Source organism: Manis pentadactyla, chromosome 16, assembly GCF_030020395.1.
Source record: "Manis pentadactyla isolate mManPen7 chromosome 16, mManPen7.hap1, whole genome shotgun sequence".
Lineage (NCBI taxonomy): Eukaryota > Metazoa > Chordata > Mammalia > Pholidota > Manidae > Manis > Manis pentadactyla.
In genome coordinates this window covers 42,572,627-42,642,014 of record NC_080034.1, presented here as the reverse complement: position 1 = coordinate 42,642,014, position 69,388 = coordinate 42,572,627, and the positions used below count along the sequence as shown (strand labels likewise).

At 47.8% G+C, this 69,388-nt stretch overlaps 2 protein-coding genes and 1 long non-coding RNA gene across 7 annotated transcripts; 1 reads left to right on the top strand and 2 right to left on the bottom strand.

The window, feature by feature from the left end:
- Positions 1-33,578: 33,578 nt before the first annotated feature.
- LOC118907222 (uncharacterized) lies at positions 33,579-52,111 on the bottom strand. Its single transcript, XM_057493878.1, has 4 exons — positions 52,108-52,111; positions 51,221-51,661; positions 47,862-47,925; positions 33,579-34,027 (listed from the first exon to the last, which is right to left on the bottom strand). Exons 1-4 carry the CDS (start codon positions 52,109-52,111, stop codon positions 33,841-33,843), a joined length of 696 nt encoding a protein of 231 aa, XP_057349861.1. The 3' UTR covers positions 33,579-33,840.
- Positions 39,489-42,040, bottom strand: LOC130681331 (uncharacterized). The gene is made up of 3 exons (XR_008994400.1): positions 41,665-42,040; positions 40,422-40,486; positions 39,489-40,299 (listed from the first exon to the last, which is right to left on the bottom strand). It is a non-coding gene; the product is annotated as an uncharacterized LOC130681331 (long non-coding RNA).
- On the top strand, positions 51,420-65,283 carry DDR1 (discoidin domain receptor tyrosine kinase 1). Of its 5 annotated transcripts, XM_036875586.2 has the most exons (20): positions 51,420-51,640; positions 51,802-51,919; positions 52,542-52,603; positions 54,325-54,454; positions 54,547-54,649; positions 54,858-55,086; positions 56,453-56,600; positions 56,847-56,955; positions 57,425-57,611; positions 57,717-57,963; positions 58,506-58,601; positions 58,719-58,870; positions 59,747-59,912; positions 60,597-60,707; positions 61,794-62,038; positions 62,191-62,318; positions 62,561-62,779; positions 63,243-63,477; positions 64,032-64,181; positions 64,293-65,283. In XM_036875586.2, exons 4-20 carry the CDS (start codon positions 54,367-54,369, stop codon positions 64,431-64,433), a joined length of 2,754 nt encoding a protein of 917 aa, XP_036731481.2. In that variant the 5' UTR covers positions 51,420-51,640; positions 51,802-51,919; positions 52,542-52,603; positions 54,325-54,366; the 3' UTR covers positions 64,434-65,283. The 5 variants fall into 5 exon arrangements, with proteins under 5 accessions (XP_036731481.2, XP_036731480.2, XP_036731479.2 ...); XM_036875585.2 differs by lacking the exon at positions 51,802-51,919 and having other exon boundaries at positions 51,426-51,640; XM_036875584.2 differs by lacking the exons at positions 51,802-51,919; positions 52,542-52,603 and having other exon boundaries at positions 51,499-51,640.
- The last annotated feature ends 4,105 nt before the right edge of the window (positions 65,284-69,388 follow it).

Below are 69,388 nucleotides of genomic sequence, written 5' to 3'. Positions count from 1 at the left end.
TTATGGGGGAAACAAAAGCATGGAGAGGTCAGGTAATTTGCTCAAGGTTACACCCGGAAGGTGTGGATTCAGCTTGTCTCCTTAACTACAAAGTGGCCAATATTTTCCTAATTAATTGTTTGCATTTTTTTTAACTATAAAAAAAAACATGGTGAAAACTATCAGTCTCCTCCTATCTTGTGTTGGCCCAGTTTTTCTTTCAGCTAGCTTAGACTATCCTGTCCTTCTAGGAGATTATAAAATATTTGGATATTTTTGTATGTTAGATGTTTTATAAATATGTGTGTATTTTCCCAAATAATCAATCATTTCTTCCAAGCCATTTATCAAATTATATATTTTTTGTCCCATTGTTCTGTAGTGGCACCTTTCTGCTGGCTTACATGTCATAAATCACTTGTTTATTTTATGAACATGGCATGCTCAGTCATCTCTCTGATACTGACTTTGGGTTGTTCTATTCTTTGCAGCCTCACCTGGCACAAGCCTGTTTCTACAGTGTTGATGTTGCTATTGGCCTTTCTCAGTGTTAGTTTTGTGTATTTTGGGATTTTAGCCTCCAGGTTCATTTCTAGGGTTCCCCTCTCTGTCTCCCGTCACTGGTTCCTCTCTCTTTTCTGTCTGGTGACTCAGCGGTTGCCCTTCCCGGGGCCCTGTCCAGTGAGGTCTTACAGGGCAGCCGGGGCTCCTGCTCTGGTGTGATCTTGGGGATGACTCAGATCCAGCCCACGGTGGCAGGAGACTGGCTTAAGGCCACCAAGAGACCCACTTTGGCATCCAGGCACCTCCCTAGGCCACAGTCCAAGGTGAAGCCATTGGCAACTTACTTCAGTCTATTTCCTTGAAGGGGCAGGGGGAGGCCAATAGCAGCTCAAAAATAGGATTTTTGAGCAGCGAGCACAATTCTGGTCCCCACCTTCTCGTCACTCAATAAAATTTGAATTTCTGTCCGCCCTAAACTGTAGCCACACTCAGAGCCCAATAGACCACAGCTTTAGCCCTGTTCATTTTTTGCATTTTTATTCCATTTTTGAGAATATCCAAGGGGATATTCTCTCTTTGTTGAACTTGGATTTTTTATTTTCTGTAGTATTTTATCCATCATTGCTCTGCACTGGGAGCCTCTGTTTCACTCAGGTATCTGTCTTTTTGTACAAGCATTAATTGTATTTTTATATTATGTGGTACGGGGCTACTCTAACAAGTTTCTCCAGTCATATTCTGATCCTTTTCCAAGGCTGGATCAGGTAGGAAGCTGAAAGCAGTTATCTGAGATGAGGATGGAGGAAGTGGTGCTGTCTGCCACCCAATGCAAATGTGCATACAAGAGCCCTGGGGTGGCATCTCCAGGGCAGGATGAAGGGTTTTATTTGGGAGTTCCATGCCAATACTTCATTAAACAGGAGTTTCATATGCATGGGATCCTTCAGAAAATGATGGTGTGTATGATAGCCAGGATACATCTGGGGCATTATGGAGCCATGTCCTTAGGACCCAGTGAGTAAATTGTCCAATATTGCAAATCTACCATAGTTTGGGTCAGCAGAGGATTCCCAGTTGCTTCCAGATGGAGGCACGGCACATGTACGGCCCCAGCATGCTCCCCTTCTCCTACTGTACCAGGGTACTTCTCAATGGTAAGGGTGAGGGGATCTAAACAGGGAGCTGTGTCAGCCTCCTTTGTAGTATAGACAGAACCAGACCTCCTGCTCTAGTGCCCTCTTGGTTATGGGGGCAGTGAGAAGCAGGCTCTGTCCCCACCCCTCCACCAGAGGCCCTGGATCCTCTTGCTACTGCCTGGCCTGTGATCACGCCCAGAGGGGAGGACATGGGCAGGCTTCCCTGGCACCAGACCCACTGGGCTACCCGCTTGGCCAGACTGTCTCCTGGAGCGCCTGTGCAAGTTTGTTCCAGAAGCCAGTTCTTCCTGGAACTGGGTGTCATCTCAGGACAGAGAATGCCAAGGGTCAAAATTTGGCCCTGCAGCAAATGATAGCCTTCCAGTCCTGCCTGAGACAGCAGATTGTTTTGCTGGGTCTTCGGCCTGAACTGGGACTTGCAGTTCCGTGGGGAACTCCTGGAAATCCCACCAGGGGGAGGAGCCCTGTGCACATCTGTGTGTGTGAGTCTTTCTCAGGCTGCTTGGAGAGCCTGTGTGTGTACACCCGACTTAGTTTTTATATGATTACAGGCTCGAAGCGAGCCTCCATTTCCCCGATTTATGTGTGCAGCCTAACCTGCACCAGGGTTCAGTTTTTGTTGTGCCTCAGATGCAGGTAGGACCGACCATGTTATGTAATGTTGCAATCACAGTGTGTGGGGTGGGGAACAAGGGTAATGTATCTTTACTTCCCACGGCCTCACCTGGTACCCAGGGTCATAGACTGCCCTGAAGCTCCCGAGCACGAGGCAGTGAGAGGACAGGGGCGTGGGAGGTGGGTGCCAGGTATCTAGATGGACTACTGCTCTCTAGCAGGCACCCCCATAGGAAAGAGTCCTGGCGGCGGCAGACCTCCCTTCCTGCTCTTGCTTGGTCCTCTGAGACCCCTGTGGGGCTGAAGGAGCAAGTGCTCAGCGCCGCTGCCTGCCTGGGTGAGGAGGAGGGAGGAAGGCAGGGGTTAACGGCTACAGGAGCTGGGGCAGAAGCGGGGTGAGGGCTGGAAGAGAGGTCAAGCAGGGCGAGGCAGGGCCCACCTTCCCAGCTTAAACTCCACAAACAGTAGCATGCTCTGGCTCCCAGTAAAGCACCCCAAGCTTCCCTGCCTGGGTCAAAACGCTGGAGGGTGATGTCTTCATAAGCACTTAAGCAAGTCTGAGGGAATTTCCGGGTTATGCATGCTTGTAATTCTCTGGTACAGGCTGAGAAAATGCCAAGCTTCTAGATACTTCTAGAAAAAGTATCATGTTCAACCTAGTGCTGCCCAAGTTGCAGGTAAGGGGTGTGGGAAGGAGGATGTAGGTGGAGAGAAAGGTTGGGAGACAGGGCTCGTGGTTCTTAAGTTTCAAACAAGGGACGTTTGAGGGAAATGAAAGGCCTCATGGCATTAGCCAGGTTTTCGGAGAAGTAGAGACTAAGAACAACCTCCCCACCCCCAATACAAAGGGCTCCCCTTAGACAGGAGGGGCAAAGGGGACATGATGAGGCTGTGAACATCTGTGGGTCCTACAGGAAGGGGTCTGCCACCTGGGAGATGGCAGAAGGGTTGGAGGGATTGGAGGGAGACCTCTGTCTTGCTTCTTTGAGCCCTGGAGGCCTGGAGCCTGTGGGAAGGAAGCACTGTGAGGAGCTGCCAGCCGGCCAGGCCTCATGGACCTCACAGGAGGGCCTCAGCAAGAGGAGCAGAGCTGCCACAGGGATGGGGTGCGTCCACCAGGGAGCAACTGGAAACCACCCGGACATCCTTCCGCAGGAGGATGGGAAGGAAAACTGTAGCAGGTTCATGCAGTGGGATGCTTCTCAGCCACAAGAATGAATCACCTTAGAGCTCCATGGACAAGACAGGTGAATCTCTGGATGTGAAGTCGAGTGAAAGAAGCTGCATGCAAAAGGCATGTATTGTCTGATTTAGATTATATAAAGTTCAGGTCCCAGCAAAAAAATATATATATTTATATTCAGTAGGTTATATTTATATAAAACATTTTAAAGATTTAAGTATGAAGAATGAGACTGCCAATGGAGTGAAGGAGATGGCGTGGTGTTTTATCCTCTCAGTGCCCAGCCTGCTCTGTGCCCTCTGCAAAGGATCTTTGCTCTTATCTCATAAAGAGGTGGGAGGCAGGGCAGCATTTAAATCGTGAAGGCTCTTTCTTTATGATCACCTTTTAAATGGCTTCCAGAGTTGATCTCAAGCATTTTTCAGCCCCTATGAACACTGAAATGGATTAGTGCCCAGTCTCGGGGAACTCGAGAAGGAACATCAGCATTTGTAAATCCAGCAAGGAGGTCTGTAGGCTGCTCGCATCAACCAGGCAGACACTGTTGATCACTTTTGAGGTCTTCTCACGATCCACTCCAGAGCCACCAAGTTCCATAGGTGTTGTGGCTGAAGCAGGCCCCCACTCTGCAACCACCTTGAGGAAGGGGTCTACTTCCATCCACTGTGGGAGATTAAAGGTGGCTATAAATTCTTTACTACTTGTCCCATTGAGACGTGGGGTGCCCTTGAATCTGGGTGGGTTCTGTGGCTTTTTGATCGACAAAACTGAGTGGAAGTGGTGCCGAGCCATTTTCTGACTTAGGCAGCTTCCACTTCCGGTCTCCTGGAACACTGTGGGAGCCCTGAGCGGTCCTGTGAGAAGTCCAAGTTCCCCGAGACTGGGCACTGGAGCAGCCGTGTGCAGCGCTCCCATCAGAGGGGAGCTGCTGTGAAGGCAGCTGTCTCAGACGCCCTAAACCAGCCCATCTGCCACCTGATGGCACCGAGTAACGTCCGTCGATATCAAGAGGAACAGAATCATGAGATATTGAGGCAAAGGTTATTGTTTTAAGCCACCAGGTTTGGGGTGGTTCTTTACAGAGATGGGTAACTGTAACGGTCGGATCTTTACCTGGAATCTTCAGCCTTCATGCCCACGATGAACAGCCCCTTGGCTCTGTAAGACTTCATCTCTTCAACTCACTTTGCCAAATTGTGTCCACAGTATTTGCTAGCTTGTCATTCCATTAGAATCCATCTAAGCGGACAGGATTGTGGCCGGGTAATTTATTGCAGAGTTATTTCTTGTTTGTTTTTTGTCACTCTATGTGTATTTTCCTCACCAAGATAGTAATTAAGCTTTTTTTTTTCTTTAAATAATTATTTTTTATTGAAGGGTAGTTGACGCACAGTATTACATTACATTAGTTTCAAGTGTACAACACAGTGGTAGAACATTTATATACATAATTCTAGGTTCCAGCTATCACCCTACCAAGCTGTTACAATATCTTGACTATATTCCTTATGCTATACATTACATCCCGGTTACTTATTTATTTTACCATTGGAAGTCTGTAATTTTTTTTTTTTTTTTTGTGAGGGCATCTCTCATATTTATTGATCAAATGGTTGTTAACGACAATAAAATTCTGTATAGGGGAGTCAGTGCTCAATACACAATCATTAATCCACCCCAAGCCTAATTTTCGTCAGTCTCCAATCTTCTGAGGCATAACGAACAAGTTCTTACATGGAGAACAAATTCTTACATAATGAATAAGTTACATAGTGAACAGTACAAGGGCAGTCATCACAGAAACTTTCGGTTTTGCTCATGCATTATGAACTCTAAACAGTCAGTTCAAATATGAATACTCATTTGGTTTTTATACTTGATTTATATGTGGATACCACATTTCTCTCTTTATTATTATTATTTTTAATAAAATGCTGAAGTGGTAGGTAGATACAAGATAAAGGTAGAAAACGTAGTTTAGTGTTGTAAGAGAGCAAATGTAGATGATCAGGTGTGTGCCTGTAGACTATGTGTTAATCCAAGCTAGACCAGGGCAATAAAACATCCACATATGCAGAAGATTTCTCTCAGAACAGGGGGGGTGAGGTTCTAAGCCTCACCTCTGTTGATCCCCAATTTCTCACCTGATGGCCCCCCTGCGACTGTGCCTGTCTTAGGTTGTTCCTCCCTTGAGGAATCTTACCCGTCTCTGGCTAACCAGTCATCTTCCGGGGCCATACAGGGAAATGTGAAGTTGGTAAGTGAGAGGGAAGCCTTATTGTTTGAAAAGGTTAGCTTTTTACTTCTTTGCATATTTATGCCCTGTGGCTTCTATGCCCAGCATTTGTCTTGAGGTATCTTTACCACTTGGAGGAGTTATGATACTCGGTAAATTTGATATGAGGCACGAATTCTATTTAAGGGTTGTAATTAGGAAGGAAGAAGAAAAGCTATAGAAGTAGCAGGCGGAAGAAAACATGGGAAGATTGATTATTTCTTTGACAAATCTTCTTGTAGAGTAACTTCAGCATATATAGGTTTTAAGCTACTACTTAAATTGCGCACACACATTAACATAATAGGAGTATAGTTACATAACCAAAGCATATCTGTAATTACCAGCCATCTCCAGTGAAACCGAGAAAACCATTAAGGCACCTTAGGCATTTGTGAAAACTTATCTATGATATGGTGGATATTGTCCAACTGAACTTGAACAGTCTGAGAGAAATCAGACAAATCAAAACAAACCATTCCTGGGTACTGTTCACATGCCATATGTTCTTTTAACAGTAAATAGTCTGTAGTTGTAAGAGTTTGGAGCGCTACAATTTGCACTTCTCCAAATTCTTGGTTGAGTTCCAACAGTATAGATCCAGTCAAATTTGTTGTTTTACTGTATGCACAGGCCAGCTTAGATATCTCCTTCCTCATTCCCATGGCAAGTCCAGGAGCTGGTGGGATGAGTGCATCTACAGCTGTGGCAGTGCGTGGATCTTTGTTGGGGTTTTTTGATGATCATCTTCTGGCATGAGTCTTCCAGAGAGTGCTGATGTTGGAAGTTCTTTTTTCATACCGTATCTTAGTTCATTTTCGGGGTAGCCCAATTAGGCTTTGATCCTCTGTATAAACACAAACAGACCGTTTGCCTACACTTTTATATGCCCTTTATACCTTTGTGTAGGACTCATTGGAGGTCTCCACACAGGAACTGCCTTTTTTTTTTTTTTTTTTGGTATCATTAATCTACACTTACATGACGAATATTATGCTTACTAGGCTCTCCCCTATACCAGGTCCCCCCTATAAACCCCTTTACAGTCACTGTCCATCAGCATAGCAAATGTTGTAGAATCACTAATTGCCTTCTCTGTGTTGTACATCCCTCCCCTTTCTCCCAACCCCCATGCATGCTAATCTTAATACCCCCCTTCTTCTCCCCCACCTTATCCCTCCCTACCCACCCATCCTCCCCAGTACCTTTCCCTTTGGTACCTGTTAGTCCATTGTTGAGTTCTGTGATTCTGGTGCTGTTTTGTTCCTTCAGTTTTTCCTTTGTGCTTATATTCCACAGATAAGTGAAATCATTTGGTATTTCTCTTTCTCCGCTTGGCTTGTTTCACTGAGCATAATACCCTCCAGCTCCATCCATGTTGCTGCAAATGATTGGATTTGCCCTTTTCTTATGGCTGAGTAGTATTCCATTGTGTATATGTACCACATCTTCTTTATCCATTCATCTATTGATGGACATTTAGGTTGCTTCCAATTGTTGGCTATTGTAAATAGTGCTGCAATAAACATAGGGGTGCATCTGTCTTTCTCAAACTTGATTGCTGCGTTCTTAGGGTAAATTCCTAGGAGTGGAATTCCTGGGTCAAATGGTAAGTCTGTTTTGAGCATTTTGATATACCTCCATACTGCTTTCCACAATGGTTGAACTAACTTACATTCCCACCAGCAGTGTAGGAGGGTTCCCCTTTCTCCACAGCCTCGCCAACATTTGTTGTTGTTTGTCTTTTGGATGGCAGCCATCCTTACTGGTGTGAGGTGATACCTCATTGTAGTTTTAATTTGCATTTCTCTGATAATTAGCGATGTGGAGCATCTTTTCATGTGTCTGTTGGCCATCTGTATTTCTTTTTTGGAGAACTGTGTGTTCAGTTCCTCTGCCCATTTTTTAATTGGGTTATTTGTTTTTTGTTTGTTGAGGCGTGTGAGCTCCTTATATATTCTGGACGTCAAGCCTTTATCGGATGTGTCATTTTCAAATATATTCTCCAATACTGTAGGGATCCTTCTTGTTCTATTGATGGTGTCTTTTGCTGTACAGAAGCTTTTCAGCTTAATATAGTCCCACTTACTCATTTTTGCTGTTGTTTTCCTTGCCCGAGGAGATATGTTCAAGAAGAGGTCACTCATGTTTATGTCTAAGAGGTTTTTGCCTATGTTTTCTTCCAAGACTTTAATGGTTTCATGGCTTACATTCAGGTCTTTGATCCATTTTGAGTTTACTTTTGTATATGGGGTTAGACAATGGTCCAGTTTCATTCTCCTACATGTAGCTGTCCAGTTTTGCCAGCACCACCTGTTGAAGAGACTGTCATTTCGCCATTGTATGTCCATGGCTCCTTTATCAAATATTAATTGACCATATATGTCTGGGTTAATGTCTGGATTCTCTAGTCTGTTCCATTGGTCTGTGGCTCTGCTCTTGTGCCAGTACCAAATTGTCTTGATTACTATGGCTTTATAGTAGAGCTTGAAGTTGGGGAGTGAGATCCCCCCTACTTTATTCTTCTTTCTCAGGATTGCTTTGGCTATTCGGGGTCTTTGGTGTTTCCATATGAATTTTTGAATTATTTGTTCCAGTTCATTGAAGAATGTTGCTGGTAGTTTCATAGGGATTGCATCAAATCTGTATATTGCTTTGGGCAGGATGGCCATTTTCACGATATTAATTCTTCCTAGCCACGAGCATGGGATGAGTTTCCATCTGTTAGTGTCCCCTTTAATTTCTCTTAAGAGTGACTTGTAGTTTTCAGAGTATAAGTCTTTCACTTCTTTGGTTAGGTTTATTCCTAGGTATTTTATTTTTTTGGATGCAACTGTGAATGGAGTTGTTTTCCTGATTTCTCTTTCTGTTGGTTCATTGTTAGTATATAGGAAAGCCACAGATTTCTGTGTGTTGATTTTGTATCCTGTAACTTTGCTGTATTCCGATATCAGTTCTAGTAGTTTTGAGGTGGAGTCTTTAGGGTTTTTTATGTACAGTATCATGTCATCTGTAAATAGTGACAGTTTAACTTCTTCTTTACCAATCTGGATTCCTTGTTTTTCTTTCTTTTGTCTGATTGCCGTGGCTAGGACCTCCAGTACTATGTTAAACAACAGTGGTGAGAGTGGGCATCCCTGTCTAGTTCCCGATCTCAGCGGAAATGCTTTCAGCTTCTCGCTGTTGAATATAATGTTGGCTGTGGGTTTATCATAGATGGCCTTTATTATGTTGAGGTACTTGCCCTCTATTCCCATTTTGCTGAGAGTTTTTAACATGAATGGATGTTGAACTTTGTCAAATGCTTTTTCAGCATCTATGGAGATGATCATGTGGTTTTTGTCTTTCTTTTTGTTGATGTGGTGGATGATGTTGATGGACTTTCGAATGTTGTACCATCCTTGCATCCCTGGGATGAATCCCACTTGGTCATGGTGTATGATCCTTTTGATGTATTTTTGAATTCGGTTTGCTAATATTTTGTTGAGTATTTTTGCGTCTACGTTCATCAGGGACATTGGTCTGTAGTTTTCTTTTTTGGTGGGGTCTTTGCCTGGTTTTGGTATTAGGGTGATGTTAGCTTCATAGAATGAGTTTGGGAGTATCCCCTCCTCCTCTATTTTTTGGAAAACTTTAAGGAGAATGGGTATTATGTCTTCCCTGTATGTCTGATAAAATTCCGAGGTAAATCCATCTGGCCCGGGGGTTTTGTTCTTTGGTAGTTTTTGGATTACCGCTTCAATTTCGTTGCTGGTAATTGGTCTGTTTAGATTTTCTGTTTCTTCGTGCATCAATCTTGGAAGGTTGTATTTTTCTAGAAAGTTGTCCATTTCTCCTAGGTTTCCCAGCTTGTTAGCATATAGGTTTTCATAGTATTCTCCAATAATTCTTTGCATTTCCGTGGGGTCCGTCGTGATTTTTCCTTTCTCGTTTCTGATACTGTTGATTTGTGTTGACTCTCTTTTCTTCTTAATAAGTCTGGCTAGAGGCTTATCTATTTTGTTTATTTTCTCGAAGAACCAGCTCTTGGTTTCATTGATTTTTGCTATTGTTTTATTCTTCTCAATTTTATTTATTTCTTCTCTGATCTTTATTATGTCCCTCCTTCTGCTGACCTTAGGCCTCATCTGTTCTTCTTTTTCCAATTTCGATAATTGTGACATTAGACCATTCATTTGGGATTGCTCTTCCTTTTTTAAATATGCTTGGATTGCTATATACTTTCCTCTTAAGACTGCTTTTGCTGTGTCCCACAGAAGTTGGGGCTTAGTGTTGTTGTTGTCATTTGTTTCCATATATTGCTGGATCTCCATTTTGATTTGGTCATTGATCCATTGATTATTTAGGAGCGTGTTGTTAAGCCTCCATGTGTTTGTGAGCCTCTTTGCTTTCTTTGTACAGTTTATTTCTAGTTTTATGCCTTTGTGGTCTGAAAAGTTGGTTGGTAGGATTTCAATCTTTTGGAATTTTCTGAGGCTCTTTTTGTGGCCTAGTATGTGGTCTATTCTGGAGAATGTTCCATGTGCACTTGAGAAGAATGTATATCCCGCTGCTTTTGGATGTAGAGTTCTATAGATGTCTATTAGGTCCATCTGCTCTACTGTGTTGTTCAGTGCTTCCGTGTCCTTACTTATTTTCTGCCCAGTGGATCTATCCTTTGCGGTGAGTGGTGTGTTGAAGTCTCCTAGAATGAATGCATTGCAGTCTATATCCCCCTTTAGTTCTGTTAGTATTTGTTTCACATATGCTGGTGCTCCTGTGTTGGGTGCATATATATTTAGAATGGTTATATCCTCTTGTTGGACTGAGCCCTTTATCATTATGTAGTGTCCTTCTTTATCTCTTGTTACTTTCTTTGTTTTGAAGTCTATTTTGTCTGATATTAGTACTGCAACCCCTGCTTTCTTCTCACTGTTGTTTGCTTGAAATATGTTTTTCCATCCCTTGACTTTTAGTCTGTGCATGTCTTTGGGTTTGAGGTGAGTTTCTTGTAAGCAGCATATAGATGGGTCTTGCTTTTTTATCCATTCTGTTACTCTGTGTCTTTTGATTGGTGCATTCAACCCATTAACATTTAGGGTGACTATTGAAAGATATGTACTTATTGCCATTGCAGGCTTTAAATTCGTGGTTACCAAAGGTTCAAGGTTAGCCTCTTTAGTATCTTACTGCCTAACTTAGCTCGCTTATTGAGCTGTTATATACACTGTCTGGAGATTCTTTTCTTCTCTCCCTTCTTGTTCCTCCTCCTCGATTCTTCATATGTTGGGTGTTTTGTGCTGTGCTCTTTCTAGGAGTGCTCCCATCTAGAGCAGTCCCTGTAAGATGTTCTGTAGAGGTGGTTTGTGGAAAGCAAATTCCCTCAGCTTTTGTTTGTCTGGGAATTGTTAAATCCCACCGTCATATTTGAATGATAGTCGTGCTGGATACAGTATCCTTGGTTCAAGGCCCTTCTGTTTCATTGTATTAAGTATATCATGCCATTCTCTTCTGGCCTGTAGAGTTTCTGTTGAGAAATCTCACGTTAGCCTGATGGGTTTCCCTTTATAGGTGACCTTTTTCTCTCTAGCTGCCTTTAACACTCTTTCCTTGTCCTTGATCTTTGCCATTTTAATTATTATGTGTCTTGGTGTTGTCCTTCTTGGATCCTTTCTGTTGGGGGTTCTGTGTATTTCCGTGGTCTGTTCGATTACTTCCTCCCCCAGTGTGGGGAAGTTTTCAGCAATTATTTCTTCTAAAATACTTTCCATCTCTTTTCCTCTCTCTTCTTCTTCTGGGACCCCTATAATATGGATATTGTTCCTTTTGGATTGGTCACACAGTTCTCTTAATATTGTTTCATTCCTGGAGATCCTTTTGTCTCTCTCTCTGTCAGTTTCTATGCGTTCCTGTTCTCTGATTTCAATTCCATCAATGGCCTCTTGCATTCTATCCATTCTGCTTATAAACCCTTCCAGAGTTTGTTTAATTTCTGTGATCTCCTTTCTGGCATCTGTGATCTCCTTCCGGACTTCATCCCATTTCTCTTGCGTATTTCTCTGCATCTCTGTCAGCATGTTTATGATTCTTAGTTTGAATTCTTTTTCAGGGAGACTGGTTAGGTCTGTCTCCTTCTCTGGTGTTGTCTCTGTGATCTTTGTCGGCCTGTAGCTTTGCCTTTTCATGGTGATAGGAATAGTCTGCAGAACTGGGACGAGTGACGGCTGGAAGAACTTCCTTTCTTGTTGGTTTGTGGCCCTCCTCTCCTGGGAGAACAGCGACCTCTAGTGGCTTGTGCTGTGCAGCTGCGCGCAGATGGGTTTCTTCTTCCTGCCCGGCTGCTATGGAGTTAATCTCAGCTGTTGCTGTGGGCGTGGCCTGGCTCAGGCAGCTGCTCCAAAATGGTGGAGTCGCGTTTTAGCAGGAGCTGCTGGGAGGCTATTTATCTCCGTAAGGGGCCTCCCTGCTCCCTGCAGCCCAGGGGTTAGGGTGCCCAGAGATCCCGGATTCCCTACCTCTGGATTAAGTGACCCGCCCTGCCCCTTTAAGACTTCCAAAAAGCACCCGCCAAAACAAAACAACGCCCACCAAAAAAAAAAAGAAAAAAAATTTTTTTTAATTAAAAAAAAAAAAGTTTTTAATTAGCCTCTGCTCACCGGTCTTTCTGCCCTGTTTCCCTAGTATTGGGGTCCCTATCCCTTTAAGACTTCCAAAAAGCGCTCGCCAAAACAAAACAGCAAAAAAGGAAAAAAAAATGGTCACGCGCTTTTCTTATGTCCTCTGTCGCCCAGCCTCCAGTGCCTGCTCACTGTTCTTGCTACCCTGTTTTCCTAGTATCGAGCGCTCTGCACTCTGGCCTGGATGGCTGGGGCTGGGTGTTCGGCAGCCCTAGGCTCCGTCTCCCTCCCGCTCTGCCTATTCTTCTCCCGCTGGGAGCTGGGGGGAGGGGCGCTCGGCTCCCGCGGGGCCGGGGCTTGTATCTTACCCCGTTCGCGAGGCGCTGGGTTCTCTCAGGTGCGGATGTGGTCTGGATATTGTCCTGTGTCCTCTGGTCTTTATTCTAGGAAGGGTTGTCTTTGTTATATTTTCATAGATATATGTTGTTTTGGGAGGAGATTTCCGCTGCTCTACTCACGCCGCCATCTTCCGCCCCCGTTATTAAGCTTTTTGTTCTCAGTTCTTTCTTGGGCATGGTGGTGAGTGTTGGCATTTGGATGATGGACAAATACCTGAGCTGAGAAAGGCAGAAGTGGGCTGAGCAGAGGCTGAAATTCTCTGGGATCTGGAAATTTGGTGTCTTCTCCCCACAAGTGGTGGAGCTCCAGGCCCCTCATTTCGCCCAGAACATGCCCAGGCTAAGGGATTGCTGGAGGATACCTGGAGGCTGGACATGGTTTCTCTCACTAGGGGCACAAAGGCCAGGGTCCCCCAGGGAGACTCTGCCATCAGTAGGACGCAGTGCTGGGCCTGACCCAGAGGATTCCAGGGCTGACAGCAGCCTCCAAAAGGAGATGGAGCAACAGAAACGATGGCAACTGCTATAAGCTGTCTGTGTCCCCTAAAATTCCTATGTTCAGCTCAAATCCCCAGTGTGATGGTATTTGGAAGTAGGGCCTTTGGGGGATAATTAGGGTTAGACGAGGTCATGAGGGTGGGGCCTCCATGACAGAATTAGTGCTCTTGTAAGAAGAGGAGGAGACCAGAGTCTCCCTGGTCAGCAACCCCACTACCATGTGAAGATGCAGTGTGAAAGTGGCCATCTGCAAGCCACGAAGAGAGCCCCCACCAGATGCTGAATGCTAGCACCTTTATCTTGGACTTTCCAGCCTCCGGAACTGTAAGAGAAGTGTTTGTTGTTGAAGCCATCCAGTTCATGCTATTTGTTACAGCTGCCTGAGCAAAGACAGCTACCATGACTTACTAAGGACCTGGCCTTTGCTCTAAAGTTTTTCTGGCACTGCTTAAGTCCCTGATATTTTGAAATCTCATGGAGGGAGAAGGGAGCCCCACTAATGACTAGGGTTGAATTTCCTTCCAGTCTGGCAGGTTGGGGCACAGAGCAGATTCCATTGGATTGAGAAAAAGTAAGGAATGTAACATTTCATGTACATTTTATAACCAAAAAAAAAAAAAGCCCTCTTGAATAGAAGTGGGAATATTAAAAGAAAAGAAAAGGCCTCCATTGCAGCCATATCTTTGACAGTGCCTCCCACCTGAGTAGGCTCTCCACTGTGCTGTTCGGACACAAATAACCCCTTGTTATGCTGGGACACCTTTCAGCCATGGCAGGGCAGTAGAAAGGCTACTTCCTTGCTTGTGACAAAAGTCACAAGGCATTTGTAGACTACGTAGAAATAACAAAAGAAGACTTTCTGTAAATTCTAGCCATCAAGCATGCTGTCAAACTGGGACCTTCATGGGAAGGCTGTATGAAACAGAAAATTGACAACAAAGAGGCTTAAACAAAGTAGATATTTACTTCTCTCTTTTGTCCACAAGGCGTGAGATGGAAGGCCCAGGGAAGGAGTGGTGTCTCCCTGAGCATCAGAGACCCAGGCTCCTGTCGTTCTGCCCCATCATCACCCTGATGGCTTGTTTCCATCCTCAGGGTTGCCTCAGGGTCCAAGGTAGCTTCAGGAGCTCCTCTGCACTCCAGGTCATCTGGACTCCATGATGTCCTCACTGTCAAGGTCCTGAGTTCTCCTGAAGGCAAGGGCTCTCCCACTTGCCCACACATTTGGGAACAGAGATGTTTGTAGTGCCAGGGTAGAGCTGCCACAGGCAGCCATTTTCTTCTGAGTCCCTGGGTGTCCAGGGCGCTGGAGCTGGGGAGGGTCTCAACCCCATGTAGGATCCCCCACCTCAGCTTCAGAGACTCCCTCTTTCCCTGGCGGCCCCTAAAGGCACTGGTATCCTCTCTACACACCCTGCCACCCCCTTGTCCTTTCTGGGAGCTCCAGTCTCCAGCAAACAAAAGTGTCATAGGAAATTTGTCTGCAAGGAACTTCTGAGTTCAGGCTATCCTAGGTGAGGGGGTCCAAAGTCCTTTCTCCTGTCGTGGATGGGGGTGTTGAGGAGCCGGGGGGTAGAAGGGTTACCTGAGGAAAAACCAGGGAAAACAAAACACAAATCAGTTTTATAGGAACTTGTCCTGCCACAGCGTGGTCTCTCATTACAAGCCTGTTTTTTCCCTCAAAGAAAATTTACTCCTCCTACTGGTGGGTAAGGATGACAGGTTCACGCATAAACCAGGTGCCAGGAGGATGGGGGTGGAGACCAGCAACAGCCAGACCAAGGTGAAAAAGTGTGGGCTGTGCCTGTTAATAAGCTAACATTGAAAGAGAACTCGAGTTACTAAGCTCCTCTGAAAGGCTGGGACCTGGGCTGTCCACTGGAGGCATGGGAGACAGGTGGCAGAGCAAGGTCAGTCCCAAGGAGCCTTTCAGTGCTACAGGTCTTAATAACCAGCGCCGCTTGTGCCCTACCCAAGTCTTCTAGACGCTAGCCACTCAGATGGCTCCCTCCAAAAGCATCTGAGACCCTATGCTGGAGGACTTATGCTGGCTACAGGAGCGCTGCCCGTCGGGAGGGCAGCCTAGAAATGCTGGGGTATCAATGCCCTGGGTGGCTCTCAACTACAAGTGGTTTGCTTCCATGTGGGTGATGTGATTCTGAGGCGTGTTCTATACAGCCTCTTGGGGGTCCCCCATGGGACTGAGCCTCCATTACTCACAGGGCTCATTCATATCCCCTGAACTGCCTTCTGTCCTTTTCCTGCCTTTATTCCACTCCTCGATCAATGACTCCTGTGATTCCCTCCCAACTAATCTCTCCGGATCTGCTGCTGGAGGAGCCCAACCAGACAGACCCCTTTCGCAATGTGTGAACACCCTGGACTCCCTGGAATGAGTTTTAAATGTATACAGTAAAATATATAGGATCACAAGGAAATTAATGACTGAAATATGATTCTAACCATGGACTACTTAGGGGGTCTTTGAATTCCAGATCACACACCCTGTCTCTCCCACTAGGCACAGTGAATGTGTCCAGGAATCCATGGAGGTAGCGAAATGGAGGTGGGAAGAGGAGACCTCGGCTTTCAACCAGAGGCCCACAGTGTGTGCCCTCAGGAAACTATCAAAACCTAGTGAAGCCAAATGTGAACCCAGAGAGAGAGAGAACAAAGTGATGGGAAAGAAGATAGAAGTGGGAAAAAGAAAAAAAGAACAGAAAGCAGAGAGAGAGAGGAATGTTTGAGAAGTTGAAGGGGGTGTGAGGGTATGTGGGGGTCTCTGGGCCTTAGTTTGGGGGAAAGCTGGGCTTTCTGGTACCTTGGGCTGAGCCTATGCAGGCTACCTTCCTACCCAGCTATCTTCCTAGCTGCTGTTCTGAGTGAGCTCCTCCCGCCAGTCTCCGGTCTCCTTCCCCTTCTCCCTTACATGCTTGGACTGTGTGGAATGCTCCTCACTACCCTGGGGCAGCTGCGGCCTGCGTAACTCCCTTCCTGGAATGCAGAAAATCTGGGATACTGAAGAGAGAGAGAGAGATGGAGTCAGTCTCTCTTGGAGCTGTACATCCAGAATCTAGACATCTCTGAGAGAGAAGAGTGAGGGGGGCTGCAGGTCTTTGTGAAGGTCCTTAAAGCACTAGCACATCCTCACATCCCTGCCCAGATTTACAAGGACCGCTTCCCAGATGACTCAGCACATGGGAGGAGCAGTATGGAAGCCCCAGCCTTGCTGTGGAGCCGAGACCCTTGAGACAGGACAGCCAGAAGTCTGCCTGAGGGGCCCTAGAGATGCTCTCCTATTCCTCAGCCTCTTGGCCATGGTTGGTGACACCATCTTCTTCTTCATCCCTCGGTAGAGGGGGTCAGGAGCAACATCCCCAAGCCCAAGGAACCACAGGCTTACCTTCTCCTTCCCCATCCCAGGGTCTACACTCCCCATCAGCAGTGTCTGGGATGTGGGGTGCAGAGCAGCTCATCCGACCCAGCCTTCGGTGCTCGTGCTCGGCCCCTCTATTCCTTCTGGCAAGAGCTTCTTATAAGCACTTCAATTTTACGATCTTGCTCAGCTGTTGCTCAAGCTGTCAACTTGCAACTTGAGACCATGGATGTTAGTTATAAAAAATATTTGTCAACATTTTTTTAAATAAAAAAGATAATTGTCTACTTAAAGTTTTAAGCCATGCTTTTCATAGGAGGTTGATAGTTGATTTTACCCACCAATCTGGTGTTAATTAACCTGCTGTCTATCACCTTATTGATCTAGCTCAGCCCATTACGTAAGACTGCTGATTTTCTTACAATTTAGGATATTTGGTTAAACAAAAAGGAGTTATTAAATGGATATATTAATAAATAAAAGGAGTTATTAATGGATTTCTCATTGTAAAAAAGCTGGTTTATATGTGATATAAAGACAGGACTCTAATAAACCAAGTTTAAAATACAAGGCAGAAAACCCAGATTCCCCACAGCAGGTTGAATGCCGCCGGGGCAGCAGGGTGTGTGAGGAGTGGCTGGAGCAGGAGGAGTGGGGGTGGAGGCAGGAAGCAGTGGAAGGCCTGCCCGTCTTGAGTGGAGGAGCTCTTTTTCATGTAGGAGATGAGATGCTCTACATGGATAAAAGAGCCTTTTATGTCAGATTAAGAAGTCTGGACTTCAGTATTTTCCTCCAGAGTGAGAGAGATTTCTGATGATGGGGCAGGGGGTCAGGGATATGGTAGAATTAAGATAACATGCTCTGTCCAGGAGTCAGGGTTCCAGAGAAACAGAACCATGCATAGCTAGATAGAGAGAGAATGTATCAAACTCCTGTTGGTTTTGTATTGGTTATTTTGTGTGTGTGTGTGTGTATATATATATATATATATATATATATATATATATATATATATGATACACAGTTGTGGAGGTTAAGAAGCCCCACAACCTGCTGTCTGCAGCTGGAGAACCTGGAAAGCCAGTGGTGCAATTTAGTAGAGTCTGAATCCCAAGAACCAGGGGCACTGATGTCTGAGCACAGGAGGAGGTGGACGTTCCAGCTCAAGCCAAGAGCGGCTTGTTTCCTCCTTCTCTGTGGTCATCCAGGCCGTCACAGACTGGATGATGCCCATCTGCACTGGGGAGGGCGATCTACCTTACTGAGTCCACTGATTCAAATGCTAATCTCTTCCAGAAACACCCTCATGGCACACCTTGAAATAATGTTTTCACAGTTATTTGGGCATCTCAGCCCAATCAAGTTGACACATAAAGTTAACCACCACAAGGAGTAATAGCTAGGGTGTAAAAAACCCATCAAAGTGAAGGACACAGATGAGAGTGTCTGGGTCAGCCTCTTGCTGGCATGTCAGACTTAGGTTCCCCTTAGGTGTGGTTTTTGCTGCCTCAGGATTAATGACTATTTTGAAAAGTTATTTTAGATTAAAGACAGCATTTTCATTTTGGTCTGAATTTCAGTATTTCTGGGATGAGTTGGATCATCTGGGAGGGAACAGTATGGCTGAGTCCACACTGAACACCAGGCAAATGGAAGAAATGCAGGAGACGTAGAGGTGCTGATGGAGCCGTATGCTAATGACAAGGGTCCCTGGGGCCTGCATCCTGCCCTCTGCCATCTTGGGGGACAGTGATGCTTGGCAAGTTTCTATCAGAAGAATCCCCTCAAAGTGAGATCCCAGGATAGAAAGTGCAATGCCGGTCAGTAGCAGAAGATAGGTAGCCTTCAATTCAGTTCAAAGGACATAGATCAGATAAGACTCCTTTTCATGCACATTCCCATAAGATTTAATGAGGCAGAATCACCCTCCAAGAGCTGGAGGTAATGATTTTTCTCCTAAACAAGCTAAAATAAAATTGGAAAATGTGGTTGATAAATGCACCATTGCACCATCCTGGCTGGTGGGTGGCAAATAACTTCATGAGCATGATCTCTTTGGCCCAAGGAAGCCAGCAGTGAACTAAAGCCATTTTGAGAATCAGCGAGAGGAATTCAGTGAGGCAAAAAGGAGACCACACTGAGAAAGAGATTTCTCAGGCTGTGACATTGCTGAGGAGTACTACAGTGTGTGGAAAAGACAGGGAGTCCCAGGGATGCAAATCCTGAGGGCAATGAAAAGACTGTGGGGTGGGTAGCACTAGGCCTTTGCAGCTCAGTTCAGGATAGCCTAGAGTAGGAGCAGCTTTTCTCAGCACAAAATAAAAATAAGAAGGAAACTGTCCTCTCCATTTCAGAAGATTTAAACAATGTGTATTTGACATCCTGGCAGTGATCATTGCTGTGTAATAGTCACTCACTTATTTGTTCTGCAGAAGCCATTTGTTGCTTTGTTTAGGCAAAGAAAACATCAAGATGGCAAACCTCTTTGATGAAAAGTTGGGCTAACGATATCACAGACTGTTAAAAGAGCAATTCAAGTGAATACATTAAAATAATCTCATTGACTTTATTCAGTGACTCATGAATCAGGCAGCATCCCATTGAGCAGATAGAAAGGACTCCTAAGGAGCTGTACAAAATGAGAGACTTCTACAGGCAGAAAGGAACGGGAATGAGGAGGCAAAAAGTAGACTGGTTCTGGCAAGGTCATTTTCCTTTGGGATATGGCAGTGGTCTGTTAGGCAGATAACCAGTGCTGGTCAGGTGATTCTTGATCAACTGGTTCAAGATTCCATTTCTGGGAGAGCTGAAACTATAAGGAAGTCTGGATTTGGTAACATGGACCTTAGCATAAGTAACTGTATTTGGGGCCTGTTGTCTTGTTTTTAACACAACAACTACACATACACAGACAAACTGAGAAGTTCTGGGAAAAAATGGAGGAAACAGGAGAGTGTATCCTGAAGGCATGTAAGTTAAATATATGTAAATATATTGTTTGGTATAAAGGGCATATAAGAGTGTAGGCAAAGGGTCTGTTTGTGTTTATACAGAGGATCAAAGCCTAATTGGGCTACCCCAAAAATGAACTAAGATACGATATGAAAAAGAACTTCCAACATCTGCACTCTCTGGAAGACTCATGACAGAAGATGATCATCAAAAAACCCCAACAAAGATCCACGCACTGCTACAGCTGTAGATGCACTCATCCCACCAGTTCCTGGACTTGCCATGGGAATGAGGAAGGAGATATCTAAGCTGGCCTGTGCATACAGTAAAACAACAAATTTGACTGGATCTTTACTGTTGAACTCAACCAAGAATTTGGAGAAGTGCAAATTGTAGCGCTCCAAAGTCTTACAACTACAGACTATTTACTGTTAAAAGAACATATGGCATGTGAACAGTCCCCAGGAATGGGTTGTTTTAATTTGTCTGATTTCTCTCAGACTGTTCAAGTTCAGTTGGACAATATCCACCATGTCATAGATAAGTTTTCACAAATGCCTAAGGTGCCTAACTGGTTTTCTTGGTTTCACTGGAGATGGCTGGTAATTACAGATATGCTTTGGTTATGTAACTATACTCCTATCATGTTAATGTGTGTGCGCAATTTAAGTAGTAGCTTAAAACCTATATATGCTGAAATTACTCTACAAGAAGATATGTCAAAGAAATAATCAATCTTCCCATGTTCTCTTCCGCCTGCTACTTCTATAGCTTTTCTTCTTCCTTCCTAATTACAACCCTTAAATAGAATTCGTGCCTCATATCAAATTTACCGAGTATCATAATTCTTCCAAGTGGTAAAGATACCTCAAGACAAATGCTGGGCATAGAAGCCACAGGGCATAAATATGCAAAGAAGTAAAAAGCTAACCTTTTCAAACAATAAGGCTTCCCTCTCACTTACCAACTTCACATTTCCCTGTATGGCCCCGGAAGATGACTGGTTAGCCAGAGACGGGTAAGATTCCTCAAGGGAGGAACAACCTAAGACAGGCACAGTCGCAGGGGGGCCATCAGGTGAGAAATTGGGGATCAACAGAGGTGAGGCTTAGAACCTCACCCCCCCTGTTCTGAGAGAAATCTTCTGCATACGTGGATGTTTTATTGCCCTGGTCTAGCTCGGATTAACACATAGTCTACAGGCACAGACCTGATCATCTACATTTGCTCTCTTACAACACTAAACTATGTTTTCTACCTTTATCTTGTATCTACCTACCACTTCAGCATTTTATTAAAAATAATAATAATAAAGAGAGAAATGTGGTATCCACATATAAATCAAGTATAAAAACCAAATGAGTATTCATATTTGAACTGACTGTTTAGAGTTCATAATGCATGAGCAAAACCGAAAGTTTCTGTGATGACTGCCCTTGTACTGTTCACTATGTAACTTATTCAGTATGTAAGAATTTGTTCTCCATGTAAGAACTTGTTTGTTATGCCTCAGAAGATTGGAGACTGACGAAAATTAGGCTTGGGGTGGATTAATGATTGTGCATTGAGCATTGACTCCCCTATACAGAATTTTATTGTCGTTAACAAACATTTGATCAATAAATATGAGAGATGCCCTCACAAAAAAAAAAAAAAAAAAAAAAAGGACAGACTTCCAATGGTAAAATAAATAAGTAACCGGGATGTAATGTATAGCATAAGGAATATAGTCAAGATATTGTAACAGCTTGGTAGGGTGATAGCTGGAACCTAGAATTATGTATATAAATGTTCTACCACTGTGTTGTACACTTGAAACTAATGTAATGTAATACTGTGCGTCAACTACCCTTCAATAAAAAATAATTATTTAAAAAAATATATATATATTGTTTGACAAAATATGGATAATCCAGTAAAATCAGAGAAATGAAAGTCAGGACAGAGAAGCAATAAGCAAGAAACTGTAAAAATTTAGGAATGTGCACTAAAAGGCACAAAAATGTGGATAAATCTGCTCTCCTACCTTTATGAAATGCAGACATCCCAGCAAGGCCCTGGCAGGGAAATGACACAGATGTAGGTGGACAAGGGACTGGAATACTGCAGCACAATTCTTCAGTTAGCATCAGACTCCCAGGTTAAAGGCACAGTTCCCAACAAGACTTGCTTTCACTTCAGACACCAGCCAAAACCTGGGGGTCCCCAGGCCACTTGATTCTCTGACCAACTGGCTATCGATCTGAGGTATTTTCACAAAACCCCTCAGGCTTTGATAATTTGCTAGAACAACTTACAGAACTCAGGAAAATGACATACTTACAATTACAGTTTATTATTAAAGATATAAAGCAGAAGGGCTAGCCATATGAAAAGACAAATAGGGTGAAGTTTGGGAGGGTCCCAAACTCAGAGCTTCCATGTCCTCTTTCTGTGGACTCAGGGTGCACACCACCCTGGCACATCGATGCATTCGCCAACCAGAAAGCTCCACTGAACTTTGGTGTCCAGAATTTTCGTTATTCAGGTATGATTGAGCAAATCATTAAAAAAGTTAATAAACCATACGAACTCAATCTCCAGTCACCCTCCCCTCCCTGGGGGTCAGCCTGGCTCAAAGCTCCAACCCTGGAATCACATGATTGGGCTTTCCAATGACCACTCCCTTATCCTGAGTCATCTTATTAGCATAAATTCACTTGTAATCCAAGGGGCTCAAGAATAACCAAGATACACTTACTACTCAGGAAATGCTAAGGATTTAGAGTCTCCCTCCCAGGAACCAGGGATGAAGGGCAGTCAAATTATTCATTGTGCAACAGGGACACATAATATAATATAAAATAGAAGAGACATGAGAAATTGACATGTCTTGAAAAGCCTATCACAGAGCTTTAAGGAATTCACACTTAAGTATTTAGCAAATGCATTATGAAAGTCAGTCAAACACAGTCTCTTCTTATTATGGAATCATAGTTCAAGCTTCCAGTTATTGCAGAAATTGAAAAGTGGATGTAATAAATCCCAGAACACTCTAAAGGAATTGGTGCTCCAGGAGATGAGTGTGGTTGAGAAATGTGTCAGGATGCAAACATGTAAGATGTTACAGTTTATTTATTCTTTGTTTTCTCTTAGGGATGGAACAAAATTAAAGATCAACCAGGAAGCATATAGTAAAGTTGGTTGGTTTCCTCCCAAATTCAATCCCACATTTATATTCATACGGAATTGATTTTGTGAGATAATTCTAATCATTGTATTTCAAGTGCCTAGATACCATTTACATAATATAATATTCTTTTCCCACTGGTTTGAAATGTAGGTTTTACCAAATACCTAATTCTTATTATTATTAAAAGACATAGGTCTTTTAGGGGCTTTGTGCTCTGTTTCACTGATTAAGCTGCTTTTGTATCAGCAACACTTGATTTTAATTGTTGGGACTTCCCAATACATTTTGACATCTAATAGGTCTGATTCTGCATTATTATTATTTTTCAAAAATCTCTTGAAATTTTATGGTGCTAAAAATCCTATTATTATTTTAATTACTTAAAACCAATTAATTTTAATCAATTATCCCATCATTAATGTTAATTATTTTAATTCATAGATAACTATTATTAATTTTAGTTAATTATCTTAATTAATTATTTTAATTAATCCATAGATAACTTGGAGGAAATTGATGTGTTTACAAAATTGATTCACATTCAAGAACTTGGGGTTTTCCATTAATGTTTATGGGTCTCCAAAAACATTTATAATCTTCCCATGGATGTGAATGTTTCTTTTGACTATGTTTCTAGGTATTTTACATATTGATATTGTGAATGAGAAGTTTTTGAATTACATTTTCCAACAGGCTGTTGCTGATAAATGGGGAATCTATTGCTTTTATATATTACTTTGCAATTGTCTATTTTCTGATTTAATAATTCTTTCAGTTGGTACTTTGATTTTCTAAAAAGATTATCTAGTCTACCGATAAGAAAACTTTGATCTCTTCCTCCTTTCCAATGTACATTAGGCCCTTTAATTTTTTTTTTCTGTCTTTGCCAGCAATTTATTTAACATAGACTCACTGCAGGAATTTCACAAACAGCTAGCATATAGGATAATGTATCTTAATAAGCCAGTAAAGAACAACCCCTAAACCAGGATAGAGTAATCACACTGAGGTGGGGCAGGGACATGGGACAAGCATCATGATTAATTTTTCTTGCCTATGATGAAAAATGCCAAGAAATAAATAGTAAGAACAGGAGGGACTCCATCTCTTCCATTTTAAAAACCAGAGAGTTAGGAGGTAATATTCCTTAGATGCTTTAAGGTGATGAGCCAACAGCCAACCCTATCCTAAGGCAGGGTGAGCAGTACTAAATGATGCGTCCCCACTGCTTGAGGATCACCACTATCTTGGAGAAGAACAGGGTCAATAAATTCCATGTGTTAAGTTTATCTTACAGAATACCAGAGGACTGACTATGGATAGTAACATAGTGTCTCTCACCAGAGACAGACATCATTAGACCACATGTCAAACCTACACACACCCCTGGCTCTATATCCCATTCTTCAAATCCTTTGAAGACACAAATCCTAAGCCTTTAAGCATTAGACCCTGTTGTTTTGCATATTATGGGCTAGGAAATATAAATAATAATTCATGATAGCAGCTATAGTGAGAAACTTGCTTAATTCTTGATGTCATAGGAATATTTCAGTAAGTATTAACTTGGCTGTTGATTTGACAGACATTCTTTACATGATAAAGAAGTATTTTTTGAATCCTAGGTTCTAAGAGTCCTTTTTGTACATATACAGGAGTGATTGTTCAATTTCATCATATGTTAGTAATGAAAATAATCATATGCTTTATTTCCTTTGGCCTATAGATGTGATAAATTTGAACATATTTAAAAATATTAAGCTACTGTGCATTCTTGGCTGGTCATGGTGTATTATTCTTTTAATATTTCATAGTAAATTTTACCCTCTGGATTGAGACTCTAGAAATTGTAAAACTTCTTTCAGAAACTTTCCCTATAAACAACATCCCTGCAATGAAGACAGTGGGGAACTTCTTAGTTGTTTAAAAAAAGGCTTATGTTGATAATTTTCAAACATACCCAAAAATAGTGAGAAAAGTATCATGACTCATCCTGTGACCATCAACTGTCAAAATTTAGCTATACTTACTTAATCTACCCATACCTCTTTTTTTTTTACTGGAGATCTTTTAAAACAAATTTCAGACATCACACCTGAATGTTTCAGCATTCCACCCAATTCTTACCAAGTCCCTGCTAGCTGAGACCATAATGCCAAAGTACAATTCATTATAAATGTTTACATAAAGATTTAAAACAGTACAACCCAAAATCACAGTGCTGTGACTGTCTGTAACTACATAATCCACAGAACTGGAGAGACTGCATATTTTTCCAGGAATCTGACTTGGGTTTTGTTTCACTTAACTGAATTTTTGGAAAGAATTGGGCGAGAGGGTGCCATGATCAAGATTATATGTTTTGGCAAAAACTTGAGTGCAAATGATTCTTGTTGCTGATTAAGGCAGATCCATTAAGCAGAAAGTAGATTTGGCATCCTCACAGAAAAATGACACAACCTAACCAGAATTCATGATGCCTACTCACTGTACAGGCAAGTACATGAGCTCTTGGCAGGATTCTCTGGGCTGAACTGTCTTTCATCAGAGTGGTGTCTCTTAAAAGTGGACAGTGAGAGTGAAAGAAGCTAGACAAAGAAGAGTACATCTTGTATGATTTCATTTATACAAATGTGTAGAAAATGCAAATTAACCTATGGTGACAGCAAGCAGATCAGGTGGTTGCTCGGGAAGGGGGACGGGGAGGGGCAGGGGGAAAAGGAATTACAAAGAGCAGGAGAAAATGTTTGGGGATGATCACTAACTTGACTGTGGTGATGTTTTCACAGCTGTGTACATCTGACAAAACTTATCAACGTGCACACTTTAAATCTGTGTGGTGGTATGCCAATTATGCCTTCATAAATATGCTTTTTAGAAGTAGCTGAAGGGTAGAATAGTGGAAAACCTGCAGATATTCTTCCAGAGGTGGGTGCCCACAGCTTCCAGGCCCAGATCACAAGTGTAACTCACAATACTAAAAGGCAGGAGTCTGTGAGCTGGTAACTACAAGCCCATGAGTTAAGGAAACCACCCTCTGAGTACACAAACCACTCTCTGCCTGTCGAGTCTTAACTAACCATTGGTTGAATCAAGGGTAGAAACCTAAGTCCTTTTGGCTCAAAGGCTACCCTGGAGACATAGTCCTTGCCTCCAAGGCTTTCCTGGGGCTGTTATTCAGGCAGCCTGATAAAGCTCCCAGCTTTTTAGTGCAATAGGACCTTTTTTGTGCACCTGGACCTTGTTGTGCGGAGGTGGAGCTGAGAACATGGTGTTTAGCTCTGGTCTTGTCTAAATACAAAAGCAAAAAAGAAACAAAAATGAGTATGGGAATTATCTGGTATCTGCTTCCCCAAGAATTGTGTTGGGTGCCCAGTGGAATCTAGCCATCAGGGAGGAGAAGGTGCCAGTCAGTCACTAGGATCTAGAATTTTGCCTGTGAGCTTGGGATTCCGACCTGGACAACTGAAATTGACCAACCTTTATATGACAAATTGGTTCAAGTGGTGGCCTGATGCACATGGGTGGAGGGAACACTGCTCTTGCTGGTTTCTACCTGTCTACCCAGTAAGCTACTTCAGAGGAAGCACACACCATGGACAAGGTCAGGTATGTCCATTACTGGGAACAGCTGTACTTATACTGCTACAGTCTTGCCCCTTCAAGTTTTGGAGTCCTATCTCATGTTCATTGTATCTCCCACTGGAAAACACTGGGAGGTGCTTCAGCATTGGTGTAGGAAACCATGTAATCCTACACCGTCTTGAGCTTTTCCCTTATGTCTGAGCATCTTTTTGACCACCCTGAGAAATGCTGGAGACCAGCTGAGGTTTGGTTGAAGTACCAGCTTAGATTTTAATCAAGCTCTAGGTCTCCAGGGGCTGACTAGAGTGGAGTATCTTACCCAAGACAACTGAAGTTGGAAGAGTGGCAAGGGTGGACCTCAGGTAAGGCCTGGAGAGAGCTGAGAAGCAAGCCAGAGAGCATGAGTTCCTAGGCAAGTCTAAGATAGGAGAGGGAGCTCAGTCGGAAGTAACCAGAGATGGAAATAGGTTAGGAACAATATGGAAGATGGGTGATGGCTGCTCTGAACAGACTCTGAGAGTCTATGGCTCATGCCACTATCTCTGTAGGCCATGGAGCATCATTCAGAAAAGTGGCAAGCTGGTTTGGAGCTACAGAGGCAGGGCCAGCACCCACTCACACTTCTGCAGCAGGGTGGTGGCTCCCATACAGACACCAGAGGAAGACCCTGAAGTGTTCTGGAGCCTTTGGGATAGGAGGCTGATCCATAAAACTGTATTATTGGGTGGCACCTTCCTATGGCCCTAGTATTTAGGGATGGCCATGATGCTTGGTCCTAGAAAGATCCTGGTGACTCATGCCAGTGGCCACGTGATATTTTGGGGCACCTCTCAGCAGGTCATATTTTCTCAGTCACTAGTAGTTGTTCAGTGCACAGTTATACTTTGCCAGGAAAAGGCCATTCTGACCACAACAGTAATTAGATAGTGGGTTCAGAAGTGCTCCCCTTGTGGGGCTGGACACGTTCCCTATTGGTGTTGGCTTTAAAGTCACTGCCTGGATGCCATTTTGAGCTGCTGGGTCCTCAGCCTTCCTGAGCACTATATCCATGGCCCATGGTCCTTTCAGTTCTTGCTAGTGTTTTAGGCTTCCTCTTTTGGTTATCTTTTCCTGCAATGGTGTCACTAATCATAGGAGATGGGTGCGCTGCTCTTATCCACCACTCCTGAGTTGAGGGAGTGAGCCAGAATTGCCCTTTTTTGGATGGGGTCCCTTTCTTTTCCGCTTTGTGGGAATAGGTTTCTAACAGCTATACATAGAGATTCTCTTTTTTGTTCTAGCATCTGCTATGAAATTTAATGGCATGGGCCTGTAGCTCTCCACAATCCTAAACCTTGTGTACATGCCACCCCAGAGCCCAGTCCGCACTGACACCAGGGATATTTCAGATGCAGGATCCATAAACTTTGGACCAGCCTCCTCCTCTTTCCTCCTCTATAGCTCTTCTACTCCTCCAGTGTCTTAGAGGAAAGTTCCAGCCAGCACATTAAATGGTTCATTCTCTGGGGCTGGTACGATACTGCCAGAAATCATCTTTAGTCCACAGACTTTGAACTTTTGGTAACTCATTGTTATAATTGGTAACGTCATGGGGCATAATGGTACAGAGTGCGGGCTACATAGCAAAATCCCCTCTCTTCTTGGGGTACACAGACTACATTTCCCAGCCTCCCTTGCAAACAGGTGTGTCACATGACTACATTCTCTCCAGGGGAATGTGAGCCGCAGTATTCTGCCAAATTCCAGGTGTGTCTGTTAGGAACCTCTCATGGTCCTCCTTTCTCTTTCCCCCTCTGGCTGACTGAAAGCCAGACACCCAAGGTGATCTTGGAAAGATGGCAGAGACACCATTAGACCAAGTTCCTGACTGACCATAAGGAGGGCTGCCTTGGAATCCAAACTTGCCCAGAAGTGTCATCTAAAAAATAAACTTATATTATGTTAGGCACTGCAACTTTAAGGTCTTTTTGTTACCACTGCCTAGTCTACCCTAATAATGAAGTTGGGCTCAGGAAGCAACTTTATTTTCATTTCTCTATATTCCTTTAAATTTATTTTGTGGGATCCATTCTCCTTCTGCCCCTAAATGAAATTTAAAGCAGGTTCTATGATCCTTCTGTTTATTTGTAGATAATCAAAGGCCATTTAGTCACTTTAATTCCCTAAATAGTTCAGTAATTAAATGGTCCAGTCTCATATTATGGTGAAAATTTCAAACTTTCTTTAAATTAGAAGCTTCTTCCTATCTTTGTGCCATTTGCAAACTAGCTGCCTTCCGTGGGGACTGAGATGTGCTGTGATCTTTGCTCATTTTCCACTTTGTGCTTTGTAGCAGAAATTGCTATTGTCCCTCAATACCATTTTCCTCTTCTTCTTTATAAATAGGACTTCTAAGTTTTTGCTGGACTTGTGGCTACTTTGACTAAAGGCTACATTTCCCAGCACCCGTTGAAGCTAGATGTGTAACTTCTGGGCAACAGGGTCTGAATAAAGTGAGTGAGCAACCTTCTGGTGATGCTCTGGGCAGCCGTATGGTGCTCCCCATTCATTTTCCCTCTTCTCACTGGCTGGAATCTGGACCCAGCAGATGTTGGTATAGGTCATTTCAACCTCTCAGGTGAGAGCAGAAGTCTAGGGCATGAAAATGGCAGAACAGCAAGAGTGAGTGCTGTCGGGACATGCAAACCTGACAGTTCTCTCTGTGAGGTAGGTGAGACCTCAGCCTGGGAGAGGGTTCTTGAGTCTGATGCAGAAAGAATTCATGAGCAGGTTGAGCAGGTGTAAGCAAAGAGTAGTTTAATAATGTGAAAGCACATACTCAAAGAGAAAGAGTGGCATGCTCCAGAGGTGAGCAGTGTGCTGGGGTTAAGGTTGGGTGGTCTTACAGCTGGAGTTTAAGCAGGGGGTGGAATATTCATCAGGTTAGGTGGGGTTTTCTCTGAATAGGGAGGGGATTTTGGGGAAAAGAGGCTATGCCCTCTTTTTGTCCTGTATGGTCAGCTTCTCCACTGTCCTGGTGCCAAGGAGTGTGATTTTTAGTATGCTAATGAGCATATAATGAGCTTTGGGATAACTGTAGGTTATTTTTGTTCCCCATCCCCAATCTAGTTGGTTTGAACCAGTTAGAAACCACGTTCTGTTTTGCCATCGTTTATCTTTCTAGAATCTAGCTTGTTCGCTTTCACTTAACCTGTTCTGCCAGCTGTCCGAAGGAGCCAGAGTCCCCAGCACAATGGAATTGCTATAACCAGCCCAGGACTCTTTATGCTGGAACTATTCCATGAGAAATAAAAATTTTTTTTCTTAAACACACAGCTTTTCCCCCCAGCAGCTGCACCTGTGTAGAACTATATAGGTCGTCCCGTGTGCCTGTGCCAACCCCTCCTCTCTGCTTGCGGACTCTGACCTTGGATCCCTCCAGTGCTGGAGTAGGGGGAGGGAGAGGTCTAATGGGGCCAGGAGGGGGCTTATTTGACATTAGTGCGCCCTGGCTTGTCAGGCAGAGCTCAGTCTTCCTTTCATTAGACACTTGTGGATTTTGGGGAGATAAATCCTCCCCTTGCTAGGATTTCTCACTACCTGTTTCTTTAATGTGGGCAAGTGCCTTTCTTAGGCTGATCAACTATATTTCTTTCTGCAGCCTCTAAGAGTCTGGGAGCCTCTAAACTGACTCTAATCCCTCTAGTAGGATTACCAAATCCCTCCAGGCAAGTCTTTTGGACAGGATCTAACATAATCCTGTGTCAGCTCTCCCTTTTGCTGGCCACCCACATGGTCCACAGAAAACATCATGAAGTGTTCTGGGGCACTTAGGAATCTGGGAAGGCTGGCAGCCCTTTAAGCCAGCAATCTGTCTTGTACCACCATCAGGGCAGCTAGCCTGCCTCCTGTTTTTTGATTTTCAACTTGAGCCAGCACCAATTCACCCTGCCCTCCAAATGCAAGGACACATATGAAACTCTCTGAGGAGTACTGCTGCAGCCTCTTTCCCTGGGCTTGAGGCGAGGCAAATGCCAGTCTTATATTTCCTTGTGGTGCTGAATAGCTTCCCCTTTTCCTGCTCCAGTCTGCATTCCCACCTTCCCAGGGATGCTCTCCAGCCTGGGACCGTAGAGGTGCCCTGCTTCCTAAGGAATCTGGCCTCTCTCCTCATCATTCCCCTCTCTTTTATTTAGAAAGTGGTTCAAACTTTTTAGAAGTTCATTGTCTTGCATAAGAGCCACTGTTTGCTTTCCAGATACCAAGCCCGCCCACTCACCTCATATATCCATTGCATGGCAGAGGAACTATCCCCAGAAGCTCTAGTGACCCTGTGTTCATATTTCTCTTCTGTTTGAACTTCTAGCCCCACTCACCCAAGGCCATGTCAGCAGGACACTGTCCCTAACAGATCAAGGGCTCTCATCCCAGCAGCAGTAGTTAGTCCATCATGCAAGTAGTATTTTGAGTTCCAAAAATGTAACCTGAGTTTCCCTGGGTCTCATTAGCCTTCCAGGATGGGCAAATGGGGCTAGCTTTTGGGTTATTAGGTAATTAATAACCTAATTGTTATAACTGGGTGTTAGTTACACATAACCTAATTGTCAGTGTCTTTTCTCAATCCCTGAAAAGTCCCCTTCTCTGCCCCAGTATTTCTGGGGGTCTGAGGTAAATCCCATATGTGCTCCTAAACCCAGGCATCCAGGTACACTGGAGTTCTGCCTCCATCTCCTGCTGAGCACCGCCCCATGAACTGAAGCTCTTAGGGCACCAATCTGCACTGGGGAGGTGTCTGTGCCAAGGCAGGGAAGGCTTGTCCCTCTCACCTGTGTCTCTTCATCAAAGGGTGTGTGGAGCAAGCTGTGTGCTCCAAGGTCTTGCAGAGCTTGTAAAGCTACAGCTTCCCTGTTGACCTTCAGCCCTTTTGCCAGGATGGAGGACTAGGGTGGTGACAGACAGATCCACTTACTAAACGAATATTTCAAAATCTCTTTTATTCAACAAATATTTCCTGAGTTCCTCTTCCATGCCAGCCACAGATGTTAAGTGTGACCTCTGCAACCATGAGGTTTACAGCCCTATGCAGGGCACAACAGCACATACACACACACAGAAGGCACTTAAAATTTAATGTTCAAGACTTTGTTATAGGGTCACGTTCACTGTGCTTGGCTGCTGCTTTGGCTTGGATGAGTTTTGAAGCCTGTCAGCTGTCAAGCAAATAGGCGCTGACAGCCTGCTCACCAAGGGCAGAGCCACCCCTCCCCTTTCCCCACTGCAGAGCCGATTCACTGGGGCCCAGTGCAAGGGATTAACCCTTGCTATGCTAAAAACATCTGAAAGGTTTCAACACGCAGTGACAAAGAAAACATGAACTGTGTCTCCCCCACAGCTTTCTTTCTTCTCCATTCCACACCACAGTTTCCAAACTTCCCATTCCCAGCAGCGAAACTGGATGGTGAGGACACTGGCCAGGTGGTTGTGATAACAAAAACTACAAGAGGAGGCCAGGGATTTGCTAATCCTGGGGGAAGAAGGGGCAGAAGAGCAAAGACATGGGGAGGTGGGAAACCAAGAGACAGAAAGGGAAGAGGATTTGGGGAGGGCAAGGGGAAGGTTAAAGAAGGAGGTACAGGAGGAACCTAGGGAGGTCTTGGAGGCACATTCTGTTGGTCTAGGGAACCCCACGTAGAGATAGCCCAAGGGCCTGGGCGGTGGGTGTATGGTAGGGAGTGACTGGCGCATCCCAGAGACTCTGTACTGTTTGGATTTTGGCCTTGAAAACTTGAGTACCAACCTTCCTTGGGGTTTTCTGTAAGGGTGAAAAGTTTCCCCAAATCCCAGATGGCATATGGTGTTCTTGCCTCACTTGCTACAAGGGAAGGATCTCATGAAGGACATCCCAGTGAACAAACAGTGAGACTGAGCCCCTGCCTACCTCTCATCCTATCCCAGGTCTTCCCCATTGCACATCACCTCCAGATGTGGAGCTCACAGAAAGCCAGCAGATGCTCCAGCTCAGTTTGACAGTCACCCTGGATTGAACGTGAGCCCGGAATTTTAACTTCCTGTCCATGAAAACCAGATATATACTTTTTTTTATTTTAGAATCCAGGTTTCTTTCTTTATTTGCTTACTTTCTAATTGGTTCTGTGGCTTGGAATACAGAAAGTTTCAGTCCTTCCCTCTAAGTGTCAATTGATCTGAAAACATTAAGAGAAGATGATACTTAATGGGATCACGTGATTCTTTTATCAAGTGAGAGATTCTTTCATAATTTTACTCTGTTTGCAAGTAATAATGCAAGAAATGATGCTGTAAAGTCAGTTCAGTAACTTAAAAGGCTGATCCCATTATGGGGAGGGTAGATCTCTACAGACAAGTGTCTTCTTCCACTTGGTACTCCAACCCCTCACCCCTCGGTGCAGGGTTTTCATGGGGCAAGCTTCACTCAAGGTGGGAACCTGGCTGAAGATTGGAGGAGAGCCTCCAGAAGGCTCGTATGCTGTATGTGCCCCCAACTGTGGGCAGCCACAAGTGGACAGGCGACTCCTCTGGTGGAGAAGTGTCAAAGCTGTTTTCCAGAGAGAGGCTGTGAACTTCAAATCTCAGTTTATTGTCACATAGTTGTGCAAGTGTCTGCAGACAATTTTCTTGATGAATGGAGGGACTCGGGCAGTACAGAGGACAGTGTGCTCTACCTTGTATCATACTGTGGCCTGCACGTTGGGGGCAGGCCATTAGGAAGTCCTAGAGAGATGTAGGACGTGTCCCTTGGCATTCCCCCTAGATGAATGTGTCATAGATGGGAGTACAGTTTAAGGCATGGTACCTAATTAGGCAATCAGGAGCCTGAGGTTGTCATTTTTGGTGCCTGGAATGGGACACAGTGATCTGTTCAGAGAGGATAGTGGCAGAATTTAGCATTTGTGTGAGCCTCCTTTGAGTAAAATACTATCAGCCTCTTCTCACCCTGACCTCTGAACTTTAGGACTCCCCACCTCTCCCCACATCAGGTGGCTCTGGATCCTCGTTAGGCACCAAGCCTGCTGTTTTGCTTACACTAGCTCCACCCAAATGAGAAGAGCTGTGGAGTCCCTGTGGAAGATCCCCAAAAGGGTCAGTTTTTGCTGCCCATGATCCAGCAGACATGATAGGTCATCCATCCACCTCCAGTTCTGGTTTCCTGGTATGTATGTGATTTAGAATTAGAAGCACAGAAAAAAAAGCCTTATTATTGGCAACCCTGCCTCTAATCTCACTTCCTCCTTCATATCATCCTTTATAGCACTATGCAAATCTGATCACGTCCAGGCTCAATTTTTTAAAAGGTTTTCCAGAACCTACTGGATAAGATCCAAACCCTTTGGCATGGCAGGCAAGTCCCTTCATGCAAGGTTGTCCAATCTCATGAAAGCATTTTGTAGAAGACACTTGGCACTCACAAAACAGTCATCCCTCTTCCCTGCTAGCAAAGTTTTTACAAATTTTTATTTGTTTCAGGCTGCCCACCCATATACTCAGAGAAGGAGGTCCCTTCACAGCCCAAGAGATATATTCCTCTGATTGGTCTAATGCCTCTTCCATCCCTCTTGCCATGAGCAATTTAGGAGTAGGGCTCTGAGCCCAGGGAGATGTGGGGGAAAGACGGCTGTGGCACTTCTGCAAAAGGCTTTCTGCATCCAGATGTGGTTGTTGAGGATGTGGTGTTTGCTGCTGCAGCAGCCAGCCGAGGTCTGTGAGAGTGACCCCAGTACCCTGAGGGTGGGAGAGCAGAAAGATGGGTTCTTGACATCATCAAGCCACCAAATGAATCCAGAGCCCTTTTTTTTTTTACATTTTGGTATCATTAATATGCAATTACATGAGCAAAATTGTGGTTACTAGATTTCCCCCATTATCAAGTCCCCACCACATACCCCACTATAGTCACTGTCCATCAGCATAGTAAGATGCTATAGAGTCACTACTTGTCTTCTCTGTGCTCTACTGCCTTCCCCGTGCCCTCCCTACATTATGTGTGCTAATTGTAATGCTCCTTATTCCCCTTCTCCCTCTCTTCCCACCCACCCTCCCCAGTCTTTCCCTTTGGTAACTGTTAGTCCATTCTTGGGTTCTGTGAGTCTGCTGCTGTTTTGTTCCTTCAGTTTTTGCTTTGTTCTTATGCTCCACAGATGAGTGAAATCATTTGGCACTTGTCTTTCTCCACTTGGCTTATTTCACTGAGTATAATACCCTCTAGCTCCATCCATATTGTTGCAAATGGTAGGATTTGTTTTCTTCTTATGGCTGAATAATATTCCATTGTGTATATGTACCACATCTTCTTTATCCATTCATCTACTGATGGACACTTAGGTTGCTTTCATTTCTTGGCTATTGTTAATAGTGCTGTGATAAACATAGGGGTGCATATGTCTTTTTGAAACTGGGATCCTGCATTCTTAGGGTAAATTCCTAGGAGTGGAATTGCCAGGTCAATGATATTTCTATTTTTAGTTTTTTGAGGAACTTCCCTACTGCTTTCCACAATGGTTGAACTAGTTTACATTCCCACCAGCAGTGTAGGAGGTTCCCCTTTCTCTGCATCCTCACCAGCATTTGTTGTTCTTATTCTTTTCTATGTTGGCCATCCTAACTGGTGTGAGGTCATATCTCATTGTGGCTTTCATTTGCATTTCCCTGATAATTAGTGATGTGAAGTATCTTATCATGTGCCTGTTGGCCATCTGAATTTCTTCTTTGGAGAATTGTCTGTTCATATCCTCCACCCATTTTTTAATAGGGTAATTTGCTTTTTGGATGCTGAGACGTGTGAGTTCTTTATATATTTTGGATGTTAACCCCTTGTCGGATATGTCATTTACAAATAAATTCTCCCATTCTGTAGGATGCTTTTTTCTGCTGATAGTGTCCTTTGCTGTACAGAAGCTTTTTAACATGATGTAGTCCCATTTGTTCATTTTTTATTTTGTTTCCCTTGCCCAAGGAGATGTGTTCAGGAAACAGTTGCTCATGTTTGTATTCAAGAGATTTTTGCCTATGTTTTTTTTTAAGAGTTTTATGGTTTCATGACTTATATTCAGGTCTTTAATCCATTTTGAGTTTACTTTTGTGTATGGGGTAACCTAGAGCCCTTTTAACCCAGAACCTATTTTGGTTTAAGCTTCTGATAATTACAGCTATGGGCATTCTGACTGATAAACATGCCCAGTATAACCTTTTACCTTTTCTTTCCTTCGTCTTAGAACCTGTGGTGATCTCTCTCACACTTCTAGGCTCTGCACATAACATCTTCCCCTGCCTGGAATGTTCCCTCCCTGTTTTTCTGCCTGGAAACTCTATTCATCTTTCCTGTCCAGCTCAGGTGTGAACCCCTCTCCAAGGCCTTTGCAGGCCCCCAGGCAGACTCAGGGGAAACCATCCCTGTGCCCCTACTGCCCCGGCCTCCAGTTGCTCTAGTCTCTAAGGGAACAATGCTTCCATTTGTAGCACAGACAAGAACTTCTCCACCTTCTCTTACCAAAATTATTTCTGAGCAAAAATATATTCAAATTTTCTCTTACTGATCTGACTGATGGGCAAGTTCAAGTATCTCATCAGGACCTATAATTTTGGGTGGGTGGGAGGCAAAAATGTTTTTACGACATTCAAAAATTTTAATTAGAAACCCTTTTTATTTGGGGAAGTTTCAAGCATATTTAAAAGGAGAGGCAGTACTATAATAGACTCCACTGTCCCTGTTGTGCAGCTGTGGCATACACACTCATGGCCTTTCTTGGTTTATCCACTGGCAGCCGCGTTGGCCCCATTATGCCGAGGCAGCCTCAGGCATTGCGGCATCTTGCCCATTAATATTTACTCTGATAACTAAGAGTAACAGCCCTCTTTTAAAAAAATACATAGCTACAATATCATTATCTTACCTCAAAATATCAATATTAATTTCTCCATATCATTAAATAACCAGTCAAGGTTAAAGGATTAATTTTTTTCTGACTGTTCTGATTATTTTACACACACACACACACACACACACACACACACACAGTGTTTTGGAAAATCAGGATCCAAATAAGATCCACATGTTGCAATTGGTTGATGTGTCTCAAGTTCCCTTTGAAAATTATTTATATTTTATTTATCCTCATGTTCTGCTCTGCACTATGCTTTGCTAATTTAGCAAGGATTTTTTCCTTCTCAGAATTCCTAATAAGATTAGAGCTTGAATGGCAGGACCCAAACAAGGGGACAGAGAGGGCAGGCTTCAGTGGTCAGTAATCTGTGGGGCTTGGTATGCAAAGCCTCTTTCAAAGACAAAACAGAAAGGAGCTTCAAAAGCTCAGTTTAACATACAAGGGTGGGTTTATTTGTTTGTTTTTGTCTTTTTTTAAAAAAAATTACAGTGCCTCTAATTATACCTCAATTTCCTCAACTCCTTAATTTTGCCATTCATGGGGGGCAGATGCTCTCTGTCAAAAGCTATCCTAAGAAGACCCTCCAACAGTCACAGTGGGAGTGTAAACTTGTTCAGTTTCTATGGAGGGCAGCTGGCCAAGTCTACCAAGACCACAAATCCCCTGTTATTCAGCAAATCTACTTCTACAACTCATCCCTACAAACGCAGTCACTCGTGTGTGCACGGCTCCTGTAAGAGGTGGTTTGCTTCAGCATTGCTGTGCAAAAGGTTGGAAATGATCATGAATAGAGGTTGGTTTAAAAAATGATAGTTTTCCATAAAGTGGAATGATGTGCAGCTGTGAAAAAAAGACATGCAGACTCTTTATACACCAATATCATGTGGTAAGTGAAAAAAGCAGGGAACTGAATAGTATATGTATCTCTATAGAATGCTTCCTTTCGTTTAAAAAAAGAAGAAAAACGTGTTTGTGTGCGTATCTTATAAATTTGCCTGTATATGTATAGAAGGATATGAGAATATAGGTGGAAGGATATAAAGAAAACATTGGCAGCTTTGCCCCTGGGGTGGGCCACGGGTGGCCTGGGAAGCTTGGCTGCAGGTACTTTTAGATCTTTTACAATTTTGAACTGTGGGAAGGTATTACCTATTCAAAATAAATCAAGATGCTCTAAATATAAAACCAAACAGTTAAGCCGCTCAGTTGAGGGATTAGGAGGGACCCTGTTCTGAGCTCAGTACTGCAGTGGCCAGCCCCTCCTTGCTCCAGCCATCCACCTCCCCTGCCCCTCCTGCTCTCCAACCCCTGCAGCTCAGCTCCTCTGCTGGCACCCTTCTCCTCCTCATCCTTAAGCATGGCAGCTTCTCAGGGCTCAGGGGCCCCTTCTCTTATCCTTCTACACCGGTGATTCTCTCTCATTCCTCTGCTGTGAGACTTCATGGCACGTTGCCATCATGTGTCTGTGTAAGGCTGCTGCTCTATTTATTTATTTCATTTTACTCGGCCCCAAATTCTGTTTCTCCCTTCACTGGGCATCCATCCTACTGTGCTCCATGTTGTTCCTTCTCTTTGAATGTTTCTGTAAACTGTGTATGGCTATTTTGAGTATACTTTAAGTATAATTGCTAGTGCTACTGTGAGTTAATGTACTCTTAATTTTTAAAAAGTATCAAAGTAATGTATTATAAACCTAATTGTATTTCTTAGTTTTTTCTCTCGGTGCTGTATTTTTAAGATCCATCAGTATTGCTTATTGCTGTCTTAGAGACCTGAACCCAACCCTTGCATGATTTACAAGCCCATTCATTCATTTGTCCCATCAGCACTTACTGAGCACTGATTCTGTACTGGGCCCTGTGCTAAGCCCCAGGGGTACGGTAGATGAGCAGCAGTGTTGAAGCTGATGGGGCTGAGAGAGAACAGTGCAGGGATCCTGACAGCACATGAAGCTGCAGGGTTTGGCAGAGGCTCTGTAGGTCCCGTTGGGAGTTTTACCTTCATTCTAGGAGAACAAAGGGCATCGCTGGAGTTTCACTTAGGGGAAAACATGACCAGAGGTCCATTTTGAAAAGGTTCTTCTCTCTGTAGTGTGAAAGATTGATTGGCGAAGCCTCGGGGTGAAGGCCAGTGGGCACTGGATTATGCCCAGCATGACAGCCTGTGAATTAGGAGTGCTGATGAAGAAGATGGAAAGACATTGCCAGATTTGAGAAACAGTTAGGGAGTAAAATCCACATGATGTGGTGATGGATTGAATATGAGAATAAAAGACAGAAAGAGGTATTAAATTAAGGCAGGGTCTAAGAAACTGGGCTTGTTCAGTCTGATGGTGATGGGCAATTTTTTATGAGTAGAAACTTCCAGAAGAGGTCCAATTTGGTGGCAAGGAGAAGAGGTGGGTTTTGATGTGTGAACTATTTTTTAAAACTTGAATAATAACAAATTGTAATAATTTGTGTATATTAAGAGAGAGAATAACTGTTTTAAGCTACTAACTTATGGGATAATTTGTTACACAGCAATAGAAACTAACACAATGGGTTTTCAACAGATTTGAAGGTTCTGTTTGATAAAGACAGACTTAAAATATATGCTATGTGGCATGCACTGTATCTAAGAGTCTTCGTGTCACCTCAAAGAAATGGTCAGTCACCCACCAGAGCAGATTAAATTTATGTACAATGACAAAATCTGGAAAGACATTCCAAGCATACCGAGATGCTGTGGACAAAGAAAACGAACACTGAGGGCAAGTAGGAACCTCATATAGGAAGCTGTATCTGTAATTGCTCCAAATTGCAGCAACTAATTTGCTGTCCAGCTGCTTCTTACACGGGCATCTCCATGGAACCATGGATCAGGTGGAGGAGGAATTTATTTAATGTCAGTAGGTAATGGGGACAGCACAAGGTCCAGGTAACCTCTGGCCTCCATAAATCACAGGGCTCTGTGAAGGTCAAAGGAAATAATGCAGACAACATTTTGGCAGCTCAAATGAGCTATGCAAATATCAGGGATTATGTGTCAGTCAAGAAAGATTAGGTTTTGCTATGGTGACAAAAACTCCAAACTCTTCAGGGCTCACAACATCCAAGGCTTATTTTTTGCTCATGTTGCATATCCACTGCAGGTTGGCTGGGGCTCTGTCCCTGTCATCTCACACCAGGATCCAGATGGAGTCATGGAGGACCACACACTCGCCATCAAAGCTACTCCCTAGAATTGACACACGTCACTTCTGTTCATATCTCATTGCCTAGAACAGGTCACAGGGCCAAACTTGATATTAAGAGGTGAGAAAGTATAACCCTATTTTTTTTTTTTGCTTGTTCTTTTTCTTTCTTACTGATATTCCAAGATTCCTTCTTTTATTCTCTCCTTCCTGTCTTAGTAATTTATTTCAGTGCTTCTTTAGAGTAGACTGGCTGACGACAAATTCTTTTAGTTTTCTTTCTTCCAAAAAGGTCTTGTTTTCCCCTTCACTACTGAAGGATAGTTTTCATGAATGTAGGATTCTGGCCTGACAGTTCTTTTCCTTCAGCACTTGGAAAATGTTGCGCCACTTCCTGCTGGCTTCCATGGTTTCTCTCCATGCTGCTCTCAAGATTTTCTGTCTTTGGTTTTCAGGAGTTTCATTATGATGTGTCCTGATTTGGATCTCTTTAAGTTTATTCTGTTTGTGGTTTTCTCAGCCCCTTGAATCTGTAGTTGTATGTCTTTTGGCACATTTGATCTCTACTTATAGCCACATGGATCCTCTCCATTCTGCTGGGGAGCCCATTAAGTGAACTTCTTATTTTGGTTATGGTACTTTTCAGTTCTGAAAAAAACCAGCCCCATAGTGAGGGCTTTTTACTATTGGGCAGGGAGGAAAGTCTGGAATCCTTCCTTAGTCTTCTTGGATACACCCCCAGGGAAGGGAGAAGAGGCGCTCATTCAAGACCAGGCATCCTGTCACAGCCAGGTATCAGAGGAAGTGGAGGGCTCCTCACTCAGCCTTTGCTGACGGGAGTGGGGAATGGAGCTGTATTTATTTTTTTCACGGTGTTTGGCTGGGATAGAGCCATGATTGTCTCAGTTTTCTGTCTTGCTAGGCTGAAATCATTGCATCTTAAAATATAAAATTGGTTAAGCTCATTATAAAAAACTAAAACATAGAGAACAGTACAAAGTACAACTTATTTTCCTCCCCCATCCCTATCACTTCTTTCCCGGGTTTGTAGTGTTGGTACCTGTGTGGCGACCGCCGCCTAGTGGCCTTCTTGTTCTTTGCAGGGATCATGAGGCCTGCAAAAGACTGATGAAAGGTGGGGTTTGGGGATGGTGTGGGGCAGGACTCAAGGGGCTCAGGTCTAGTCCTGCCTACAGAGGCTTTTCTGGAACCCCCTCTTGCTGCCTCCCCCTTTTGGATAAGTGAGGCAAAGAAATCTAGAAGTGCTGGCCAGGGGAAGCAACAACTTGCCACAGAATTAAAGCAAGTTACAACCTCTCCGGGGCGGGTTCCATTTTTATGAAGAGCCCTGCCCCACCCACCTCAGAAGCCCTGAGGAGACAACCAAATGTGAAAACACCAGCAAAATACCATGCATGGGCACTGCCTTCCTTGAGATCTCACCATCTCGTCATGGCATTCCTGGAAAGGGGCTGCGGGTACAACACCAGGCAGATGGAGAAAGGATAAAGGTGGAATTCACCCTCTGCACCACAGGTCCAACACACTGCTGCCAGAAACTGCTTTTAAAATATCACTAATCTAATCACATCATTTCCCAGCTCAAAACCCCAAGGGTCTTCCTTCTCTCCTTGGGAATAGGCCAAACTGCTAATGAGGTTCCCTCATCTCACGCTGCCTTTCTGGGTTTCTCACCTGGACAGACTCTGTCTCCCCATCACAGCTGCATTTTCCCTGCTAGTGTTTGGCTCCTTCAGCCAGTGATGGCCTTGCCTCATTTCTGTAAATCTTTGTCTGACTTAAGGCCCTATTCAAGCTCTAACTCTTCCGTGGGGTCTCCCTCAATCTTGCCTCCTGCCCCACTCAGGGGGACCTGGATTTCCACAGCCTCTGTCAGCTCTGACAATAACCTGGGTCATGCTGTCTTCTGTGATCACACATGCACAAACACACACACACTTGCGTGCATACACAGGTGTAGGGGCCGGCCTACGGCTGAGGCTGAGTCCCACTATGGCTGAACACCGCCTTTCCACTCTAGTTGACCAATGCCCTAAGATGGCGCCCGCTTAATGGGCGCCACCCTGCCTGGTTTGGTGGCATTAGCATAAGGAAGTTGCTCCTATAGGCTTGCATGATCTTGATCACCATAGGCCAGCTTCCTTTATATAAGGCATAAGCAGGAAAGAGAAGCACTCACTCACTCTCTCAGTCTCTCACTCATTCTCTCTCAATCTCTGTCTCTCTCTCCTCTCATTCTTCCTCTCATTCGCTCCCCCCGGCTGTTGCTTCTTCTCACTCACCTTCTCCCGGCCTTCCGAGCAACAATAAACAACTGAAGTGAACCAGGTCTGTGTACGTATCGCTGTCGTCACCGCCACAAGGGGCGAACGCGGTATCTGGTGCCGAAACCCGGGAGTTTTTCTCCAACCACCCGAAGGAGAATCTGCCGGACGCGGACGCCATAGAGCTTCTTACCTGTGGACCCCGTTCGGAAGGATTGCTCGGGAAGGCGCCTCAGATGAGAAGGGTGAGTGGACCAACGAGCAAAAGGAGATAGCAAGCGGCTGTCGTGGGGATTTCTGTTTTGTCTGTCCGTCATAGTGTTCTTTGTTGTACTGTTTTGTTTTGTCAAAAATGTTATGAAAAGTTAGGGCGCCAGTGAAAGTTCGCGGGATAGCGACGAAGCCAGGAAAGTTCGCGGGAAAGTGACGAAGCCAGGAAAGTTCGCGGGAAAGCGACGAAGCCAGGAAAGTTCGCAGGATAGCGACGAAGCCAGGAAAGTTCGCGGTATATCGACGAATGCAGGTTAGCGATAAGAGTACCCTTTACCCATAAACTTAGAAGTAGCCTTTTATCCTTTAATCGCTAACATGGGATCTGAAGAGTCTCGAATTAGAGTAGAAGAGCCTTTGAGAGCACTCCTGAGGGCCAACGGAACCTCATTAAAAACAAAAAACGCAAGGGCTTTCCTCCACACGGTGGAGAAGCATGCTCCGTGGTTCCTAGATGCAGGAAGAATCACTACCCCCGTGTGGGAAAAGTTAGGCGAGGATCTACGCAGGGCAGATCGCAGGGAGCCGCTCCCAGCTGGGACGCTCCCCATATGGGGGCTGGTTAAGAGCTGCCTAAAGGAGAATAAACCTAGTTGTAGAGAAGCCATAAGGGAGGGAGAGGAGATTCTTGAGGAAGTGAAAGAGGAAAGAGCCTCTGCGAGAGCATCTGAAAGAGGATCTACACAGGGGGGGTCCTCTGATGAGGAAGAGGACCAAGAATTATCAGGAGAAGAGTTAGAGGCTAGGGCTGCTCAGAGAGGACATCGGCCCACATTGTGCTCCTCACTGAGCTGACTGAGAATAAGCAGAGAGGAAGGAGAGACTAGCTCGGCCCCTCTCCCCAATAAGAGCAGTAAGGTAGAAGAGATTGTGCCAACCGCCCCAAATTATCCATTTTGCTCTCCAACCTATAGAGCAGAGCCACCCCTTTACCAGAGTTACTCATGTTGTGGTGGCCAGGGGTGCCAAGAACAATTGGGCAAGAATAGATGGAGGGAATGGCTAACCATGGAGGGGAATGCAGCCTTCCCAGTAATAGAAGATCCAAACACCCAGCAAAGATACCATCAAGCCCTAGATTTTAAGCTTGTTAAAAGCCTAAAGGAAGCTGCCACCACCTATGGAGTGCAAGCAGCGTTCACTGTGGCCATAGTGGAGTCATTAGCCACTCAGAATCTAACACCAGATGATTGGGCTAATGTAGCCAGAGCATGCCTTACTGGAGGTCAGTACCTGCTATTCAAAACTGCGTGGGCAGAGCTTTCTCAAGACACTGCCCGGCGCAACGCTGCTGCAGGGAATAATCAGTGGAACCTGGAGATGCTAATGGGCACAGGACCTTACCTAGGACAGCATAATCAGATAAATTACCCTCCTGCTGTGTATATGCAAATAGCTACAGCAGCTGTCAAGGCCTGGAAAACACTCCAGGGCATTGGTGATTTACAGGGTCAATTATCTAAAGTACTCCAAGGACCAAATGAGCCTTATGCAGACTTCTTGGCAAGGTTGATGCAAACTGCAGGCCGTATATTTGGAGATGTTGACACAGCAATGCCCCTAGTAAAACAGTTGGCCTATGAGCAAGCAAATAAATGGTGTAAGGAGGCTATCAGGCCTTGGAAAAATAAAGATTTAAATGTGTACCTCAAAGTTTGCAGGGACATCAATGACACTGTAGTGCAAGGACAGGTAATAGCTGTAGCCATAACTCAGGGACTGCAAAATGCGCGCAGCAGGGCTACCCCTTCCGGGCATGCTTCCATTGCAAGCAGATGAGTCATTTAAAGCGAGATTGCCCGAAATTATGGTGATCAGAGGAGCCCGTGTGGGTTCCTCAGTGGCCCCTTACCAGAGAGAAAAAAGAAGCAGCCCACACATTAGTGCAAGAGCAAATTGCCGCAGGGCATCTTCAAAGTTCTACTTCCCCATGGAATACACCCATATTTGTCATAAGAAAGAAGTCAGGAAAATGGAGATTGCTGCATGATTTAAGAGCTGTAAATAATCAGATGATTCTCATGGGATCAGTGCAATTAGGTTTACCATTGCCTATGGCCCTGCCAAAAGGTTGGAAATCAATTGTAATAGATATCAAAGATTGTTTCTTTTCCATCCCTCTTCATTCTGAGGACTGTAAAAAGTTTGCCTTCACTATACCAGCCATCAACCATGATTGCCCAGATGAGCGGTATGAGTGGAAAGTGTTGCCACAAGGCATGGCAAATAGCCCTACTATGTGCCAGTTGTATGTGCATGAGGCCCTGGCAGAAGTTAGAAAAAAGTTCCCTGATGTAATTATCTATCATTATATAGATGATATTCTCTTATGTCATGAAAAGAATAGTAAAGTAGAAGAAGCCCTCTGCTTCTTGCAAGCACACTTTAAGATATGGGGCCTGGAACTAGCACCAGAGAAAATACAGGCAACTTGCACCAAACAGTATTTAGGAATTAAATTGGAAGATACTATTGCTAGGCCATTAAAAATGACCATAACAACAGATCAATTAAAAACCCTTAATGATTTTCAAAAACTACTTGGAGATATAAATTGGGTAAGGCCATTCCTAAAGCTTACAGATGAAGAGCTCAGTCCATTATATGAGACACTGAAGGGCGATTCTGATTTATCATCTCCGCGCTCTCTCAGTAAGCAAGCCAAGGAAGCCTTGAGTCTAGTCCAATCCCGCTTACAGCTTGCCCAGGTAGATAGAATAGACTATGGCAAATTGCTATTCCTTATAGTGATACCCAGTAATAATAGCCCAACAGGGGTACTTTGGCAGGAAGGGCCAATTCTCTGGGTATATCTGGCCCACTCTCCAGGAAAAACATTAAGATGGTATCCTCAGAGTATAGCTGATTTGATCATCAAGGGAATCAGGACAGCTATAAAAACATTTGGGATTCCCCCAAACATAATAATAACGCCTTATACTGCTGAGCAGATTGAATGTCTTACTGCATGCTGTGATGCATGGGCTGTTGCTTACAGCATCACCAATGCTTCCTTTGACAACCACTACCCAAAACATCCTTGGCTACAGTTCTGACAAACAGAGCTGTTGGCTGTAGCACAAGCCTTTACGCTTTTCTCACAGGAACCTTTTAACCTTTTAGCAGATAGTCAGTATGTAGTGACTGCTGTGTCCATCTTAGAGAATGTAAGTTATATTAGCCAGTCTTCCCCCATTGCCAACATTTTTAGAAAGCTACAATAACTAATATGGACTCGATCAGAACCTTTCTTTATTGGACATGTAAGAGCCCACACTTCCCTCCCAGGACCCATTGCTGAGGGAAACAGACGTGCCGATGCCCTGACCCGTGAGTTTAACATCTTAGCTCTATTTGACCCTGTAGAACAAGCTGCTCAATTTCACAAACAATTCCATGTCAATGCACATACCCTTCACCTAAAATATAATATTACTAGAGACCAAGCAAGAGCCATAGTAGTCAGTTGCAAATGGTGTGTCACACTCCTACCCTCCATCTCAGAAGGAGTTAATCCAAAGGGGCTACTCCCCAATCACATTTGGCAAATGGATGTTACCCATATTCCAGAATTCCGTAAGATGAAATATGTCCATGTGTCTGTAGACACCTGCTCAGGCATCATTTTTGCTTCTTGCCATACAGGAGAAAAATCTAGAGATGTCATATCTCACTGCCTCCAGGCATTTTCGGCCTGGGGAAAGCCCAAACATTTAAAAACTGACAATGGGCCAGCATATACATCCCAGTCGCTCCTCAGCTTTTTAAAAACAATGGATATCACCCACACCACGGGCATTCCCTATAACCCTCAAGGGCAAGGCGTGGTAGAGCGCGCCAACCTGACCCTTAAAAATGCTCTCTATAAACAAAAAGGGGGAATAGGGGCAGACTTCAGATCCCCCAGAGACAAACTTAACATCATATTGTTCATTTTAAATTTTTTGACATTGGACAAAGATGGCCACAGTGCAGCAGAGCGGCATAATCGCCGTTCCAGGCCTAAAGACATGCCCGCAGTTATGTGGAAGGATGTATTGGAAGGATCATGGAAAGGCCCGGATCCAGTGTTAATCTGGAGCCGAGGCTCTGTTTGTGTTTTCCCACAGGACCGAAACAATCCCATCTGGGTGCCTGAACGCCTGACACGGAGAGTGGCAAGACCAGAACCGGAAGTGCGAGATGCCGATGCCACTGATGCTCATCCTGCTACTGTTTCTTCAGCAGGCGATAGCGGAACCCAGAGAACTATGGGGTCTGGTGAAGGCTTGGCCTATTCCACTCCCGGTGACTGAAACTGCACATACCTTTCCTGCCTTTTTCTCTACCTATAGTACACTTAATCTCCCATATCTGCCTTTTGACAGCTCTATGTGTTGCTGGCATTCCTTTTCATAACCTCTCTAAAGCTGCCAATCTGTCCAGGGAATTAGGCAAGATGTTATCCACCAATTGGTCCAGTGAGTTTGATGTGCTCACCACTCAGCTATGGCAAGAAATATTGAATGTTAGTCCCCAAAAGTTAGAGGCGCTGTCTGTAGCTCAGTTTGCTGAAGCCATGCTAAATGCCACCAAAGCCTGGTCAGGCATGGGTGTTCTGTTCCATGCAATGGCAACATCGGAAAGTGCGGATGGCTCTGGTGCAGGCCATGGCAGCTATAGAAGAAGGCATCTCCCCTAGGGTGTAGCACAATATGTTGGACCAGTAGTCAAAGACGGGTAAGATCAGGAGGTACGCATACCAACCTAAGACAGGGCGCAGACCTTAGCTGTCTGTTGCCTTATGACGGGTAAGGATGCTGCACCTCCCTGACAACCTAAGACAGGCATGGTCCCCGAGCCTCATTGTGCTAAAAAACAAAAAAGGGGGAGATGTAGGGGCCGGCCTACGGCCGAGGCTGAGTCCCACTATGGCTGAACACCGCCTTTCCACTCTAGTTGACCAATGCCCTAAGATGGCGCCCGCTTAATGGGCGCCACCCTGCCTGGTTTGGTGGCATTAGCATAAGGAAGTTGCTCCTATAGGCTTGCATGATCTTGATCACCATAGGCCAGCTTCCTTTATATAAGGCATAAGCAGGAAAGAGAAGCACTCACTCACTCTCTCAGTCTCTCACTCATTCTCTCTCAATCTCTGTCTCTCTCTCCTCTCATTCTTCCTCTCATTCGCTCCCCCCGGCTGTTGCTTCTTCTCACTCACCTTCTCCCGGCCTTCCGAGCAACAATAAACAACTGAAGTGAACCAGGTCTGTGTACGTATCGCTGTCGTCACCGCCACAAGGGGCGAACGCGGTACACAGGCATACACGCACATGCTAGGCTCCCCTCCAGACTGTAAATGGCTGGAGGACAGAGAGTACGTTGTGTTCCTCAAATTTATTTTTCATAGCTCTTACTGTCAGAGTCCTTCCCTGAACAATCCCTTACTACCTATAGGAGGGCCTGGGAGGCGGAACTCACAGAGGCCCGAGTGACACATGAGAAAGTCACACAGAGAGATCATGTGAATGGAGTTAGGGTGATTGCTTCCATCAGAAGGGCCTGTGCTCTATAGATGGCATCTCACATTATTATCCTGACAGACTCCCAGGCAAGTATTATCTTCTCTACTAATGACAGAAATGGGATGTTGCAGGACTCAGCCAGAGAAGCTGGAGGTACAGGGCAAAGCCTTGCTTTCTCCCTCCCTATTTGGTACTCTGCTACCTCTCAGGCATCTTTACTGCTTCCCTCCCTGCCAGACGTCCCCAAACCTCATCAGCCACTTTCAGCTTTGGGGATCACATTTTCTGAACCGAATCCAAGTGCATTGTTTGACAAGGACATTTGTATTTCAGAGGTGACAGCTCAGAGTATATTTGAAATGGGCGCTGTTCTTGAAAACAGAGGGTGCCTTTGGCCTTAGGGACTTCCCGTGGCCACTGGTCCAATTCCGGGGCTCTCACCATGTAATGCTTCGGGGCAGCCAAGTAGGAACTGGTATTCTGGTGCTCCTCAGAGTGCAAAATTCTGAAAGAAGGAAGTGATTAGTTAGGGACCCAAAAGGCGGCTCCAAAGGCACACAGCCAGTCACTTCGAGTCTCTCTTCTCTTACCTTCCGTTTGTCTGTCCCTCTTGCTTGGGCTCTCCCCCTCCGCAGGACCAAGCTTCACTGCCTAAGCCTGCAGCCACAGCTAGCCGCTGCTCCCTTCCTCGCGGCCTCCCTTCAGCTCCCTTTGTTTGGGATCTCTTTGTCTGCAGTCTCCCTTTGCTCTGCCCCCTTCCCTCTCTCCCAGCCAGGCTGCTCCCTCCCTCTCTGTGGGGCTGGAGGCTCGGTGAAGGGGATCAGGCTGGGTTGCCATGGTCACGTCGAAGCCGGCCGCAGCTGGCTGGGGCAGCTGCTCCCTGCCCTGGGATGGGCAGACAAAGCCAGGCGGCCTTGGCAGCCCCAGACCCGGAACCCCAAAGACCTGAGACTGGGGGGACTGGGACCCAGGGGAACCCTGAGCTGGAGGTGAGAGGGTAGAAGCCAGAGCTGAACGGGGAGGGCGGGAGTAGAGACTGGAGCTGCGTCCTTCCTCCTCAGGGAGGGACCAGGTGGCCAGGCTGGGGGTGTAGTGGGAAGAGGGTGCATGGTGGGCAGGAGGAGGGGAAGGAAGAAAAATTGGGGCCCATGGTGCAGCAGATGGGCTGAGGGGTTTGAGTGTCTCCAGAGGGAGGTCTGGGGCCTCTGTGTCCTGCTGCCCAGAAATGGGTTTGATTCAGTTTTGGGCCTCTGTCTGCCCTGGTCTGCCCCGCAGTTTACCCTTCCTTTCTAGCCTTTCACACTTGTCATCGCCCCGTGCCATGTCAGCCCCTGTGCCTCAGTATCCCTCCTCTTTCCCAGCCTCTCAGAGCTCCTGATTTTCCTGCCCTCCAGAGCAACCCCACCTCTAGCTCCTTTCTCCCCAAACCTCCGCCTTCCTGCATTTTCCTGTGTGTGGCTCAGTGTGCTTCCTCCCTTCCTTTCTGTGACCCCGTTCCCCTCAGCCTTGGCCTCAGTTGCTCTCCTGCTTCTGAGTCCCCATCCCCTGGGCCCTCCACAGCTGAACTCTGCTTCATCCTCCTCCCAGTGCTTTTGTCCTCTCTTCCTCCTCCTTCCACTCCTGGGCCTCAGTTCCCCATTTGTCCTGGTGGAATCAAGCTCTGATTCACACCCAAGCCCTTGCCCGCCCCCTCACCCTGCCCCCACCAGCCAGTTCCCACTGTCCCCAGCTGCTGCCCCAGTGGCCTGCCCCAGAGGCAGCTGCATCTCCTGGGAAGGGGACTGCCATTGGTGTGTGGGACCCATTTGCCCCGTCCCCCCTCTCACAGGTCCTGCTGGGCTTCCCTGCAGTGGCTGGGTGGTTGGCAGCCCCAGCTACTCTTTCCTACGTGTCTCTCCTCACGTTTTTTTCAGCTGTTTCCCCTCCTCTCCTTCCTGGGCATCAGGAGGCCATTGGCTAGAAGGGGAGGGAAGCCCTGGATGGGAGGGCATAGATGGGGGAGGGATAGAGGGTCCCCTGGGGGTTCAGGACAAGAGGGCATCTGGAGTTGGGAGTGATGCAGGAGATGTGGGATGGGCTCTGGGAGCCGCGGGAGGGGGGTGGACAAGCACAGTCTCTGGTGCTGCTCTGGGGGCCCCTGGATGGCTGGGATTTCCCTCTCAGGCCCCTGGGAATCTCAGCTCCAAGCCCCGCATTCCAGTCGGCTCCAGCCCCCTTTCCGCTGTCACTTGACTCCACTGGGCCCCAGCCTACATCCCTCCCACTCTTCCAGCTCTGGTCTGGGGTGAGGTGGGCATCACCGATTAGGAATTTCTCCTAGGGGATTCTGTAGTTTCTTCTACTCTCCTCAGTGGACCCCTCCGTCTGGCACTGCTATGCCACCTGGCCAGTGTGTGGAATGTCCCACCGGGGTGTGAGGGGCTGTCATTCCTCTCCAGAGGCAGCTGGCTGCTGCTCAGCTCCGCCTGCCTGCCCAGGGCTTCTCCAGAGCACCAACCCTAGGAGGAGGGGCCGAGAGTCGGCCCAGGTGAGGTTACCTGGGAAACCTTGGCCCCACCCCCAGCCTGGCTCCACCCCTCCAGCCGGCCTCTCAGGGCCTAGATTCCCAGCAGCGGCTGTCTCCACCGGGGTAGGTGCTCTGGGGACCTTGGGGGTTTGGTTAGGGGGGACAATGGGAAGAGACGATTCCTGTGTGACCATGGGGCTGTTAGTGAGTCCCTTGGCAGTTGAGGCACCCTTGGGTTTGTATGTGGACCCATGGGTTGAAGCTCATGCCCATATGTGCTGTGGCCTCTCCCAAGGGCCAGCCTCTTCCTGGTATTTTTTGTGTACTTGTCTGGTTCGGACTTCGTGTTTCTTTCCTGGACTGCTGTCTGGGACTGCACGTAGGGCCTGAGCTGATATCTGCTGTGAGGTGCAGTGGGGCATTACGCACACGGTGACGATGTCCAGGTGCTCCCAGATGTGAGTGTGGAGAGGTGGTGAGCCTGAGGCAGTGCTGAGAGGGTGGAACACCTCTCACCACAGCCTCTCTGGCCTGCCCACCTCACCCAGTCTCCTTGCACCCATCTTCGCTGGGACTTGGTCCTATTCCTTTTAGGCTGTGCCTGACTTTCTCTTTGCCTCTGTTCTTCTCTGGCCCACCACTTACCTTGTACAGGCCTGTCCTTGATGGTGGTCAGAACCTCCTGCCCTGTCAGAGCCAGAGCTGGCTGCCTGAGGAAGGCATGCCCTAAGGAGGACTCCTAGGCCTTTGGCAGGGAGCCCAAGGGAACCAGGGCCTGGGAGTCTGCACCCCAGGGTACCTGAGAGGGCTGGAGGAACAGAAGGTGAAAGTAGAGAAAGGAAGGGGCTAGGAGAGAGGACTGGCCATCAGATTCCGGGGAAGTCTAGGTTGGGCTGTAGAGACGGGAGGCCAGAGGGCGCCAGAAAGAAGCAGAGGTTGGTGGTGTGCGCAGCGGGTCTGAGAGGTGGGATGGGGCAGGTGAGCCCTGCTCCCTCCCGGATTCAAACTCCTGCTGCTGGGCTGGGCACAGGGCCTGTGGGAACCTGCTCCTTCCCTGTGCCCCGGGGCTGCCTCCCTCACCTACCTGTCCAGGAACTGAGCCCAGAAAGGGGTGTGGGGAGGGGGCATCCCCTCCTGGGGCCCGGCTATGTGGGAGGCCCTAAGCTGGCCTGCCGCCGGCCCCCTGGGGCCTCAGCTCGACGGGTCTCCTTTGTGGGCCACCTGGGGATGGGCTGCGGGGGATGGGCCCGCAGCGCCGAGCGGAGGCAGCGGCGGAGGCCGGCCGCCTGGTTACCTGGGGGAGGCCGGGACGCGCGGGGGAATGCGGGGTGGGCGTGGCGGGGCGGAGAGGAGCGCGGGGCCGGGAGGGCGGCGCCTGGCGTGGGAGCGCGGGGACGCCTGGGCCCGCTAGGGGGAAGGGCGGGCGGCGACCGGGGCGCGCGGCGGGCGGCGGAGGGGAGCGGGCCCGAGGAGGGCGGGAGGGGCCGCCGGGCGAGGGGGAGGCGGCGCCTGGGCGCGAGCCGCCTCAGCCCTGGCTCCTCTCCCCGGAACAGGCCCCCGACAGCTGCTCTCGGGAGCCGCCTCCCGACACCCGAGCCCCGCCGGCGCCTCTCGCTCCCGGCTCCTGGCTCCTCGCCTCCCTCCCAACGCCAAGCCGCCGCGGAGGCCCCGCTCCGGGCCGGACGCCTGGGTCTGCCGGGAAGGGCGATGAGAGGTAGGGAGAGCCGGAGGCGCCCTGCGAGGCGGAGGGCGCGGGTGGCGGCCCGGACACCGGGGAGGCGCGGCGGCCCAAGGGTGAAGGCCTGGCGGCGGAGGCGGGACGTCCCGGGCTTGGCTGGCCAGCCCCTCTAAGTCTGCCCCTATCCGCCTCCCCAGGGCTTTGGCTCACTGTCTGAAAGTGGGGGGAACCCCCTGACCTCTGAGAAAGTGTCTTCCAGCATTGAGGAAGGACCCCCTTTACCCAGTATGGAGAAGCCGAACCCCGGGAGGACAGGTGCTCGGATGTGGCTCTACTGAGTCATCATCTTCTCCGGCCCCCTGAAGAAGTGGGCCTGCCCTCCCACCTGGCCGGTCCCTGTGGGGATTTACTGTTAAGCCTGCACCCAGCCTCCCAGTTGCGCAGCCTGCCCCCAGCCCCCAGAGAGGGACTGACATCCTAACATGCCAGTGTTGGCTGCTCACCCATGTTGGATGGTCAGTTGGTTCTGCCGAGAGATGTCACTTCCCAGTGAGTACCGTCCTCAGTGTCCCTCCCTCCCCAAAGCCTTCACCCTCCAAGTCCTCTGCTGGCTGCTAGGGTTCCTTTCCAGCATCTCCACCCCCAGCCAGAGTCTGGAGCTCACACTCAGATAGGTGTGTCCAGAATTGCGTGGTACAGTGCAGACAGGTGAAAGCTGAGTATGGGAAGATGGAGGAATGGCTCTTGTTCTTATTGCCCCACCAGCCACCCAAGTTCCCTTGCGTTCCCACCGCCTTGACTTCCCTCTGGCTTGGTCACAGTGTGTATTAGGGAGTGGACCCCAGTCCTCTTGGGATCCTGTGCCCACCGGCCTGTGTGTGTCTCACACATTTTTCTGATCTTAAAATAGGTGGGGCCTGTCATTTCATGTTCACAGGTGTCTGAAGATGTGTCTGAAGGTGTCCAAGTGATGGGACTGGACTTTTAAAGAACGCTGAGGTGTGCATGAGCGTCCATGTTCCTCCGGACTGGGAGTCTGTGTGTAATGGACTTAGGTGGTTGCCACACAGGAGCATCTGTCTCTGAAAGTCTGTGAGATACAGAGGGGTGTGTGTGTATGTGTGTGTGCATGAGCATGTACAGGCCACGTCTAGCCCCAGCGTCTACAGTGAGTGTGAGTTCAAGTGTCTGAGGTGTGTGTGTACAGAGCTGTGTGGGTGATGTTGGGTGTGGGGGAGTGGGAGAGAAGGGGGAAGGGTCTGCAAAAGTATCTGGGCGCCTGGCTTGTAATTGGTTGCGGTGGGGTGGGGTGGGTGAGGTTGGGGTAGGTCTTCTTGGCCTGTCCTCTGTATGTCTGACCCAGTGGAGAGAAATGGGGGTGTCGCAGAGAATGAATTGCCTCAGATGTCTGCATTTCTCTGTTTGGCTCTGTGCCCTGTGCTTCTGAGCCTGCTCCGTTTACCTCTCTCTTTGTGTCTCTCACCCCGTCTCCCTCTGCCTCCTATCCTCTGCCTGGGGCTCCTCTTGCTCAGGCTGGCTCCGATGACTCATCTAGGATATGCATGAAGGTTACTCAGGGGAACAAGGGCCCCGCTGTTCCCAAGGGAGGTGGGGGTGGAGAGCGCACCCAGGAATTCCAGGCCAGTGCCTGGGACTCTGGCTGCCTGCTCTCCTGTGAGGGACTCCTGGACCCCCAAGGGACCAGGCATGATGCGTCTGGTTCTGGCTCTTCTTTGATACCTAGTGTCCCCCGCAACTCTGTCAGCCCCCTCAGCTGCTGCTTCAGAGCTATGGGGTCTCAGCTGCCTTTTACATTCCTGCCCTAAAGCATTGTGGGAGCAGCTGGAGAAGGACAAAGGGATGGAGGAGTATCCCCCCACTCCTCCTACCTCCTGGGGTGACCTGACTTCCCTGTCTTTAGTCCCGCCTATATCACCAAGGCAACTCAGCCTTTTCCTCCGCTCTGGGCTTTTCCTTCAGAGGCAGCTACCCTCAGAAATTGGGAACTGTGGGGGCAGGGGTCTGGGTCTTAGGAAGGGAAGGCAGAACAAGGAGAGCTGCGGATGGAATGCTTTGGACCTGATGGCAGGGGTGGAGTAGGGTGTGAGGGGTGGCACTAGGGGTCCCCCAGGATTCCAGGGCCTGGAGAACTCAGTGGAGACCTACTGAGAAGATGACAGGACAGGACAGGGGAGGGGTGCTGGAAAGGGCAGATAAGCTGGGTTCATAAGCCAGTTGAAATGGTTTCAGGTGGGGTAAGCCGCTTGGGCCCCAGTGAAGAAGAGCAGGCTTCTCAAACTTTAATGGGCACAGATCACCTTCGGATTGTGTTCAAACGCAAATTCTGTTTCAGCTGTTCCAGGGTGGGGCCTGAGGTTCTGTATTTCTCCCAAGCTCCCAGGTGTTGCTGAGGCTGCTTGTCCACGGGCCACACTAACCCTAGCAGGGCTACATAGGACAGTGGGACTGGAAGGGGCTGGGGTCCCTCACTTCTCTTAGAATACTGTGCTCCTAGGTGGGGAGGGGATCAGAGTTTAGCCCAGTGTCGGGCACATGGGAAGCATCCTAAAAACATAGCTGATGCATTTGAACAATTACCACTGTTGTCATTTAACTGCTGAGATCCCCAAAGCAGCCCACCTGTCTCTCTGTCTCTTGTTTGTGACCCAGTCTCTCTGATTACCCTCTAACTTAGCCCAGCACCCATTTGTCCCCTGCAGAGATGCTGCCCCCACCTGCTTCGGCCTGAAGCATTGGGAGCTATGGGGCCAGGGGCCCTCTCATCCTGGCTGCTGCTGCTGTTCTTGGTGGCAACTGGAGAAGCTGACATGAAGGGACATTTTGACCCTGGTGAGGAGACTGGCTCCTGGCTCCCTGAGGGATGGGGCTTGGGAGATTGAGTGTTGGGGGCGTCAACCCTCAGTATGCCTGTGTTCACCCAGCCAAGTGCCGCTATGCCCTGGGCATGCAGGACCGGACCATCCCGGACGGGGACATCTCCGCCTCCAGCTCCTGGTCAGATTCCACTGCTGCTCGCCACAGCAGGTACCTGTTGTACCTCGGGCTGCCCCGGAGGGAGCTCCTGGGGCCTCTACTTGCTCTTCCCATCTCTGCCCAAGCCGAGAGGCTTCTGAGGGCCAATGCCAATGAATCCCCCTCAGCCCTTGGAGTGGGGGTGGGCAAGGCTTTACATACCAGGGACAGAAGTAGACCTAGACTTAGACCTTCCCTATGACCTCCTGTCCCTTCTCAGGCTGGAGAGTAGCGACGGGGATGGGGCATGGTGCCCTGCAGGACCAGTCTTTCCCAAGGAGGAGGAGTACCTGCAGGTGGACCTGCGGCGGCTGCACCTGGTGGCTTTGGTGGGCACTCAGGGGAGGCATGCTGGGGGTCTGGGAAAGGAATTCTCCCCCAGCTACCGGCTGCGTTACTCCCGGGACGGCCACCGCTGGATGGACTGGAGGGACCGCTGGGGTCAGGAGGTGAGGCTGGCAGGGGCAGCACCCAGGGAAGGTTGGCTTTCCTCTCCCCCAGCTGCACTTTAAATGCCACCTGTCCACAGGTGACTCTAATTTATAGCCTCTCTGTCCAAGCCTCTCTCCTGAGTTCCATGTAGTGTTGTAAACCTGACCACCTTCTGGGCCTTTCCATTGAAATGTCTAATGGGCATCTCAAACTTACCATGAACTTCCCAAGCTGAACTTGAGTCCCAGTGCCCCCAAAACCTGCTTCTCCCCCAGCATCCTCCAGCACAGGAAATGGGACCACCATTTGCCCAGTTGCTCAGGCCGTAAGCTAAGATGATGCCCCTGATTCCTCAGGTCTCTCACCTCCTGCATCAGCAAGGCCGGCGTGCTCTACCTCCGTGGTGTTTCCTGAGTCTGAACACTTCTCGCCACCTCCCCTCTACTGCCCCATTCCCCCCCGCCCCCAACTTAGAGGGATGCCGCAGTCTCCAGACTGTTCTGTTTGCTTCTGTTCTTTCCCGCCTGAAACCAGCTCTCCACCTAGAGGCTACCTCTAGTGTACTTCAGAGAAGGCAGATCAGGTGCGACCCTCCTGGCTCACAGCCCTCCGCTGGCTCTCCACTCTGCTCAAATAAAAGCTGAGTGCCTTCTGGGTGCAGAAGCTGAGCCTGCCCTGGCCTTTGCCTGAATCCCTCACTCCTCTGCCTTCTTCTTGTTCCACGTGGGCCACACTGCTTTTCTTGCTGCCCCTGGAACAACTGAGGGCTGGCCCCACAGCTTTAGGACATTTTTGCTTGCTGCCTTCTATGCAGGAAAGCTACTGTGCCAGGTATCACCCCCTCAGAGAGCCTTGTCTGACCAGCCCATGTCCCACTGCTCTGGCCCCACACCCCTGTCTCTTGTTCTTCATGGCTTTTTCTCCCCCTGGATTCTCAGTCATGCAAGGGGAGGGATGGATGTTTCCCGCTGAGAACGTGCCTGGCTGGCACAGAGAGGGTGCTCAGCCAGGACCTGCTAAGTGAACCGAGGGGATGGTTAAGGGAAGAGGGGAAAGCTGAAACCGGGGTGCAGAACTGTGAGGGACTGGCAGCATTTGAGCACAGTGGCGTGAGTGGCTTAGAGATAAATGGAGGAACTGGGCAAGGTGTGGGAGAGCTGACCCTGAGGTTGAGGATAGACAGGCTGAGAGAGGTGGCAGAAGTCTCTGCTGCAGCCCCTCCTTTTGTACACGCATGGCTGTGCCCTGTAGCCCTGTGTGTGTGTTGTCAGCTTGCATGGGTCTTTTTGTGGCCACTGTGGGCTGGGCCAGGGAGCAGCAGATGCCTGGGAAGTTAGATCCTACCTGCCTTTCCCACTTATCCATCCTGTTTCCTGGTCACAGGTGATCTTAGGTAATGAAGACCCTGGGGGAGTGGTGCTGAAGGACCTTGGTCCCCCCATGGTGGCCCGGCTGGTTCGCTTCTATCCCAGGGCTGACCGGGTCATGAGTGTCTGTCTGCGGGTGGAGCTCTATGGCTGCCTCTGGAAGGGTAAGTCATCAGACTCCTGGTAATTTGTTCAGGCCTAGGGGCTGGGGCGAGGGGCATCCAGGATCCTCTTTCTCCTGTTAGGAAGTTGTCACTCTGAGTGATGAGGGCATTGGCCAGCATTGCCTGCTCTATGCCAATGGGCCTCTGGAGAGGCTCAAAAAAGGGGCCTGACACCTGCCCTGGCCTGACACAGGGGTGCAGGATGGATGCTTCGTGCCTCTAACACCTCCTCCCACCCTGCCCCAGATGGACTCCTGTCTTACACAGCCCCTGTGGGGCAGACTATGTACTTATCTGAGGCTGTGCATCTCAATGACTCCACCTACGATGGACACACCACACACACTGTTGGCGGGTAAAGAAGTGGGCCCTGCGGGACATGGAGTCTGGGTGGGGAAGGGTAGAGGGGTGAGAGTGGTAGTGGTAAGCAGTCTGGGTAGTGAGGTGGAAGAACTGGGGAGATTAATGGGTGAAATGGGGCCTCAGGGGACAGGACCAAGATTGAAGGGAAATAAGGTGACCACTAGCTCATATGCCAGTGTCCATTAGAAAAAGGCACCCCTTTGCTAAGACACATCTGTTGGAAATTGTCACAATAAATACATATGCCATAGGTTGAATGGTGTCCCTTGGAGGTGGTGCCTAGGTGCAGCATGTGACTGTTCAGTACCTGTGATGGTCTTGGAGCTGGGGAAGAGAGAGCTGCATGGGGTTGGGGTGTGGAGGGGCTCTGGGCCAGGTTGGGGTTTGGGGTGCAGAGCATGTGGATAGGCCACACTTCTTTCTCTCCCAACCTTCTCTTCCTTGGCTCCTGTGCTCTCCAGGCTGCAGTACGGAGGTCTTGGCCAGCTGGCAGATGGCGTGGTAGGGTTGGATGACTTTAGGAAGAGCCAGGAGTTGCGGGTCTGGCCAGGCTATGACTATGTGGGGTGGGGCAACCACAGCTTCCCCAGTGGCTATGTGGAGATGGAATTTGAGTTTGACCGGCTGAGAGCCTTCCAGGTCATGCAGGTAAGTATGTCTAACTGTCGGGGGGCTCTAAAACCAGAGTGGGTGCAGCTGGGGTGCTTACCCGGGCACTCTTCCTGACCCCATGTCCCTCCTCCCTTCCCCCAGGTCCACTGTAACAATATGCACACCCTGGGAGCCCGCCTGCCTGGTGGGGTGGAGTGTCGTTTCAAGCGGGGCCCTGCCATGGCCTGGGAGGGGGAGCCCGTGCGCCATGCTCTGGGGGGCAGCCTGGGGGACCCCAGAGCCCGGGCTGTGTCAGTGCCCCTGGGAGGCCGCCTGGGCCGCTTTCTGCAGTGCCGCTTCCTCTTTGCTGGGCCTTGGTTACTCTTCAGTGAAATCTCCTTCATCTCTGGTAAGCCCTTGGCCTATGAACACTCCCCAGCCCCTGGGATTGCCAACCCGAGTACCCAAAAATACCCACTTCAGGCACCATATCTCCCATCACCCATGAGACTTCCCAAGCAGGGGAGCTCCAAATAATCTGAACCCTTTCTTCCCCCTGTCCCCCATCTTTCCTTTATGAGACCTTCACTCATGACTGACATTTAGATGGGCAATGTTGGCCATAAAGCATTGAAATACTCTGTGCCAGTTGTGAGCTATCTTCTAAGCCACCTGATACCCAGGATCCCCACCCTGTGCTCTCCCTGGGAGTCTCACATCTCCCCACAATCCAGCAACTAGATCGTTGACAAATCAGCACAGCCAGGAGCTCCCAGGAGCCTTCAGGACCCTGTTCCCACCACCCATTCTGACTGGTTGGCACACACATTGTTACCCGCCTGCTCCTCCTCTCACTCAGTACTAGAATGCCTTAGGTCTCATGCCAGTGTGCCTCCCTTTGGTCTCCCCCTCCTAGCTGATTCCCTCCTTTCGTCCCTTCCTTTGCCCCAGATGTTGTGAATGATTCCTCTCTGGCTCTGGGGGGCACCTTCGCACCAGCCCCCTGGTGGCCACCTGGCCCACCTCCCACCAACTTCAGCAGCTTGGGTGAGCATCCCTGGGCCTCCCCTGGATTGTGTGGGTCCTGTGCTGTGGGTCCTTCCTGGGCCCCCCTCTGCTTGGGTGGAAAGCCTCCTGTAGTTCTGACCCTCCTCCCTCTACCAGAGCTCGAGCCCAGGGGCCAGCAGCCTGTGGCCAAGGCTGAGGGGAGCCCAACTGCCATCCTCATTGGCTGCCTGGTGGCCATCATTCTGCTGCTGCTGCTCATCATCGCCCTCATGCTCTGGCGGCTGCACTGGCGCAGGCTTCTCAGCAAGGTGGGCAGGGTGGGGCAGGGGCCAGAGGTCTACTGGGGTGGGGCAGCCTGGAGGGGACAGGCATGTGGGTGTGGAGTTTTGAGACTAGACTGAAGCCCACGTGTGAGTTGGGTCTTCTGCATTAAGTAGGGTCCAGCAGGGGCCACAGAGAGCAGTCTGATTAAAGTAATTAGAGGAGGGCTTGGTCCAGGTGCCCCTTACAAAGGTGTGGTGGGGGTCACCAGCATCACAAGGGGCAGTGCAGTTCCCCAGGGCTGGTCACCTCAGAGCCTGGCCCTCAGGATGAGAGGAGGCGGCAGTTACCGGAACGCAGGAGGAATGAGTCTGTGGAAGGCACCTGGAGGGGGTGGTGGACTGTGGGGCAGGGGTGCAGCTAGCCCGAGCCCCACCTCAGAGATGGGCTGGGAGAATAATCATCCAGCTTCACTTCCCACCTACCCTCCATGCTCCTGCTGGGGCTCCTCTGAGGATGACCCAAACCAAGCCTGTTGATGCAGTCCACCCTGGTCAACCTCTTGGGGCAGAAGGCGGCAGGGAAAGGGGGAGAGTAAGCTAGAGGAGCAATCAGAAGAAGGCCGGCACACCCAAGCCCATGTCTTCTGGGAGGGAAACCAGTGGTAGTTCTGTGCATGAAAATTGGTAATTCCATAATTCCCTCCTCAGATTTGGGTTGGAATCCCATTGTGGGACATCAGGGAGCTCATCTACATGGTTGAGTCTCTATTTCTTCACTGGTGAAATGGAGTTGATAGTGGATATAACTATAGAACTGTTGTGAAGACTGAAGGAGAGAGCGTGCATGTGGCATTTAGCAAAGAGCTGGAAATTGTGCACTGAGCAGTAGCTGCAGTTAACATTTCCCATCCCCATGACAAGGCTGAGCGTCGGGTATTAGAAGAGGAGCTGACAGTTCATCTCTCTGTCCCTGGGGACACCATCCTCATCAACAATCGCCCAGGCTCTCGAGAGCCGCCCCCTTACCAGGAACCCCGGCCTCGTGGGAATCCACCCCACTCTGCCCCCAGTGTCCCCAATGGCTCTGGTAAGACTTGCCTTGTTCCAGTCCCACCTCCATTCTCTCTCCCTGTTTGTATTGTATCCCTTTTCCTTTCTTTTCCCATTCTCTTTTCCTGTCTTCCCCAGTTTCAATTCATTTTCTTATTTCTGTGTCCTTGATCACTACCCTCTATATCACTCCATTTCCCTACCATATGATCTCCCTCAAAATTTTCCATGAGTCACCCACAGTCCCCAGGGGTCTCACCCTGTCTCTGTGTCCAATACACATCTATCTCTCTTCTCTGTTGTGCTGTCTCATCTTGTCTTCCTGCCTTTCTCCTTTCTCCTAGACTCACCATGTTCATTCTATTCATCCATCATCCATCCATCCATCCATCCATCCATCCATATATATTCATCTATCCATTTGTCTATCCATCACCCATCCAAACACCCATCCAGCCTCCATCTATCTATCCTTATACCCATCCATCCCATCTGCCCATCAGTCAGTCCACCCATCCAACCACCTATCCGTCTTAATCTATCAGTCATTCATTATCCATCTAGCTATCCAGCATTCTCCAGATCTTTGTTTTATCCTGACTGTCTCTTAGTGCATTTGCTCCCATCAGCCCTGGTCTTACTCTACTATGGGTCTCCCTGTCTGTCTAGCCTTGGGTCTCTCATCCCTTCCCCGTGTCTCCCCCTCTCCTTCTCCCGACAGCGTTGCTGCTCTCCAATCCAGCCTACCGCCTCCTTCTGGCCACTTACGCCCGCCCCCCTCGAGGCCCGGGCCCCCCCACACCCGCCTGGGCCAAACCCACCAACACCCAGGGTAAGCCCCTCTGCCCCGGGCTGTGCTAGGCTCCCCGCACCTTTACTGGGGCAGGGAGAAGTCCTCACACCTCGCACTCCCGCTCCTCTCCCCTCTGTGGCCTCTTCTGCTCTCCTGAGCTCCGGAGGAGGAGAAAGCTGCTGTGCCCTAGCTTGCCTTCTGCTGCCGCTTGCTCCTAGAAAGGCCTCGCCTTGAGCCGAGGCATAGAAAGTGCACTGGTTCTTAGCTCTGGCCCCTCCTTCTCTTTCGCCCATCTCATCTACTCTCCAGAGCCAGAGAAGAGGCTGCTGGGTGGCCCCAGGTTCCCTTGTAACTCCTCCTTTGTTCTCCCCTCTCTCTAGAGCTGCGAGGAGGAGGGCCCTCCCCCAGGTGCTTGCCCTCCCCTCCTGTGTCCTCTCTGCAGTCCTGGAGGTGAAGGCTCACACGCCCTTTCTGTCTGCTCCTCCTCCCCTGGTGTTGCCTTCCCATTGTTGCCCCTTCCCCCGCTATGGGGGACAGCTCTGCTTCCTCTCCTCTGTCTGTGGCCTCCTTGTTGTGTGGCCGTGAGGAACTGTTCCCCTCTCCTCTCTGTGTGCCCCTGTCTCTGCTTGTCTTTGAGCTTGGTGTGTTGGGTCAAGGAGGGTTTGGGTAACCGTAGCAGGGAGGAGCTGAGGCTGAGAGCAGTGGGGAGGACAGCTGAGTGAACGGAGGGGCTGGTGGTGAGTGGGACAAGGGTTTCGAAAATGGGGGTTGACCCGATTGCCGGGGCCATCCTTTATCCCGTGGTCAGTAGAATTCCTCTTCCAGCCAAAACTTAACTCATGGTCTCTTGGTCTGTGCTGGGAACCATAGGGAATAAGACTTTATGACATTCTTTGTTCAACCATTTCCATTGCCTTGAAAGCTCTGGAACAGCTAACTCTTGTCCCACGCCAATGTTGTCTCTGGTTTGAGGGTAGCAGGTGGAATACCAGGAAGATGGAGGGAAGATCCAGTCTCTCCCCTAGCTGGGGGAAGGGAACCTCTGGGAGGCTGGGGTGTGGAAAGCTGTGGCTCCCGGGTTGCTCCTGATGCCTTGTCCTGTCTTCTTTCCCCTCACCCCTCCAGCCTGCAGTGGGGACTATATGGAGCCTGAGAAGCCGGGTGCCCCGCTTCTGCCCCCACCTCCCCAGAACAGCGTCCCCCATTATGCTGAGGCTGACATTGTCACCCTGCAGGGTGTCACTGGGGGCAACACCTATGCTGTGCCCGCGCTGCCCCCAGGGGTGGCTGGGGATGGGCCCCCCAGAGTGGATTTCCCTCGGTCACGGCTCTGCTTCAAGGAGAAGCTTGGCGAGGGCCAGTTTGGGGAGGTAAGGAGGACCCCCCTGCCCAGCCATCAGAGTGTCTGACCCCGCCTGTGGCTCTGACATGCCCATGTGTCCCTGTTGGCTAGGCACCTGTCACTGCAACTGTTATCTCAGGTGAATGTGTGACCTCCTAGCAAATGACCTTCTTCCTTCAGGTGCACCTGTGTGAGGTAGAGAGCCCTCAAGATCTGGTTAGTCTTGATTTCCCCCTTACGGTGCGCAAGGGGCACCCCCTGCTGGTGGCTGTCAAGATCCTCCGGCCAGATGCCACCAAGAATGCCAGGTGAGGACCAGGGACAGTAGCTGGAAGAAGGGAGGGGAGGCCATGAAGGGTGAGGAGTGACCTAGATGTGAAGGTGGGAGAGACCAATGCGGGGAGTGGATGGGGAAGGACGCTTCCATCTCAGGCTGCTGCATCCCTAGCGAGTCAGTGTGTACTGGCCATGGGATGCTGGTCTGTCTGAACAGGAGGGAAGGTGTGGGTCTGCCCCTCGCATCCCCACCACTTTCTCCCTGCTTCTCCAGGAATGATTTCCTGAAGGAGGTGAAGATCATGTCGAGGCTAAAGGACCCAAACATCATCCGGCTTCTGGGCGTGTGTGTGCAGGACGACCCCCTCTGCATGATTACTGATTACATGGAGAACGGGGACCTTAACCAGTTCCTCAGCGCCCACCAGCTAGCGGACAAGGCGGCTGAGGGGGCCTCCGTGGATGGGGAGGCTGCCCGGGGGCCCACTATCAGGTGCCCGCTTACCCAGGTTGGCCCTTCCCTGAGAGCTCCCCAGGGGGTCTTTGCCTCTCTTCTAGCTCCAGCCTGAGGGACAGAGGGGAGTATGGGCTGGGGAGGAAGGTAGGGGCTCTAGGGGGCTCATGGGCTGAGGATATGTAGCCATGTTCACCCAGGAACCTGTGGAGCAGAGAGGCCGGAGGATGCTGTAGTGAGGGTGGTGAAGGACGTGGCCCTGCGAGTCTCCCTCTGCCCCTGAGCCACCTTGGGGAGTGTGATAAAAGCTGTAGTCCCCTGGGGTCAGGTGAACCACAGAAGAGTAGGCACCTGCCTCAGCCTCCATAAGGGCATTCTGTCACTACCTGGGTGTGGGTGTGACCTGCCTTGGGGGTGGGCGCCCTTCCCTGCCTGGGGACTCTGAGGTGGGGGCACGTCTGGGGCGGCACCCAGTGACCCTGTTGTTGGCTCCCTTACTCAGCTACCCAGTACTGTTGCATGTGGCGGCCCAGATCGCCTCAGGTATGCGCTATCTGGCCACACTTAACTTTGTACATCGGGACCTGGCCACAAGGAACTGCCTGGTTGGGGAAAATTTCACCATCAAAATCGCCGACTTTGGCATGAGCCGGAACCTCTACGCAGGGGACTATTACCGCGTGCAGGGCCGGGCGGTGCTGCCCATCCGGTGGATGGCCTGGGAATGCATCCTCATGGTGAGAGGCCCCGAGAGAGACAGGCAGGCATGGCAGGGGGCACTGGCTGATCCGTGGCCCCAGTCAGTCACTTGCCTTGCCTGGACTGCAGTTTCCCCATCTACAAAGGGAGGTTTGGGGCCAGTTGTTGACAAGGTTCCCTCTGGCTCTGGGGGCTGGAGAAGGCAGGGAGGTATGGTGTGATGGGAACGGGCCCAGCGGCCAACAGTGGGTATGACGGCTGGAGTCAGGGTGGCAGAGAGCAGGAGAGAAGGGGAGAGAAGAGGCTTGATATGATGGCTGAGTTGGGACCAGAACATGGGTAGGTGGAGAGAGTGGGTGGTGGGTGAGGGAGGGTTAGAACAGTGAAAAGCGGGTAGAGCCCGAGGGAGGGAGAAGCAGGCTTACTGGGGAAGGCAGCTAGCTAAGGAGCCTGGAGCACCGAAGGCTGGGAGGGGTTAGGCTGGGAGGGAGTCAGGTGGGGAAGTGCTGGGCAGGTGGGGTTCCCTTGGGGAGGACTGGAGGGTCTACCATGCCTGATGCCTTTCTCTTCTGTTGCCTTATCCACACACCAGGGGAAGTTCACCACCGCCAGTGATGTGTGGGCCTTTGGGGTGACCCTGTGGGAAGTGTTGATGCTCTGCCGGGCCCAGCCCTTTGGGCAGCTCACCGATGAGCAAGTCATCGAGAATGCAGGGGAGTTCTTCAGGGACCAGGGTCGGCAGGTCAGAGCAGACGGAGGGAAGACAGGGCTGGGTCTGGAGGGACAGAGCCTGTCATCGTGAGGACTAAAGAATGTGTGTTCCCTGCCTTTTGTCCACTCTTCCACAATGTAGGTGTACCTGTCCAGGCCCCCCGCCTGCCCACTGGGCCTGTATGAGCTGATGCTTCAGTGCTGGAGCCGGGAGCCCGAGCAACGACCACCCTTTTCCCAGCTGCATCGGTTCTTGGCAGAAGATGCACTCAACACGGTGTGAATCGGGACGCCCAGCTGCCCCTCCCTCAGGGAGGATTCGGAGGAAGTCAGCGGCACAAGACAAGAGGAACTAATGGCAGCCCCACTCCATTCCTCCTCCCAAGCCCCCTTCACCTCCATGAGAGAGGCAGTGTGACCACAGGTGGGCTGGGCCTGCCAGGGAGCTGATGCCCTCCCTTCCCTGGACACACTCTCATGCTCCCTTCCGGCCCCTCTCCTAGAAGCCCCTGCCACCCACCCAGCTGGCCCTGTGGATGGGATCCTCTGACCTCTTCCGGCCATCCCTTGGGGAGGATGGGGCAAATATAGGGCAGACACTGGACAAGGCCCATTGGAACACCTGGGCCCCCCTGGACAACACTGGTTCCTGGAAAGAAGGCCATGGTCCCCCTCAGCCTCTCTTTCCATCACACACTGGACCCCACTGGCTGAGAATTTGGGGAGTGAGAAGGACAAGAAAGGGAGAAAGATGTTCCCTTGTGCTTACTCATGGGACTGTCCCGGCTCTGGCTTCTCTCTCCTCCATCCTCTGAAACACTGGACCTGGGGTGATCCATGCCCCACCCCCAGCCATCCCTACTTCCCACCTGCCATGGTGTAGCTAGAACTTTAGCCCTGTATGTTTCTGTGGAATAAATATTGGGATTGCAGGGAAAGAGGGAGCAATGGCCTGTCGCCCTGGGGTTGGACATCTCTATTGTAGCTGCCACATGGGTTTTTCTATAATCACTTGGGGTTTGTACATTTTTGAGGGGAGAGACACAGATTTTTACACTAATATATGGATCTAGCTCAATGCAATTTTAATCCCCTATACTAGGCAGGTAATAATAAAGGTTGAGTTTTCCACAGCTGTGAGTGGGCTTCTGGGGTTTTAGAAAAATCTGCCTCCTGTGCTCCTCACCCCAATCCATTTTCTTCCCTCCTCTTTTTCCCTCCATTTCCTACCATGTATTTTGCCCAGCAGTGTTCTGTTTCTCCATAAGCCAGGTCTTTGCCTGTGGGATCACATGAATGCATGAACAGGAGCTCAGCAGCAGGCCTGGAGGGAGGCGGGTTAGGCCAGGGATCTTAACCTTGTTTTACCCAGGGACCCCTTTGGCAGTCTAGAGAAGTCTACTGACCTCCTCAGAATTATGTTTTAAAACCCATTATTTATGTGTGTGTATATATCATACACATAATGTATGATTACAGAGATCAGTTGAGTTTACCAAAATGTTTAACAAATTATGATACAGTAAACCTATGTGCTTCTGTTAAATATACTTAGTAACAACACCTAGCAGCAAAGGTAATAACTTCTAATATTTCCAAGTAGTAATAAGCATGAGGCATATGCTGAGATTTCTATAACTAGTGGGATATGAAAATAGCTGTGGTATGTATTAGTGACAAGCCACAGGTACTGCTAATACTAATACTACTGGGGTATTTGCTTATATTCATACTTGAGGGAAATGCTAAATTTTACTTAAAGTTTGATAAAAACAGAGGTGTAATTTTTTTCTTACCCAGGTTCTAGGACCTCGCCTCTGAGGGTCTGGGAGTCCCAGGTGGAGAATCCCTGTATTATTAGGCTGACCAAGTATGCAGGTGGTCCAATAGGATAAGCTATTTGGATGGGAGCCAGAATTTAAATTGTCTTAGAGACTTGGAAAGATAAATCATAACCATGAAGAGTATTCAACAGAGTTCAGATTTGTTGGAAAGAAATACTAGTTGCAAATACTGGGAAAGGCAGACTCATCCTGATGGTATTTCATGTGAAATAGACCCTGGGGTTATGGGTGATGATATTCACAAAATGAACCAACTGGAAAATGAGGATAATAATAAAGATAGTTTAATCTTAGGTTGAATTAATAGGCCTTGGGATCTGGGTCATAGCTCTAGAAGTCCTGCTGAAACCTATGTAAGTCAGAATTCTATAAAATCATGACCCCTAATTTATGACATGCATTGACAGGTCAAGAGTTTAGAGGCCAGAACCCAGAATGGTGAGCAATATAGAACCATGACAGTGAGGCAAGAACTCCCAAATCGCTGAGTTCAGAATTCCCTTTAAGCTCTAGACCTGTGAAGCCACGTAGAGTTCCTTTGAACTTCAGTCTCAGCAGGTTCAAGCCTGCTCCTCAGTGACTTCCTGACTCAGCGAGGGGCAGCATCATCCACTTAGCTGCACAAGCCAGAAACCTGAAGATTCTCCTTGACACCCTTCCTCCCCTACTCTTACTCCCCTAGTCCAGTTTATCATGAAGTTCTGTTGATTTTGCTTCCCAAATTACCCTTAATCATCTCTTGGCCATCCTGGCACATGTTACCTCCATCCTGCCTGGACCATGGTGCTGGTCTCCCAGGATCCGTTCCTGCTCCTCTCTGGGTTGCTTGCAGCCCTGCAGCCAGAATGGTCTTTAAAACACATAAATTTGATCCCACTCCTTTAATGGCTTCCCACTGACCTCAGAATAAACAAAATTCTGGCCAAGTTTGCCCTCCCCTACTTCCTCTGGCATCCTTCCTCACCCTCTCCCTCATGTACCACTGGCCTTTCAGTTCCTCCAACTGGCCAGTCCCTCCTGTTCATAGCCTTTGTTGCATGCTGTTCCCCTACCTGGAACACAGTTCCTTGCTGTCCTGCTTATCCTTCAGCAATCTTCCCTGACCTCCACGATTTGGTCAAATCCCCTCTTGATGCTCTCAGAGCACATGACTCTTTTTTGTAATATGATGGGTGTGATTCTACATAGAAAAAAAAATTTACTGAGCAACTACTGTGTCAGGACCATACCTATTACATATTATATCTTATTTGAAACAACAACCTTTGAAATAGTTAAAATGATTGCCATTTCACAGAGAAAAAAACTGCTTTGTTACATTAAGTGACTTGCCCAAGGAAGCACAGCCAAGTAATGGAAAAGCTGCTGGGAAGCAGCTTGTGGGCTCCTGGCTCTCCGTGCTTTCTCTCCAGGATACTGCCTGAGGGGAGGAGGTTGTGAGTGCTCCATCATAGGAAGGCTTTTTTTTTTTTTTTGCCTTCTTTAAATATTTTTTTTATTAAGGTATCATTGATACACTATCTTATGAAGGTTTCAATAGAGCAACATTGTGGTTACTACATTTACCCATATTATTGAGTACCCCCCCACCCCACTGCAGTCACTGTCCCTCAGCGTAGTAGAATGCAATCGAGTCACTACTTCTGTGCATCACAGGAAGTTTTAAAGCACAGGTGGATAACCCTGTGTCAGGGTGCTCTTTCCACAGTTCAGCTCCTAGAAGCCCAGGTTGCCTAGTTCCAGGAACTCAGCCTATGCTCAGTTCCTGCCATCAGAACCTTGCCCTCATCCACTGTGTCCCTTTGAGCAGGGCTCTCCAGGAGAACTCTGTGATCATGGAAACGGCCTCTATGTGACTGAGGAACTGAATTTAAAATTTAGTTAATTTAAATTTAAATTAACACAGATGGCTAGCAGCTTCTGTTCTGGACAGCTTAGCCTTAGAGGTTTCCCTATATTGTAGGGGCCCCTGACTCTGTTTGCCCGGCTCCTTCTTGCTTGCTCCCATCAAAATGAAACATATGACCTATATTTCAGTTTTACACTCATGTAAAAGCTTCTTACAAAGATGGCATTGAACTATGTATGCTATTTTGTAACCTGCCTTTCTCCCCCCTCATTTCCCCTCATGATATGTCTACACAGCTCAGGCCAGTATGCATACAGTAGTCTCCTCTAAGCATCGCACAGTATTCTACATCATTGCAGTGGCTGATATTTTATCTAACCAACCCCCAGTGATGGACATTTGGGTTGTCCCTATTTTTTTCATAATATAACAACAAGCACACTTGGATAAACATCTTGGCATGTATATCTCTACACTCATGTGGGAGAATTTCCGTATGATAGCTTCCTAAAGTGGATTTGCTACCTAAAATGGTAGTCACATTATAATCATTGGTACATTCTGCCAAATTGCCCTTGAAAAGGCGTGACTATGTCAACCTTCACCAAAAATACATATGTATGCTCCTACACTGTAGCCATCAGTGAGGTTGTCAATCCTGATTATTTTTTTGCTAATGAGATATTTTGTTTCAACTGTCTTTCCTTAATTACTAGTGAGGTTGAGAGTTTTTTCATTTGGTTATAGAGTATTGTGTTTCTTCTATGGTCTGTTATTTCTTCAGACAATCTTTCTATTGCGTTGCTTCTTTATCTTATTGCTTTGTATATTGTCTATTTTATCCAATTTTTCTTCCTAAAGTAATTTCTTTTAACTTTACTTCACGTTTGCTATAAAGAAACTCTGTCCGTTTCATGTTATTCTCATTGGAGGATTTTAAACACTGATGGCTAAAAACACCCAAAAAAGAACAATAAAACAAGCATGGGTGACGTACAAAGTCTAACAAAGTCTTACATAGTTCGTACCATTTCCTGGTCCCTCGAAAATGTACTTCATATCCCAGCTTTGGCACTTTCTAGTGTCTGGTGATGAGCAAATTTCTTAATCTCACTGAATAGTCTGTAAAGTGGTGATAATAAACTTGCCTTACAGAAACTTGGGGAAACGTGTATCTCTGGCCTTGGCTAAAGTCGTCCCCTTCCCTTTCCTTGCAGTAGCTTCATAAATCAAATCAGACCAATTGGTTTCTTTTAAATATTGTCTTTATTAGGATCTTCTAATTAAATGCAAAGTGTAAGCATAGTGGACACAGCAATTAAGATTTATGAGTCCTCACGGGCCAAGTAAGGCGCACTAGATCGAGTTAACTCCGAACTCGAGAAAATGCTCTGCAGAATGCATTAGTCCAGTTTTAACAGGAACAAGTGAGCTTGAAGAACCGTTTTGTGCGTCTCTGAACCTAAGCGACTCACAACCGAGCCGCCTCCACCAGGAAGCCCTCGGAGCACTTCTACTCCCGGGGTCCCGCCTCTTGAGCAGATC

Excerpts from the sequence above, each read along its gene's own strand:
- LOC118907222 (XM_057493878.1), bottom strand. Across the intron at positions 47,926-51,220 it reads CGCGTCCCGGCCTCCCCCAG|AATTTTGCACTCTGAGGAGC; the intron begins GTAACCAGGCGG and ends TCCTTCTTTCAG. Across the intron at positions 34,028-47,861 it reads CTGCCCCGAAGCATTACATG|GGTACTGGGGTCACTCTCAC; the intron begins GTGAGAGCCCCG and ends TCCCACCCTCAG.
- DDR1 (XM_036875586.2), top strand. The coding sequence starts at position 54,367 with ATGGGGCCAGGGGCCCTCTCATCCTGGCTGCTGCTGCTGTTCTTGGTG. Across the intron at positions 58,602-58,718 it reads CACCAACTTCAGCAGCTTGG|AGCTCGAGCCCAGGGGCCAG; the intron begins GTGAGCATCCCT and ends TCCCTCTACCAG. Across the intron at positions 59,913-60,596 it reads CAGTGTCCCCAATGGCTCTG|CGTTGCTGCTCTCCAATCCA; the intron begins GTAAGACTTGCC and ends TTCTCCCGACAG.